The sequence below is a fragment of the Miscanthus floridulus genome, unplaced genomic scaffold (assembly GCF_019320115.1).
Source record: "Miscanthus floridulus cultivar M001 unplaced genomic scaffold, ASM1932011v1 fs_416_5, whole genome shotgun sequence".
NCBI classification, from domain to species: domain Eukaryota; kingdom Viridiplantae; phylum Streptophyta; class Magnoliopsida; order Poales; family Poaceae; genus Miscanthus; species Miscanthus floridulus.
In genome coordinates, this window is record NW_027096719.1 from 1 (window position 1) to 50626 (window position 50626).

The 50626-nt window shown below is 46.2% G+C and overlaps 5 protein-coding genes and 1 pseudogene across 5 annotated transcripts; 4 read left to right on the forward strand and 2 right to left on the reverse strand.

Moving 5' to 3' along the window:
• Positions 1-1285: 1285 nt before the first annotated feature.
• On the forward strand, positions 1286-3500 carry LOC136531694 (uncharacterized). Its single transcript, XM_066524350.1, has 4 exons — positions 1286-1846; positions 1932-2445; positions 2716-2828; positions 2976-3500. Exons 1-4 carry the CDS (start codon positions 1286-1288, stop codon positions 3498-3500), a joined length of 1713 nt encoding a protein of 570 aa, XP_066380447.1.
• A 306-nt stretch (positions 3501-3806) lies between these two features.
• LOC136531699 (uncharacterized) lies at positions 3807-5381 on the forward strand. The gene has a single exon (XM_066524355.1). It carries the CDS (start codon positions 4193-4195, stop codon positions 4766-4768), a length of 576 nt encoding a protein of 191 aa, XP_066380452.1. The 5' UTR covers positions 3807-4192; the 3' UTR covers positions 4769-5381.
• Positions 5382-6182: 801 nt separating this feature from the next.
• On the reverse strand, positions 6183-7701 carry LOC136531697 (uncharacterized). Its single transcript, XM_066524353.1, has 3 exons — positions 7592-7701; positions 7429-7497; positions 6183-7333 (listed from the first exon to the last, which is right to left on the reverse strand). The coding sequence occupies exons 1-3, from the start codon at positions 7692-7694 to the stop codon at positions 6183-6185; spliced, it is 1323 nt and encodes a 440-aa protein (XP_066380450.1). The 5' UTR covers positions 7695-7701.
• Positions 7702-10109: 2408 nt separating this feature from the next.
• Positions 10110-11505, reverse strand: LOC136531696 (uncharacterized). The gene has a single exon (XM_066524352.1). The coding sequence runs from the start codon at positions 11311-11313 to the stop codon at positions 10633-10635; it is 681 nt and encodes a 226-aa protein (XP_066380449.1). The 5' UTR covers positions 11314-11505; the 3' UTR covers positions 10110-10632.
• An 8696-nt stretch (positions 11506-20201) lies between these two features.
• On the forward strand, positions 20202-23308 carry LOC136531695 (uncharacterized). Its single transcript, XM_066524351.1, has 2 exons — positions 20202-20478; positions 20746-23308. Exon 2 carries the CDS (start codon positions 20836-20838, stop codon positions 23086-23088), a length of 2253 nt encoding a protein of 750 aa, XP_066380448.1. The 5' UTR covers positions 20202-20478; positions 20746-20835; the 3' UTR covers positions 23089-23308.
• A 14359-nt stretch (positions 23309-37667) lies between these two features.
• LOC136531698 (receptor-like protein EIX1) lies at positions 37668-46215 on the forward strand (annotated as a pseudogene).
• The last annotated feature ends 4411 nt before the right edge of the window (positions 46216-50626 follow it).

Genomic DNA, 50626 nt, shown 5'->3' on the forward strand with positions numbered 1-50626 from the left:
GGACCACGCCACCACTAAGATGCTACCTCTACTCCGACACTAGAGGCGCGTCGCGCCGTGCCATGGCGAGGTACATAATCAAGTTTCTCATCTAAGTTAAGTTTTACCCGTTAGATCTACGCATAGAGGTCCTAATAGTTCTATCATAATCATGTCATAAAGCATGATGATACTCTACAGAATATTAACAGCAGTGACGACAACCTAGAGTATGCAGCTAGCAGTGGCGAAGCCACGTTCAAGCATGGGGGTCTAGCGACACCGACGATTTTGTCCTAGCCTCTTATACCGAGCAATTTTTGGCCGGCTAAGACCCCAGTAAAAATCACGTAAGACCCCAGTGGCCTTAGCCCAGCAGTCCGCAGCCCAGCCCAGCAAAGCAACAGCACTATAGCAGTCCACAGTCATCTGCTCAGGCTCAGCCCATCCGATCAATCAATCTATACATACGCAGGCCACATAGGTGAATTGGAGAAGGCCAAACGTTGCCTTGCCTCCGAGCCAGCGTCTGCTAACAGCCTGCTAGAAGCCAGGGGCAGGTCACGCACCCTTTCAGCTTCGCAAATCCTCCTGCGGGCGTCGCCCCTTCCCAGCGGCCTGCGCTCAGCCGCCGCTCATCGGTAGCTCAGTTCGTTCTCGATCTCATGTTCTCCTGTGCTGTCCTATACTCCTATCTACTCTCAAGCATCTAGACAAGGTACCCCAAACAACAAATACCCATTTATGCAGTTTGCAATTAACGATCAAGTCTGAATTTTGAGGTCTTAGGGTTTTTATTTTTTCCAGGTATACAATCCGAAATTCCGAACTCAGATTCTCAGAAAGCATTGTGTAACTTGCGTCCCAGCAAAGAAGTCAAGACCATTCTCTTTCATTCCAGCAAGATGCCAGGTATCTATCTAGTATTTATAATGTACACATACCTGCTGTTTGCTTTAGTTTTTTATTATGTGACTAATTTAGTAACTTGATAGGCAATCAGAGGACTTTGGAAGGATTTCTTAAAAGGAAATTACCTCCAGCCGGTGATAATGAGAATAATCATGGAGACACTTCAAGAATAAGAAGAGATGGAGATGGCACTGCATCAAACATTAATTGTACTATTCAGCGCACTTCACGGATCTCACGAGAGGAGGTAAATTTTGATGAGCTTCCATATGATCCCGCAGATAGAAGGAGAATATCAGATTACATAGGCGACAAATTGCAAAATGACATAAGGCGAAAATATTTGACCAGAGGTCCCAGTAAGCCACCACCTAGTTTTATGTTTCCAACGACAATGATAGCGGGTTTTCCACGACGGTGTCAACATGAATGGTTCACTAAATATGGTTGGCTAGAGTACAGTGAAAAGATGGATAGGTGTTTTTGTTTATATTGTTACTTGTTCAGAGATTGCAACAAGGGCCAAGGTGGAAATGATGCATTTGTAATAGATGGTTGGGATGGCTGGAACAAATCTGATAGGCTTCGAGATCATGTAGGCAGCAAATGTAATAGTTTTCATAACACGGCTGTGAAGAGATGCGACAATTTGTTGAAGCCCGGCCAATCGATTGGTGATGCTTTAAACAAGCAGAGTGATATCACTAAAGAGCAGCATCTACTTCGATTGAAGACATCTATTAAAGCTGTCCGATATTTATTGCATCAAGGTTTAGCTTTTCGTGGCCATGATGAATCAGTGGATTCCACCAATAAGGGGAATTTTCGAGAGTTAGTACAACTTTTGGCCGATGAAAATGACAAAGTAAAGAAAGTTGTTGGAAGTAATGCTCCTAAAAATAATAAGATGATTGCTCCAGAAATTCAAAGGGATATTGCGAATTGTTTTGCTGAGGTAAGAAAAGGCTGTCATGTTATTTTTGTTTTACAAACTATGTCATCTCTCATAGTCTATAATGATTTTTACTTGTTTTTTGCAGATTATCGTGAAATCTATTATTGAAGAAATTGATGGTGATGTGTTTTGCCTTTTAGTGGATGAGTCAGCTGATGTGTCTGGGAAAGAACAGATGGCAGTTGTCTTACGGTACGTTGATAAGCTTGGGGTAATAAAGGAGAGACTTATTGCTGTTGTTCATGTGCAAGAAACGTCGGCTTCATGTCTGAAATCTAACATTGACAATTTGTTTGCTAAGTATGGCTTGAGCATAAAGCAAATCCGAGGACAAGGTTACGATGGAGCAAGCAACATGAGAGGTGAATTCAATAGACTACGGGCTTTAATCGAGAGAGAGAATAGCTCAGCATATTATATCCACTGCTTTGCTCATCAGCTACAATTAGTAATTGTCGCAGTGGCTAAAAAGAATGATGATGCTAGTGACTTTTTTGACATGATATCTCTATTGCTTAGTGTGGCAGGAGCTTCTTGTAAACGTAAAGATATCATTCGAGAAAGTCAACAGGAGAGAGTTAGAAAAGCCATAGGCACTGGACAACTAACTAGTGGAACTGGATTAAATCAAGAACAATCCCTTCAAAAAGCTGGAGACACACGTTGGGGTTCTCATTATAGAACCCTTAAGAGCCTAAGCAATCTATTCCCTGAAGTTATTGAAGTTCTCCAATATGTGGAAAAAGAAGGTCCAAATGATGCAAAGAGACGCCAAGCTCGTGGTCTCCTAGACTATCTCAAGGATTTTGACTTTGTGTTTCACTTGCACTTAATGTTGCTTATTTTAGGCCATGCAAATTCTCTGTCACTGTCCTTGCAGAGGAAAGATAAAGACATCCTAGAGGCCATGTTAGAGGTGAAGTTAACCAAGCAGAAATTTCAGCAAATTAGAGATGATGGTTGGGATTGTTTGCTGCAGATTGTATACTCCTTTTGTGAAGAGCATGGCATTCCTAAGTTGGATATGGATGAGGAATATATTGATCGCCATAGGCCAAGAAAAAAGACCAATCGCACTAACTATCAACATTATAGATATGATTGTTTGAACCCAATTATTGACTTGCAGCTTATAGAGTTTAGTGATCGTTTCAATGAGGTAAACTCTCAGTTACTTACTCATATCGCTGCTTTTAATCCCAAGAATTCTTTTGAGGCATTCAAATCTGAGAGTCTAATGGAGTTGGCTAAGTCATATCCTGATGATTTCAACTCAACACAACTTAAGGATCTTGATCGAGAGCTTAATATTTACATTGACAATATGCGAGCTGATGAAAGATTTGCCGACTTGAACACTATTTCTGAGCTTGCTAGGTTGATGGTGGGTACAAAAAAACATTTGGCTTTTCCTTTGGTTTATCGGCTTCTCAAGCTAGTACTAGTTCTTCCTATCGCCACTGCATCGGTGGAGAGGTGCTTTTCAGCAATGAAAATTGTGAAGACAATACTGAGAAATCGTATTGGAGATGGATTTATGAATGATTGTATCATATGCTTCGTGGAACCAGAATTTCTATATGCAATTCCAATCGAAGATGTGATAGTTCGCTTTCATAAGATGGAGGATCGTAGTCGTAGAGGGAAACTGTAAGAGGTAACTACTCTTGTGAAACCTTATTTTGTCACAATATGTATTGTTATTTTAATAATTTGATGTTATGCATGATATTATATTATCGGATCCTATAAATTAGCACTTAATACTTTGAGTACCGACCCCAGCGGCCATTTATCCTGGCTTCGCCCCTGGCAGCTAGTCTACATCGTTACATCAAAGGCTCTATTTGGATCCACTATCTTATGATAGTTATCTAGTTAATAGCACATAGCTAATATTAGTTGAATAAATTTTTTTTTTGGAACAAGCTGGATAACAATTCACTGTCTACCTATTAGCTGAATTAGTGTTTGGATACCCAGCTAATTAACAGCAGATGCGTGTGGCCGAGGTGCTGGTGCTGCGCGCCGGGATCTTGCCAGTCCAGAACACGGACGCCCGGCCGCGGCCACCACGGCCTGCATCCCCGACGAGTAGTGGAACAAGCCCTACTCGTGCCGCGTGCCCCAATCCTCCGCCGGCCGCCCCGTCTCGCTCACGAACCGGCGCAGCGATAGTACGTGTCGAGGCGCGCGGACAGCACGGTCAGCGAGTTGAGGATGGGCACGCGGTCGCCGTAGGCGCGGCAGTACCGGCAGCCGGCCGTGCGCGCCGCGCACCGGCTCACCAACGGCAGCACCGACTGGGTGAGCCACGGTCGAGAGCCAAGGTAGGAGACTAGCGGGATGGCGTCGCCATGGGTGGTGGCCGCGCTGGCGGCGTTCTGCGGCACGTTCCCGCCGAGATGCCGCCGCAAGCGGCACGCGGATGGACGGGAGCGGCTCCGCGGGGCAGAGGTGCAGGGGCCCGAGAATGTCGCCTTCGCCCCGCAGGGCCGCATGCCGTACACGGGCGTCGCCGACGGCCGGGTCGTCTTCTGGGACGGCAAGCGGTGGGTCCCCTTCGCGACGGCCTCCCCGCGCTGGACGCAGGAGCTCGTGCAGGCGAGGAGGCGCCCGTGCAGGTGGAGCGGAGGTGAGGAGGCCCCGTGCAGGCGGCGCAGGCAGAGGGGACGCCGGCGGAGGGGCGCGGCGAAGCAAGCGAGCACCCCAGCGGCGCTGGCGAGCACCTCACAAACGCCCACGCCGCGCTCGCCTCCAAGGTGCCTGGCCTCGGACGTCCTCGCCGGCCGTGACGACAGGGCTGCCGTGGTTCGCAGCGCTGTCGAGCGGCGTGGAGGCCGGCGACGCCTCGCCGGCCGTGGAGTTGGTGGCGGCGTCCGGGTCGGCGGGGGCCACGGCCGAGCGTGCGTGCGACAGTGACGCGGATGGCAGGGAAGGGATAAGATCGGGAAAGATTGGGCTGTGGGGCCCACTCATTAGCCGTTATTATCTGATTAGGTTCCACCAGTGACATATTGGGATAGTAGTTATCTAGAGGCCTAACTAGTACTCCCTCCATATCCGTATTAGCTGTCGTTCTGGGCACTAAGCCCATTTTCACAAAGCCTATCGTCGCTCGCCCGTGCAGTGCCTTATGGACGCGAATGCCCCTCCCATCGTCGCCCGTTGCGCTCGCCAACTACTCGCAATTAATCGCGCGTCGCCTCGGTTCGTTGCGTCGCCGCCCGTCGGCTCTCGCGTCAAGGCAGACCACACACGCTCGCCCACAGCACGCTCGCCTCCCTTTATCTCGTCAGCGCGCTCGCGTCCCTCGCCGCCCGGAGGAAGCTCGCGCCATGGAGGAAGCTCGCGCCAAGGAGATCGGTCGCGCCATGGAGGAGCCTCGCACCATGGTGGTCGCTCGCACCATGGAGGAGTCCGGCGCCATGAAGGTCACTCGCGCCATGGAGGAGACGCTGGACGCGGAGGTCGCGCCGGACTCGGAGATGACGATTGCCTCTGAGATGGCGCTGGACTCGGACTCCCTCAAGATCGACCCGGACGACGTCGAGATGGTGCCGGACTCCCTCGAGATCGCCCTATTCGACGTCGAGGTGGTGCCGGACTCCCTCGACATCGCCCCGTTCAACGTCGAGGTGGTGCCGGACTCCCTCGACATCGCGCCGGACGCCGTCGAGGTGCAGTGCGCTCGCTGCGGCATGTTCCACGGTGGCGGCGTCTTCAGAGAAGCCTGCTTCCAAGCTCGCCGCGAAGCTCGCAGGTGTGCACGTTGCCGTCTTGTTCATGATGACTACGATCTCACTACTTGGATACTACATGGCATAGACAAATTTGATTGCGAGCTGTTCATCCCTGATGTGGACAAACTTGAGATGGATGGAGACACAATACTAGTACCTGAACACGTTGAACAGAAGGTGGACGAGATCTACAACATGAAGAAGTTCAAAGATGCAAAGATGAAGGAAGATGCAAACATGAAGAGTAAGGTACATGTCTTGCTTCGGCTTGCAAAATCTAATTTGCTACTACTACATTCTTGCTTCAGATTGAAAAAACTAATTTGGTACTACATTCTTCTAATTTGCTGCAGGAAGACTAGCAAGTGCTTCGGCTAGCAAGGAAGCTTCAAAAGTTATTTGGAATGGGAGCCGATCTTCTCTCTCTAGTCTTTGTTTTTGAATGTGAGGAATTTTGAACTTGTTACATCCTTTTATCTTCATGGCTTCCTTCAAAATGGTTTGTAGTGTCACAAAGATCCTATTTGCTTTGTGTGGTGAGTACTCTACGAATGCCTACATGAAAAGTGAAAATGAATCAATGAGTACTCCATTTAGTTGTTAAAGAAGCAATGTAACAAGTGAAAAAGTGAACAATTTACCTGCTGCACGGCTGGAACAAGATCTTTAATTGTTTTTGCATCCTTCTTATATTGTATAGCTTGTATAGCACGAAAAAACCCCAAGTCTAGAATGTTGAAATCAGGAGAATTGGGTGGTTGACAAATAAGCCGAATATCAAACCCATCTTGCTTAGCAGCCTCACAAAAAACAGGATCATCCACTTTTAAATGAGAAGGTGCATTATCTTGTTGTATGAATATTGGCTTGTGCACATCTTCTCTTGGCCATTTGGCTCTAATGGCCGGCAACACTTGATTTAGCATGAAATCTCTAATGACATCCCTTGTGATTGAAGTTATTGGCTTGATAACTTGTTCACCACGAAGACGGTTATGACTTCCTCTAATAGCATTTTCATAAGTGACAAGTGGAAAGCAACCGATTTTCCCATAAAAAATGCACTCTCCATTTCTAAATCTTGGCCGAGCACAAACACATAAAAACATGATCCTAGGAATGTAATTCTTGTTCTTGCAAGTGCGATGTGGTTCATCTTCCTCGGGTAGCAAGTAGTATTTCTCGGATTTTTGAGAAAGGTAGAACCATTTCTCATCAATGAACACAAAGTCAAAAAAATCCTTAAACTTTGGATCACCAACCAAACCTTGCTCAATCATGTCAATGCACCACTTCAACCTAGTCTTTTTGTTAGCATCAGTGAGGTAAGGTTTGATGCTACTAGAGTGGCGCCTAAGCAAACCCTTTTTCAAATACCTTTGTATCCTAGATTTGGTAATACCAAGTCTACTAGACACATCTTCTATGGTCATTCTTTGCTTTAGAGGAATATTGCGCAATTGTTCCAAATCAAGAGGGATTGCCTTACGGCCACATCTACCCTTCTTTTGACTAGCAACCACGACTGGAATGTTTTGAGCAAGTTGGGTTTTACCTCGCTTCCATAAGCGCTGAACCGATCGAATGTGTACACCAAACTGATCGGCAACAATGCTTGTATCTCTCTTGCCTAGTTTCCCATTTTTGCTTCTAGCCAACAATGCTTGGTACACTTGTTTTCTAACTTCTTCAGGCATGTCATGCTTTGGACGGTTTACTTGAACGGGAGCCTCAACATCTTGTTCTAGCAAAAGGAAAAAAAACAAGCACATTCATAGTAATAATTAGCCACGGCATGTTCTAGCTATAGGAAAAAACAAACTCATTCATAAAACTTACCGGGCAGGTTTTGTACATAATTGAAATCAACCGCACCAAACTCGTCTAGTGGCAAGTTCAAATCAAACCCTGTCAAAAAAAAAAGAAGAAAGAAAATGAGAAACAAAACTACACGTTGTTGATTTGAATATCAAAAAAAGAACAAACAAACTAACTACATTACCATATGTGGTGTGATCCTCCATTATTGGCTCATTGAGATCGAATGGAAGATTGTCGTCATCATCTTCTTCTAAACGAACGTTCAAATCGAATGGATTAGCCATTGCAGTACAGAGAAAAGAGAAGAAGTGGGGAAGGAAACAGTGGAGCACGGCACAGATGAAAATAGAAGAGGTTGAGATGGATAGGATGTAGCACCGGTTAAATAGGAAGGGGTAGATGGACAGACGGCCAGAGAAAACGAGAGCGCGCACGGTGCTATGCAACGAAAAAAAAGCGCCAAAGAACGAGCTGTATGGAAGGCTAAATGCGCGCGTCGCTAAACATTCGAAACCGCGCAAAAAAACGAGAGCGCGCACGGGCCAAAACGCGCGCGCGCATGAGCAGCAACGCGCCCACACCCGACCCAGCGAGCGCCATGCAAAATTGCCACTCACAGCGAGGCCCAGCACAAACGCCACTTGCACAGAAACAGTGCCATACAAAATCGCCAGTGACAGCAAAAAAAGATGTGGCTGCCAGGGATCGAACCCGCGCCCTTGTCCTCAGGGCGTTAGCCTCACTGCACTAGCCAGTCTGAACCATAATTGTTTCTCATATAGGTTGCATCCACAACCGTATTTAATAGGGGCAGACAAGGAAAAATACACTCTAATTAATTACTCCTTGATAAGCACAATCATGTCCTAAACGACAACTAATTGAGGTATGGAGAGAGTATGTACCTAGTTCACTGTATAGTTATTAACAGATAAACCATCTCTCTGACTCTCTCGGTGCTACTCTATTGATGATCAATACAGTTACACAGCAGAGGTGAAAATGGCATGAATATTTTCTGATCGTATTTGAGACCGAATCTATTTAGAGGGATTCAGATGTGTCCGTATCCGAGTTTAGATATCTAACATATGATACCGTATTGATTTCTGAATAATCAAATTATATATTTAATTATATTCTATCGGATGACAATATCCGTATTTGTATTTAAATCCGAATCTAGATAAAAATATAAAATAAATATAATCCGTAAGCACAGCACATGATCGACTATACTAGTCGTATCTCGTACGTGCTGTACTGTCACCGTGCCGACGGGCCGGGCCCCGCGCGTGGGTGAGTCGGTGACGGAGAAGCAAGTCCCAAGCAAGCAAGCGAGCGAGATGCGAAACCATCAAGACGCGCTGACCCGCGAACCAACCAACACGGACGACACCACTTCACGTGACGTGAACCCGCGCCACCAGCACCAACGGGGCGGCCCCGTCACGAGCGGGCAAACGACCGAGAGACAAGCCGGGACGCCGGCGATGGACCCCTGTGCGGCTGTGCCCTGCGCCTCTGCTTCCCCCTGTTCCTTTGTTTTGGGACAAATGCCCAGCTTCGGCTAGCATCACAGAGAGCAAGCAAGCCGGAAGGCTAAATCCCATGGTGTCTGCTATCGAGTAAGGCTGTGTTGTGCTGAGATAGTTCGGCTAGCTGGCTTGTTTTTTTTTTTTTCAGTCGGAGTAGTATTTTTCTTTCACAAAATACCAGTATGAACAGTGTTTCATACCAGCCTAAACAGTATTTTTATATCAGTCGAACACAGCCAAGAGCATTGAGACTCATGCATACCGTGAGGTGACAATCAGGGTGTTCGGCTGTACTACTTTCAGCTTATTTCAGCTTATTCTCTCTTACAGAACACTATTGAATCATCCGAAATTTACTGTGCAGTGAACCATCCGAACACGCCGAATAGCGAGACACGTGGAGTCTAGCGACGGCGGATGTGGCGTGGACCCCGCATTTTGTGTCAATATCTTGATTATCAAACTTCGAATCCACTAGTTTTTCTTTCTAAATCTATAGAAAATCAAGTTCATTGCTTCCGGGGAAATTCTCTCTCCTAATACAGGATTGATAATCTTCGAGGAAATCAAGTTCTATCTATCCATACCAATTTCTTCATTTTAATATCTCAATTATCAAACTTCGGATCCAGCACATTTTTTTTCTTTCTAAATCCATAGGAAATCAAGTTCCTTGCTTGCGGGGAAATTCTCTCTCGTAGTAGGACTGATAATCTTCGAGAAAATTAAGTTTTATCTATCCATAGCAATTTCTTCATTTTAATATTGCAATTTGTGCTTGTCTTTATTATTCGTGTGCCACACGACCCCATTTTAATATTACAATTTGTGCTTGTCATCATTTTAGTATTGCAATTCGTGCTTTTGTCTTTATTCGTGTGCCATGCATGGCTTGATCGCAAAGGAGGTCGGAGGTGAGCAGCAGCAGTCACAAAAAAAAGAGAGTAAAAGCGCAACCAGCCGCAGCTACGGATCCATCAATCCATTCATTCATGTGTTTGTCTTTCTTCGTATGCCACAGATCCCACGGTGTTTGCTACCGACAACGCTTGATCGTAGAGGAGCTCGGAGGTGAGCAGTCACAAAAGGTGTATCACTAATTCACTATCAGTAGAGAGAAAAAGAAAAGCGTGTCACCATGATGAGATTACAAAGTATAAGTAAGAAAATCCGATTCTGTGGTTATGTACATGATCACCCAACCAACCATTATTCATCATATCGTACATACAGTATGATGATTATCTATACAATACAAAATACTAACAGCAGTGACGTACAACAAACTAGAGTATGTAGCTAGTCTACGTAGGCACAGCAAGCAAGCAGTCTATGTGAAATGAAATAAATAACTACTCTATACGTAACCAACGCAACGCAACAACACATGTAACCAGGGGCTGCATGTAACGTAACCAAGACGAGCGACGGCGACGGCGACGGCGACGGACGGTGGTGAAGGACGGAGAAGCAGGCAACCAAAGCAAGAGGAGATGCGAACGAAGCGATGCATCAGGACGCACCGAACCGCGAACCAACGTGACGTGACGTGACGTGAACCCGCACCGAGCACGCACGGGATTCGGTGCGCGTCACGGGCGCGGGGCAGACGAGAGAGAGACAACAAGCCTTGACGCCGGCGGCGACGGACCGGCCCGTCCGTCGCCATCACCATCATCAACAACTAGAGCTTGGTGCGGTCGCGGCACTGCTGGGAGCGCACCCGCATCTCAGGAACACCAAAGACGAAGGTACAATCCGAGTACGCCACGGCGCGGCGCTTGAACAGGCCCAGGATGTTGACCTTCCCGGGGATCCTGGTGGCGGCCTCGAGCTGCACGGCGCCGCCCTCGACGTCGCTGATCAGCTGTGGCAGGTCGGACGCGAAGCGGTCGGCCTGGAGCGTGAGCGCGAGGCTGACGTTGCCGTCGCCGCGGCTCGGGATCCGGCCCGGGTCGATCTCCGCGGACCCGACCTGGGCGCCCCGGTAGGTGATGTCCGTGTGGCCCCCGGCGGCGTACGCGAAGGAGGCCGGGTTCGGGTTGTGGACTGACACCACGAGGAGGAGGGTTATGTTGAGCTGGAGCGAGACGGCCGGGAAGGTCAGGCGGGGCGCGATCCCGGAGAGTTGGGTGGAGACGACGCGGGTTGTGGGGTCGCGGACGCGGAGGACCGTGAGGAAGAGGACCAGGAGGGTGATGGCGAGCGCGGCGAGGAAGGCGAGGGTTATGAGGAGGCAGATGCAGAGGCAGCGCCGGCGTGGGTTGGGGGAGGTGGTGGGGGGCTTGGTGGAGGAGGAAGCAGGGTAGGCGGGGGCGGACGGGGTTGTGTGCGTCGGGAGGACGCTGCCGGAGGTGGCCGCCATTGGATGGATTGGGATTTGGGAGGGATCGCGGACGGGGTGGGGCGGGCGGCGATGCGAAGGCAGGCAGAGGCAACTGAATAGGGTAGGAAGGGGAGGGAGGGACTGGAAGGAAGGAAGGAGAGGAGGCAGGGAAAAGGGTGTTGCCGCTTGCCGGACGGCGGGAGGGAGGCACTAGAGTTTAATGAGGAGGAGGACAGGGGAGCGGCGGACGGGGTGAGGTTGGGGGTTACGAGTATTAAATATAAACTAAAAAAATAATTAATGGTACAGATTATGACAACTTTAGTTGATGGATTTTTAAGTCTAATTAGTTCATGATTTGATAATAAAGTACTACGGTAACACATGTGCTAATGATGAATTAATTATGTTTAATAAATTTGTCTCATAGTTTATTTTTTTATTAGCGAACACCCCATACGATACTGTGACACCCTTATTAGTATTCGAACACCCCCATATGACACTGTAACACTCTAAAACTTTACACCCTAAAGCTAAACAAACAGTCTATTCGCTTATTGGTTTTCAGAACTTATCAACCAGCCAACAGTGTTTTTCTCTCACAACAAATCAACACCGACCAGACTTATCGGTCCAAAATCAACCGGCGAACATGCCGAAAGCCAAAACTGACTGATGAGTGATGACAAGGCGTGGGCATGGGGATTGAATTTCGTTCCCCTGTCTCTCCTGGTTGGATCGGTTGACGACGTGGTGGAGACGGAGAGGGGGTTGTGTGAGCCTGGCTGACAGCGACAGCTGTGCGTCCCTCCGTTTGTAGAGTAAAGCAAACCGACACGCCGTTGGTTCGTGGAGGGGTTTCGTTCTCCCAGCCCCGAAGTCATCCCGTCCAGTTGGAGTCGCTGCTGCACTACTGCATCAGCAGAGGACCTGCGTTGTGGTGCATGTGCATCCATGGTACTGGTAGTCGTATACAGGGAGTTCATTCGCTGCATCAGGAGCCGTCGCTGTTGGATTCGAGTACTCGAATTCGACGACCACCTGCCCGGTTGGCTGGCGGCAGCAAAAGTCGTCACGTTCCGTTGCGCGTCCACGTCCACCACCGCTTAACATTGAAGCTGCCGGATGGATCATTGTAGCAGCAGTTGGAAAACTAGTATGGATATTATACAGCACCTGGCTGCAGCACATCCCAAAGTATGTATTCTGTCCGGTACGCGTTTGATACGTCGTGCATGTGTATCTGAGAACGTATCGCCTCTTATATATACGCGTATCGGACGCGGCTGCCAGCATCGGATACAAATACAACACCTCAAGGCGTCTGGACTCTCCCGGCATGCGCTGGCCGCATTTGCCTGTCCAGGGCTATCAATAAGGTAGGTAATCTATTTTTTTTAAAAAAAAATTGTATTAAATCTTTCATCGTATACTATACTATAGTACTTAACGAACAAGTATTTGGTATGTTATTTACAAAACATGGCATTCATAGATAATAAATTAGGTTACAGGTTCAAGGACACCATGCAGTACAAGTGGCAATTCTAATTTCAGACTTCCACCAAATCATTTGTGAAGAATATATCTCCATTTTATCTCCAGCACGAGCGATGAATGTTGTGCATTAATAGGTTAGTATTAAGTAAACTTAGTTAGTTATTATATAGAATGGAATCGTATCAATCTGACATATATAAATGGAATCGTATCAATCTGCTCCTTGCCTCGTATACTCCTCATAAGTCATGACACGTTTTTCCTTTTTCTATAGTTAATAGTTAGTGCTACTCCTTTTTGCATTGATCGTTAAATATTTTCTCTCTCTCCGAAATCATTTTTTCTTTTCATTTACATCTTTTTTAACGATATAGTGCCGGTTACTGTTTGTGTAACACAAATTACAAGCAGGTTTATTTATTATTATGTGAGCCTGTGAGGCTACATGCAGGAAACAGAAAAGAAAAAATGACACCAACCACGGCACTTAGTTCCCAATGTAACACCATATATTTCAATTCACTGGGGTCGATCTGAGCGTCCACATACAATTTTTCTGACCTCTAGGGCACCGCTAAGACGTGTTGTATTAAACTTTTTTTCTATCTTAATAAAAAGACACGCAAACCTTTTGCGTGATTGAGAAAAAAAAAACAGCACTTGGTGCTGGTGGTGCGGGTTCACGTCACGTGACGTGGTGCCACCCGTGTTGGATGGTTCCCGGGTCAGTGCGTCTTCTGTGTGCCTGCATGCAACTGGAGCCCACGGCCCAGGGGTGCCTGGTGCTGCGGCTGGCTGGGCGCGGTTATCTTCTCATCTCCCTTACGTTCCACGCTCACTCGTCCACGTACGTACACATCGACGGCTCTGGTACCAATTACATTTCAAAAATGATTCTCTACCGGCATCCGTCCTGCGACTCAGACCGGACACCGCTTGACCTACTTAGGACCGGCTCCCATCTGTCTCAAAAAACTCACTCGGCCCATCCTCCAGGCTCCCGCCCTCTTCCGTCACTAAGGCTTCCGTTCCTCGGACGCGACGCGCCTCTGCCCAAGCAGCGCCCCCACCCACGCACACGCCGTGCCTCTGCCAGAGCCACACACGCCCCTCCCGCCCAAGCCGCGCCCTCCCGTGTCGCGCCCCGGCTGTGCCGCGCTCCATCCCTCGCCGCGCTTCCATTCACTGTCACGCCCCACTCCGAGATCTGTAGCGGCGAGATCCGAGCGCCTCCATCATTCTCTGGCGCCAGCTCGTGCAAGACCGGCGGTCTTCCATCCACTGTCGCGCCCCACTCCGAGATCCGGAGCGGCGAGATCCGAGCGCCTCCATCCTTTCTCCGGCGCCAGCTCGTGCAAGACCGACATCCTTCCATCCACTATCGTGCCGCACTCCGAGATCTGGAGCGGCGAGATCCGAGCACCTCCATCCTTCTCCGGTGCCAGCTCGTGCAAGACCGGCGGCCTCCCCCCTCTCTCCACGCCGACGAGCCTCCATTCGCCTAAGTAGGAAGAAGATGTTGCGCTGATTCGGCATATTGCAAGGGATATGTTTCAAGTGTTTCAGGTGTTTCATACGCATGTTGCAAAAGTGTTTCATCTAGGATGTTGTAAGTGTTTCATACGCATGTTGTAAGCATTTCAGGTGTTTCATACGCATGTTGCAAAGTGTTTTATCTGGGATGTTGCAAGTGTTTCATATGCATGTTGTAAGTGTTTCAGGTGTTTCATATGCATGTTGCAGGTGTTTCATACGGATGTTGCAAGTGTTTTATTCGAATGTTGCAAAAGTATATCGGGGGATGTTGCATGTGTTGCAATGGATATACATGTATGTTGCAAGCGTTTGTTTTAAGTGTTTCAGCTATTCCAGATGGATCTTGCAACTGTTTTATTTGGATGTTGCAAAGTAGATCTGGATGTTCCGTGTGTTACAATGGCTTCATATGTATGTTTTAAATTTATATTCCAAATATTTCATTTATTTTTAAACGCCTGTTGTAATTATTTTTCTCTAAAAGTTGCAAAACTGAGTTCTGAAGGTTGCTGGAGGTTGCAAAAATACATTTGCTTTCTCATATGCGCGTGCAAAACAGAGCGAGCGGAACCACGTGAAAGGAACGGGTGGGACAGTCCCATAGAGCCCGCGCGGACGTGCAACCGAGCGGGAAATCTGCCGTGAGTCCGCGCGGACAGGGCAGAGTAGGGCGGTTCGTTCGGAACGTCCCGTCCGAACGTCAGCCGATTACATTTGGCTTTGCATGGGCAACGACCACCCGCAGTACGCGCCGAGTCCGCAGGCTGCAGCAGCAAAAGTCGCCGAGTTTCCGTTACGCGTCCACGTCCAACACTTGATTCTGCTGCTTTCTGTTCTGCCGCCTCACTCTGACTCTGAGCGCGTGGCCCCTCCATCCGTAACCATCCTGGACTGCAGTTGTTGCTGCAACTGCACAAGCTCCCCCGATACTATTAATTACTATAATTATACAGCAGCTGCTTCAGCCCAGCCCAAAATAGCAAAAGCGATCGCAACCTTTAGGCTTTAGTAGGTGAATTCAACATAGTTAAGAATGATACCAACATACTTAACAATGGTACCGGACAATATCAATCGCCCAAACCCAATGCTTTCACTAGTAGGTGAATGCAATCGTTCAGAGCCCAAACTCAACCAGCAGATGACTATTAATAAGTTTTCTTATTACGGAAAGATGATGACGGCTATTATTATATTAGCACACGTATTGGGTTATCATCTGCTAACAGCTAGTGGAAAAAATTACTAGTTGAGATTTTTGGAATTCCTGTCACAAAGCATTTTTTTAACTAACCAAAAAAATGAGCGCGATTTATTCAGAGTCTTAACTACCAAGCTGAGTGATCCAGCTCGTGCTACTAATGGGGTTCATAAAACTTATCCACATCCTTTTACATATGGTAAATATACTTAGGTAAGCAACATGGATTCAATTGAATTTTAATTTATATCTTTGTGAAATGGTTGTCATCAATTACCAAAAAGAGGGTGATTGAAAGCTCTAGTTTGGTTTCGGTGAATTGATGAAACCTTAAGTGCTAACATATTGCTCTAGTGATTATGAGATAGGTGGCACATCCCAAGTGATGGAGTATATGAAGATCATAATGATGGTGATGGCATGGTGATGATCAAGGGCTCGAGCTTGGAAAAGAAGAAAGAGAAAAACAAAAAGCTTAAGGCAAATGTGAAATTTGATAGGAGCTCTTTTTATTTTGGTGATCGAGACACTTAGCGAGTGTGATCACATTTATGATAGATAGCCGTACTATTAAGAGGGGTGAAACTCGTATCAAAATGCGGTTATCAAAATACCACTAGATGTTCTAACTCGTTGCATATGCATTTAGATCTAGTGGAGTGCTAACACCCTTAAAAATATTTGTGAAAACATGCTAACACACGTGCACAAGGTGAAACACTTGGTGGTTAGCACATTAGAGCAAGGGTGGAGAAGTTGGTGAAGTCGAGGGGCTGTTTTCCCTCGATCGGACTCGGGCCGGGCGTCCAGTCAGTTGGTGCCGAGGCAGCGGTGCTTAGAGTGTTGCACCGGACGCTGAACAGTGTTTGTGACCTGACGCGACGGAGGTGTGTCCGGTCAATGCTGACGTATGCTGACGTTGGGCTAACTCGCGGGCCAGAGAGGAATGGACGTTGAGGCGCGTTCGGTGACACATGATCGGATGCGTCCGGTCAGCAAAATCCCTCTCTGGACCCTTACTGGAAGTGACCTGACGTTGAGAAGCTGCGGGGAGCAGCGCGTCTGGTCAGTGCTTTGTGGCTTGGGCACACGCGCGCGCTAACTGTGCACCGGCGCATCCGGTCTTGTTGATCGCCGCGTCCGGTCCTATCTTAACCGTTGGGCGCACTATGACTAGAAGCGGCTCTCGTTTGAAGGAGGTGACATGTGGCACAGATCTAGCGACCTGATGTTGGTGAGCGTGCGTCCGGTCACGATTTGTGTGCAGACAGGGGGGCAACGGCTCTTTTTGAAGGGGCTCCCTATTTAAGGTGTTTGGCCGGCTCTAGCTCACTTTCTTGGCCATTTGCATTGATATAACAACCTTGTGAGCTTAGCCAAAGTCCTCCCACTTATCTCCATCATAGATTCATCATCTTTGTGAGATTGTGAGTGAATCTAAGTGCATTGCTTGAGTGATTGCATCTAGAGGCACTTGGTGATTATGTTTTGCTGCGGGATTCGCTTGTTTCTCTTGGTAGTTGCCGCCACCTAGACGCCTTGGTGCAGTGAGTATCGTCGAGTGGAGGAATGTGATTGTCTCTAGCTTTGATCGTAGTGCTTGTGAGGGGTTCTTGACTTTTCCCCGATGGAGAGGCAAAATGTACTCTAGTGGATTACTCGTGGCTTGTGTGATCCCCATCTTGTGTTGGTTGTGCGGCACCCGATTGCGGGTTAGGCGTGCGATGCCTATTAGCGCGTGAACTTTCAAGTGGGTGTATCGCCACAACGGGGACTAGCTTGCCGGCAAGCAAGTGAACCTCGGTAAAAAAATCATTATGTCATCTTGTCACCGGGATTTCATTGGTATTCATTGTGATTATTTGATTGATCATCGCTTGTCACATCGGTATAACTTCGCTACCTCACTCTTGTATTTACATTCCTAATGTAGTTAAACTCTTTAGTGTAATGAGTTTTGAGAGCTAGCTTGTGTCTTATTTAGTGATTAGTGTGGCTCTTTAGTTAGTCTTTGAGAGCACACTAACTTAGTGATAGTGACATAGCCTCTTGTGTGTGAATTAGAGATCATAGCAACTAGAATTGTGGATAGGAGGTTTGCATTTTTAGTAGGCTAGCGCAACACTCACTTCGCCTCATATTTGTCTAACCACTTTGCTTGGTGTTGTTGTATAAATTTTTATAAGCTATTTACCCTCCCTCTAGCCATTATGACATTTCAACACTTCAAGACTAATCCCTCCGTCCCCAAAAACACGTCATTCTAGGATTTTTTAGACAGATAAATATGAAGGTAAAATGACGACGGTTACCCTGTCTATTAGCCATATTTAGTGCTAATTGACTGATGCAGGCCTGCATGCGCTTATGCACATACCAAGTGGGGGAAAATGACCTATTTTTTGAGGTGAATTTTGAACCCTAGAATTTTTTTTGGGACGGAGAGAGTATGTGGGGATGAATGTGGCCTATGGGGTCATTCATATTATGAGTTAGTTATGTGTTAAGAGTTAGATCATTACCGGAAGAGTTGCCTTTAGAGTACTTAGAGCTAGGTACTAACTCTTGGAGGAGGCCTTAGATATGTTAAGGTCGTGTTAGGATCCACCCGACTAAATTTTAGCCAGCTAATTTGACTAGCTAAAGTTTAGCCAGCTAAAGTTTAGCTAGGGTTGTTTAATTTGGATCCTCTAGCTAATGGGTGAATATTGACCCTATTGTCCCTTTCTTCCTCCCTCCATCCCCATTGCTCCCACTGCATGAAGCCATCCTCGCGCCCCATCCACACCACCAGTAGCTTCCTCCGCGTGCGTGACTAGAGGCCTGCGGACCACATCGGAGCAAGTCACGAGCATTAGTAGGCCCACGCGAGCCCCATCGTGCCATAGCTCCACCGTGTCATCGATGAGCCTAGGCATCGGTCCTCGCTTTCCCCATCTGGATCTCACAGAGGAGGCGGCAGGCTCCCCACTGGTGACGGCGACCCTCCCTTCCTCCCACTGGCACGACGACCCTACACTCCACTCTGACGGCGGCGCTTCCTCCTCCCCTATGGATTCTACCATGATTCCCTCCCTTTCTCCTTAGTGGTGGAGGTGGCAGCAAGCCACCCCCTCTCCCACCGATAGTCACCCCGGTGCCCTCCCTTCCTCCCACTGGTGGCACAAAAGATTGTGGTGGGGGAAAAGAGTCACGCTCGGACGCGGATGCGCAGAAGGGAAGAAGCGGGCGGTGGGGGCGACGATGCAGAAATAATTGATGAGAAATTTGGTCATTAGCTAGTTTTAGTTACCATTAGCTAGGTTGGAACAGCTAATGTGATTAGTTGGTTCCCATTAGCTAGGTTTAGCGTTGGCCTGTAGCCAGCTAAAATTTAGCTGGTGGATCCAAACAGAGCCAAAATCAAATGTATACAATGAGTGGTAAATACCCCTAGCCCCTAGGAAAAACAATATGAGTACAAAGGTGAAACGTAAGAATCTGTTAAAAAAGAAGCGATGTCAACCAAGACTTGGGAGGGTGTACCTCTCTCACCTTATGATCTTTTGTCCCCTTCTTCTTCCCTCATGTTCTCTTTCCTACATCTCTCACAAGCTAAACAAATATTACAAGATAAGACCAAATAAATATCGTCCGTTTAGCACACACAACATTTATCCAAATAAATATTACACCATCTTTAATGGACCTCTTTGTGTTTCATGTACCCTATAGATAACCATAGGTAATATTTGATACCATTATCCTATCCGTCTTAGTTTGAGTACCCAACCCGATCTTGCCCGCGGACAATATCTTGGCCCCGTTTGGCCCGTCTAAAGTGCTAGTGCTAAAGTTTAGCACTTATTAGCACCAATCCCTCAATCAATGTATTTAAGTCTTGGCTAAAGTTTAGTACCACTCATTGGCACTCCTATTTGGATGTATAGCTAAAGTTTAGCACTTGGATCCAAATATACTCTTTATACCGACACGTTTACTTATCCATAAGGGTCCGCGGGAACCCATCCCCACGTGTAGGATTGCCATCCCTTTACTGCTTAGGTCAATGCGCAGCACGAGGGGGGGGGAGAAAAAAAAGGAAGGAATCCAATTCTAAAGATGAGATTTGATGTTTCTAGAAGGGCTTGGATATAAATGTCGCAAAGAGTAAATCCGGCTAGCCCTTTTCCATCCCTCGGGAGATTCGACGACCGAGACCAGCCACAGTGTGGCAATGCTCCCAAATATCATGTCATAACCGATGCTTCACCCTCATTTAAGCTACAGAGTGTGCCAATGCCTCAAAATAGCAAGACAAACATCATTTTATTTGTCTCCCCTCGTAACTCTTGTCAGCTCGTCATGTCACTTATAGGTGGGACCATATATTCCCTTTCAAAGCTAGCATCGATGCATCTACTTTCCTCGATGCCAAAGTTTTCGATGCCTGAATTCTCTCCTGCGGTGGGCAAGCATGGAGGCTTAGATGAAAGAAAAAACAAGTTTCAAGCATAGGTATTTCACCACGTGTATTTAGATAGGGGAGTGAGGGGATAATAATAAATAAACCTATTAAAAAAGGAATTAGGCATAGCCCGAGGGCCCGAGGCCCACGAGCCGAGCGCATGGCTCGCTGTTGGGGTTTCACCGGTTCACCTCTCTGGCCCATTCCCCTTCCCGTTCACCTCACTCTCTTCTCCGTATCTCATGTTCGTTTTTCCCTTTTTTTCTAACCTTGCTCGACCCTTGCCCCGCCGCCTGGACTCCTCTCCCCCGCGGCCGATCTCCTCCATCCGCTCGCCGCGCGGCAACCCCGGAGAGGAGACTGCGCTCGGTCGAGCACCACCTGAGGCCCAGCGTCCTCGCGACCATCTCTGGCACGGCGTCCGCCCTCTGCAGCCCCGGTGTCCCTGCGACCGTCGCTGCTGTTCTACTTCGCCACTCGCCACTTTGGCCGGCGACGAGCACCACCAGGACACTAGGTATTCCCTCCCCTTGGTCCTCTCCCTTACTGCTGTGCGAAGCCGTGCGCCCAAACCTTAACGTAATTCATAGGTAAAACCGTGCGCCCAAACCCTAACATACCATTCGCAATCGGATCTGAATCTAATTACAGGTGTATATGCATGTATTATGCCTACTAACTTCAATTGCTTTGCAAAAATTATTGGGTCCTTTACTGGGTCCGCCCTGCTGGTTGTAACTTGTAAGCTTCGCAATTTAGGTAATATTTGTTTCCTTTTGGGCAGGGTTCTGAAACTTCTTGCACTCCGAGGACCGAAATTCTGTGAATCAATTGCAAAAGGTGTGGTTATTTGTGCTTTTCGAGGTGTGAAGAAATGGAATGCAACAGGGATGAGGCCCAACGGGCAAAGGATATTGCAAAGAAGAAGTTTGAAGCGAGGGACCTGCAGGGTGCCAAGAAATTCGCGCTCAAAGCTCAAACACTCTTTCCTGATCTTGAAGGCATTGCTCAGATGGTTGCCACCTTTGATATCTACCTTGCTTCGGAGGCGAAGGTTGCTGGGGACAAGGACTGGTACTCTATCCTTTGTGTTGCCACGACAGCAGATGACGAAACAATCAAGAAACGGTACAGGAAGCTGGTTCTTCAGCTCCACCCTGACAAGAACAAGCAAGTCGGTGCTGAGGGTGCTTTCCAGATGGTCCAAGAGGCGTATACGGTGCTAAGCGACAAAACTAAGAGAGCGGTATATGACCAAAAGAGGAATGTAAGGGTATTCCAACAGAGGACAGCTCAATCAAGTAAGGCAAGTGCGCCTCCTGGTGCGTCTGATGGCTTCTATAATTTCGCAGCTAACGCTGCTGCTGCCTCCAAACCGACAGTAAACAAGCGAACAGCAGGACCGGCAGCACCTGCCGTGCGCCCGCGCCCACCTCAACCTCCACCACCATCTGGACCCACTCCTGCAGCTTCCTCTGCTACCCCTGCACCTGGGGCAAAACCTCCTACATTTTGGACCGCATGTAACAAATGCAAGATGAACTATGAGTACCTTAGGGTGTATCTGGGTCAGCATCTTCGTTGCCCTAGCTGCCGTGAGCCGTTCCTAGCAAAAGAGGCACCAATACCACCAACTGGGACTGTGATACAGGATTCAAAGATCAGTGGTGTAAATCAAAATGCAAGCACTAACAGAAATATGCAGTGGGGTCCATTTTCAAGGGCTGCTGGTGCAGCTAGTGCCACTGCATCATCTGCTGCTGCTGCTCAAGCTGCTAATGTAGTTCATCAGACGTATGAAAAAGTTAGGAGGGAGAGGGAGGAGGCACAAGCAGCAGCAAGAAAGGAAGAGGCTCTTCGGCGGAAGTACAATCCTCTAAAAAGGCATGCAAGCATGTCAGATGTCTTTAATCCTGGAAGAGGTGATGTTGCATCTGGAAAGAAGTTGAAGACTATGGTTAAAGATGCTGGAGTTGGTTCTTCATCTTTCATACAAGGTCCTGGAGCAAATTGTTTTAGAGTGCCCGGTGTGAATATATCTTTTTCAACCAACATTGGGGCCTATGAGTTTCAAGGCGTCAATGGTGGACCCAATTGGAAACCCAGGCCTCCAATCCACATAAGCTTAGCCAAGGCCACCTCTCAGTTGGATGTTAGGGGTCTTCTGCTGGAAAAAGCGAAAAGTGGGCTGAGAAACAAGCTAACAGAAATTAAAAGTAAAACATCTCAAGTTGCTGCTAGTGGAAAAGCGACCAAGAAACATGTGGTTAATGAAAATGGAAGGGATAATGAAGCTCTCACACCAGATGATCCTACTACCAATAAAGATGTTCATGTTGATCCAAAAGAAATTGGTTCTAATACTAGCTCAGATGCTGAAAATGAAGATGATGACCCCTTGTCTTATAATGTTCCTGATCCCGATTTCCATGATTTTGACAAGGATCGCAGTGAGGAATGTTTTCAAATTGATCAAATTTGGGCTACATATGATGACGAAGATGGTATGCCTCGTTATTATGCGTTTATTCAGAAAATTTTCTCCTTGAAACCATTCAAGCTCAGAATAAGCTATCTCGAGTCAAGGACAAATAGTGAATTTGGGCCTTTGAATTGGGTTTCTTCTGGCTTCACAAAGTCATGTGGGCATTTCAGGACTGGTAAATATGAAACATGTGATATAGTCAACATGTTTTCACACCAAATGAAATGGGAGAAAGGGCCGCGTGGGGTAATCAAAATTTATCCACAGAAAGGTGACATCTGGGCTATTTATCGGAATTGGTCCCCTGACTGGGATGAAGATACTCCAGATAATGTGCTCCATGCCTATGATGTGGTTGAGGTACTAGATAATTATGATGAAGATCATGGCATCTCTGTTATTCCTTTAGCTAAAGTTGCCGGGTTTCGAACAATATTTGAACGCCATCAGGATCTGAATGGTACCATGAAGATTCCCAAAGAAGAGATGTTTCGGTTTTCACATCAAGTGCCTTTCTACAGGATGTCAGGTGAAGAAGCTCCAAATGTCCCCAAAGATAGCTATGAGCTTGACCCAGCTGCTATTAGTAAGGAACTTCTTCAAGGGACCACAGAAACAGTGGAGGCAAATGGAACTTCCTAATGTTGATTTAAGACAGTTGATGATGGTCTGCCTTGTTTGACCTGCCATTTTGAAGCAATCAAGCAAAAGTTGTTGACACTAAGTTTTATAGTTTTCCTTCTACAGCTTTTGACAATTACCTTTGCATAGAAGGGTTAGAATGGGGCCAGTTATTGCTTCTGGTGTAATTAGGGTGCTCTGACATGAATTTTGTCGTGATACTATACTTAGTAACTCTAAATGTGGGTGGAGTACTAACATGAAGCTCATGTAGCAGTTTTTAATGCTGGTGTTCTTGAATGGATCTAATGTTTACTTTCTGGGAAATCAAAAGGCCAATCAAACTATTATGTCATTCCATTTGTTGGTTCTACTATATTAAAAGCATCCACATATTGTACATGATAACTAGCACGGCTTCGTTCCATAGTTGGTAAGTCCCTGCCTGCCGTGTTGTTCTGTGCGGCCACCGGCCAACACATCAGTGTGTGGGTCTTTTGTGATAGCTTATGCTCTTTTTCGAAAGGAAAGGTCCAGTTGAGGTTCCAAAGTACACCTGTTATCCTTTTCTCTTCTTTTCCTTAATTCAGAACTGTTTCTTAAAATATCAGCTAAGTTAACCTATGTTATTTTGCAGCAGAAGGCCATCAACATGATCCTCACTGAATACTGCATATGACCTTCTCAAGGCCATCAAGGTACAAGAAATCAGTGCATTTCTGTCATGTTTTTGCTTCCGTTATGCATTTCATACCTACTCACCCTGCAAATTTCACGGATGTTTTTAGGCAATTGAACCAGCGATTGTCATTGTCATGTGGTCTGAAAACGAGCCCAGCGGGTTAGACTTTCTTTCTTTCTTTCCTTTTTTATTGTATTTTAGAGCTATTTTTTGTGCAAAAAGTGTGATAGATTGAGGGATTAAAAAGGGAAACCTGCCTTTGCTATGAATGCCTGCTGCATGTTTAGGCAGTAATAGATGGGTTAAAGCCCCTAAAAGTCTCACTGTGATTACTAGGGATGAAATCGGTCAGAAACGATTGAAAATTTTCATTATCATTTCCTACCATATTTTTTTCTCTCGCAAACAATTTTAACAACCAACACTCTACTACTCAATCGTACGAACATAGAAAGAATTTATGATTCCTGATTTACCACTGAAAAAGTTATAATGCCTCTTTGCCATCCCTAATGTAATTTTGTATTTCATTTTATGTCCTTCTCAGAAGCCTAAAGGGCCTCCATGTGCTTTCTATCTCTATTAGGGGCAATACCGTAAATAGCAATATATTTGCATCTTGTCTACTCTCACGTTGACTCAGTTGTTCCTCTCTCTATCCCGTGAGCATGCCTCTCTGATGCAGCATTCCAGCAGCACGCGTGCGCAGTTGATAGCAGGCTGGTAGCACGTGCGGCGGGGTAGCGGTGCAGGTCGCCCATAATATTCATCCCTAGTGATTACAGTGCTTCAGTTAATATTCATCCTCTGCCTTTAGTCCTGTACCTGCCTTTCGCCCATCACGGGCAATTAGTCCATATAAGCTTTTGATGCTGTGCTGGTGTCAGATTAAGATTCCATCTTCTTTTTGCGCATTCATGCATAATGTCAAACTTTGTTTGTGCAATAATTTTTACAAATCTTGAAGCTGATAGTAACATGTTTTTAATCTTTGTTAATGAGAACAGATGCCCAGCTTGGACGCTGGTGCTGAGAGCTGTACTGTGAGGCCCCACCAGAACAAGGACATGGAGCGCCTCATAAACTGCTCCTCACAGTGTGGTGCGGTCCAGGGTAGGAGACTGATGTTCTCTCTGTCCTCTATTTTTCAGCAGCTGTGGAAATCTAGCCTTTAGGTAGGTTGTCTGCTTTGAGATTGCAACAGGGTATTTCAGTTGTCCGTGGTTCTTTTTGACCTTTTTTTGGGTGAGACATAGCTACATAGGAATAACCCTTGTATCTTTGCATAGAATCAGATTCCAACTTAGTTTGGATCTTGTCTGATATGCAGAAGCTGTGTCAGGAGCATCCTGCCCTGCCTTTCATCAAAGGGTGATGGACCTGTTTTCTAGTTAACAGATGAGGTCTTATGAGAAAAGAGGGCAACACAGGTTGACTACACAAAGCATCGGATCCTTCTGATGAGACAAGTAGAAACAGGTACCTCCCAATTCACCTTTAAATCCTAAACCGAAGGTATTTCACGAAATTGTATTGCAATGTATTATACCATAGATGTCAACACATATATAACACATATTGTGAACGCAAGGAAAAAACAAGAAAAATAACTTAACCAACAGTCCGATTCAGTATAGGAATATAAGTAAGGAAGCATGGTCAGTATACGCATGCTAGTCACCTCTAAATCCTAAATCATAAGCATTTCATAAAGCTCTATTATCCATATATTTCTAAAAAGTATTTCTAGCCATGATATGTTTATATTCCGAGCAGATGGACGGTTGACAGACTGATTTCAGTGACGGTAGTGTTTATAATCTGTCTAAAAGAAATATGTCGAGTACTCCCACTTGTCTTCAGCTTCAATAATCCAATTTGCTGCACACAAAAATTTCTGTCATGATCCAGTCCTATATATATATATATATATTTATTTTTCATTTGGAGTTCAATCTAAATTTGATTCAAACCTTTGAACGGAATTTCCGATTTTCGTAAAACTCGCTCATTTCACTAACCTTCTATAAACTTCAAACTAAAATGTTTTCTGTGAATGAAGTAGCGCTATATGTGTTGTAGATTTTGTTCCTTTTATCATTCCAAGTTTTAAAAGGAATTTTTACTGAAATTTTAAATGCAATTTCCATACTTTGTGGATTTTGTTCATTAGGGTGACAACCAAATAAAACTGAAACCCAAAATATGATAGCTGAGTACAGTGACTACAGTTGTACAAGCATAATTAATGCTATGAGTTCTGTATCTGGAGTTTCCCTCTTTTTGCTCATGACTTATTGTATACAAGGTACTTGCGTTGAAAGCTGAGGTGTATTGTACAAAGTCCCTCACGTGTTTAATTTGTTTATACCACAGGCACGGTTTCCATGCGTTTTGATTGTTATATTAGACCTCTGTACCAAAGATGCCATATGCAATGGATACTGAGGTGACAAGGGGAAAAGAAGCACGGCTAAATTAAAGTACCAGTAATTCTCAATTTTCTAAATAAAGTACTAGTAACTCTCAGATCTCTAGGAAAAAAAAGGAAGCATTGGATTACAGCATGGGGATGCTGAGTTTTGACCTTTTCTCACTGAAAACTTGAGAGAGGAGAATGGTGAAGGGCATCTAGCCATCTGCATATATACATCTGTTCCTTCTCTCATCTTGTAGGGTGGTAACAGTATCACCCAATGGCTAGAGCTGCCCTGCTCCCTGTTGCTTTGTTGTTGTGCCTTGCATTGGCCTGTCGGGCTGATGTGGCGAGGAAGACGGTTGGGGTCTAACTCAAGAACAAGAAGGGAGATTTCTCCATCAGGTCACCAACTGGGGAGCCACCCTCATGTCTGTTATTGAGTCCCTGATTACAAAGGTACGGTTTCCTTGCTTCGAAATTCATGCTGCATATTGTTTCGTGATACAATGCATGATGCATGACAACCTTTGCATGTTTCTTGCTGTGTAGTGTAAGAAACCTGGGTGATGTCGTCCTTGCGTATGACAACCCTTGCAGAGTATGTGGTAATGTGAACAAATCTCTGTTTTTACAGTTGCAGAGTCTTATGGATCTAAAATATGCTTCTAGCTAATTGTAGCATCCAGATCTAACAAAATAATCGTGTGGCCGCCGCAATGGCAAACAAAGCGAGTTTAATGTTTTTTTCTTTTGATGGACCGGGTTTCTTGTTTTGAACTGTAATCACGAACTCTACATATTCAGGACGGCTCTTCAGCCTTAATTTGGAACTGTGGTTGGACGAGTGGCCAATAGAATCGCCAACCTCAGTTTTGTACTCTGATGGAAAAACCATCCATCTGGACAAAGATGGCACGACTGTACTTCACGGTAACCTTGGGAATTCATTTACGATAATGATTCTACGAGGACGTCCGTTTGCAACACGTGTCTGAGAGTGGCCACGCGGCTCCCGATACGTGACAAAAACCCCCCCCCACACACACACCCCACCCCGCTTGCCGGCTCCCTTATCCCATCGCGTGAGCCCCCACTCCCTTATCCCCTCATGCTGAGGCTGCGAGATTCCGCTGCCGTCCTGTGTGCTGAGGCTGAGCTGCCCGAGAGGAACCCCATCGGTTGCTGCGCCCTCGTCGGCCGCTGCTTCATGCTCCCGGCTAGGCTTCACACTCGTCACCGACACCGGGCTGCACGCGTGACCACCACGCGGGCTGCTGCCCCGCGCCTCTGCCTAGGTCTGGCGCTCGTCATGCGCGTGCGGCCACGTGGCCGCTCATCCGCCGCCCCCTTCCTCGCTGGCCCCCTTCTTCCTCATCGCCGGCTGACATTTTATGAAGGCAACGCTTTTCATGTTGCAGTAGCCTTGTTTTGCTGTTGCAGCAGCCTTGTTTTGCTGTTGCAACAAGTAATATTTCTTTGTTACATTAGTCTTTTTTTTGTTTATGATGTTACATCTCGCATTACATCAGCCTTGTTCTAATGTTGCAACAAATAATATTTCTTTGTTGCATTTGTCTCTTTTTTTTTCTAATGTTGCATCTCGCATTGTAGTAGCTTTGTTCTAATATTGCAGTAGATTTGTTCTGATGTTGCAACAAGAAAACTTTTAATGTTGCATCTTGTATTGCTCTGTGTTGCAACAGATCTTCCAATGAAAAATTTCTCATTCGACATTCGGGTGATGGAGCACGGTGGGGATGGGGCGCGGAGGGCAACAGGGCGCGCAGGGGATGGTGGCACGGCGGGGGATGGCGACGCGACGAGGGACGGGCCGCACGCGGAGGCGCGCTTGTTTTCTGATGCGGGGCGCGCTTCTTCTATTGTATCGGATAGGTGGGCTTATTTCCAGTTGTTTTATTGGATAAGATTGGACGTCTTCTGTTATCTCAATCGGATGGTCCCGAGGTGCATCCGGACGCGTGCTCGCGCCGGACGTCTGGACGCTATTTGCGTCGATTCATTTATACTTTCCTCCACCTCGTATGTGGATCTTGTCATCTCGACGTGCGCTGTATATGCGACTGATGGTTCCCTAATTTTGTTTTGCTACCATCTTTATGTATAAATCATCATAAGGTGGCCACAGGGGGTTCCACAGAGTCATCTGGACTGTGAAGGAGCACGTGCCTGGTGGTGACTCCCCCTATATATACATGATCCCCCACGGGGACAGGGGAGCAGATTGCTCCCGTGTCTGGCACCCCTTACGACCTGCGCCGCTGGGGTCGGTCCTGCATCAGGAAGGTGGTGGTGTGCCTCGGCGACACGGCCGGTCCGAATTTTTTTTATTTTTTAGCCTCCTTTTAGAATTTTTTTTATAAATATGCCTCTAGAGAAAAGATTTTAAAATTTAGACCCGACATTACACGTCTCGGCGTCATGTTGCTGGCGCAGAGCTCTTGGGCTCGACATTGACGTGACGGTGATTTGACAAGCAGCTCGATGCTATAGATCTTGGCGTCGAACTCGCGCCGTGGTCACTGGCGCGAAGCCTCTTACGTTGGTGCAACTGTACTAGGAGAATGCTGCACTCACTGTCGTCTCCGATGGGACTGTTCAGCAGAAAAAAACACGCACCGTCGCGTCCACAGTTCACAGCGGGCATCGGTCTACGGAGGTATCTCGTCGCGTCGGTCGGACAGCCCTGCGTTCCCGGCTTCCCCAGGAAAAGCAAAGCTCACATGCTACGGTCTATGGAGCTGTCCCGTCGCACGATTGCCAACTTGCATATACTGTACTAATAAAGCGGTTTTACAGCTCAATGCTCTTCGATTAATAAGCGCGTTAAGTAACACCGTCAGTCTGCCACAGATACTATTCGTTAAAGGGTTTTTTATAGTAAAACCTCCGTTTTTCAATGAGTCATTCCAGATTTGAATAGATTTATAAAAATGGTATTAATGTTTATATCTTTAAATAGTCGATCATAGAAAAATATATTCCATAACTAATTTGATGATGCTTATTATGTGTCATAAATATTTACTCTATATACTTTCAAAAAAGAATGTAACTCTAGATTTGAGACTAGTCAAACTTTCTTAGGTCGGACCTATTTCATAGAAAAAAAGTACTCATACTTATGTCTCTGTATACATTTACTACGAGAATATATTTCATGATCAATCAATGATGCTTATTTAATACAAAAAATATTAATATTTTTTATAAAGGAGAGTTAAAATTGTTTGACTTTTTATAAGGAGTATATAAGAGTTAAATTTTTAGGGTATTTATTTATTTTTTATATATTTGGTTAAAGTTAAAATTACATGACTCACCTTGAATCATAATAGTGCATATTTTTTTCTCGCCATGTATTTAGATTACACTATGCTTTAGCTTTGTGTGTGTAAATGCCATGTATGTGCACACGAGTCGTGGTATGCAAGCTACGGCCATGTTCTTTACGCCGAGAAGTACCGTTCGCTGATTTACTGTGAAAGAAAAACATTGTCCATGACCAATAAGTTCAAGCAAACAGGGCCGGCTACCAGCTCGACTGCCCACGAGCACTCCAAAGAGAGGTGAGGTCGTGAGTAGAGCGACGAACCGTCCAGCGACAAATTGGTGGTAATATATGCCGAGTTCTGCATGCTTTTTTTTTTTTTGAAAAAGTCTACTCCACCCCCCAACTATGGGGGTGGTCTATATAACCCCCTCAACTATGAAACGGTCTGATTTACCTCCTGAACTTTTCAAAACCGTCTATTTTACCCCCCCAGGCGGTTTCCAGCGGCGATTTTTGGTACAGTAACATGGTTTGCTACAGTACGGCGGGTTTGCTGCAGTAGCAGGGGTTTTGTCTTTTTTCCTTATTTCCGCTGAATCTTTGAAAAATCATAGTAAATCACAAAAAAATCATAAAATGGAAAATCTAATTTTGTTGGACTCCACATGAGTAGATCTACACAGTGAACATATAATATAGTACGCTTTAGTACAAAGTTTTTGCTGTAGCTTTAGATTAATTGGAAAATCCAATTTTATCTGTAATTAATTAGAATAATTCATAGCTGCAGCTTCTATGGTCTAATTGTGGTGAGATTTTTATGGTAGGTTCATTATTATATGCTTAAACTATAGTAAAAATTTCGTACTCATTGGACCATATATAACTTAGTTATAGATAAATTCGAATTAATTACAGACAAAATTAGATTTTCTAATTAATATAAATCTACAGTAAAAGTTTTGTGCTAAAGTATGCCATATTATATGTTCACTGTGTAGATCTACTCATGTGGAGTTCAACAAAATTAGATTTTCTATTTTATGATTTTTCTGTGATTTACTATGATTTTTCAAAGATTCAGCAGAAATAAGGGAAAAGACAAAACCCTGCTGCTGTAGCAAATCCGACGTCACCGTAGAAAAAAAACTGTTACTGTAGCAGCCCGCCCGGTGAAAACCGCATAGGGGGTAAAATAGACGGTTTTGGAAAGTTCAGGGGGGTAAATCAGACCGTTTCATAGTTGAGGGGGTTATGTAAACCACCCATAATCGGGGGGTGGAGTAGACTTTTTCCCTTTTTTTTCTTTTCGAACTATCAGCACGCTCTTGAGGGGCTTAACCAGCATTTCAATTGAGCATCATAGCAGAACAGCAGGAGCCTGAGCAGGCAGCAAAGATTTCATATAAGGCCTTGTTTAGATACACTCAAAATTCCAAGTTTTTTCACTCTCTCTCCATCACATCAATTTTTAGCCGTTTGCATGGAGCATTAAATGTAGGTAAAAAAAATAACTAATTGCACAGTTTAGTTGGAAATCACGAGATGAATCTTTTGAGCTTAGTTGGTCCACAATTGGACAATATTTACCAAATAAGACGAAAGTGCTACTATTCATCGGGTTGAAATTTTTTTCAATCTAAACAAGGCCTAAGAATACAGTAAAAGTGTAAAACAGCACCCCCAAGTGCAGCATACGTTCACGAACAACGAGAACATGATTCAAATTTTGAAGTCGAAATGCCATGCATCCAAACACGGGAGACGATGCCACAAAACAAAACATGACGAGTACTACTCGATCGACGAGCGATCACCAGATAAGTACAACTTTATTAGGCCTTGTTTAGATACCCAGGCCATGTTTAGATTGCAACTTTTTGCAACTCGATGAATAGTACCACTTTCGTCTTATTTGGCAAATATTGTCCAATCGTGGACCAACTAGGCTCAAAAGATTCATCTCGTGATTTCCAACTAAACTATGCAATTAGTTATTTTTTTTACCTACATTTAATGCTCCATGCAAACGGCTAAAAATTGATGTGATGGAGAGAGAGTGAAAAAACTTGGAATTTGAGGGTCATCTAAACAAGGCCCCACAAAATTCCAAGTTTTTTCACTCTCTCTCCATCACATCAATTTTTAGCCGTTTGCATGGAGCATTAAATGTAGGTAAAAAAAAAAACTAATTGCACAGTTTAGTTCAAAATCACGAGATGAATCTTTTGAGCTTAGTTGGTCCACGATTGGACAATATTTACCAAATAAGACGAAAGTGCTACTATTCATCGGGTTGAAATTTTTCTCAATCTAAACAAGGCCTTAGGCAGAGTACTGCAATGCAAATTAAAGAAAGAATAGAGAGACCAGAGAGTACTGCTTTGCTTTTCCTGGGGAAGCCGGGAACGCAGGGCTCGGTTTTCGTCATTGCAGGCTCGCAGGCTCGCAGCAATGCCACTGATGGCGCACCCACGACCCACGAGGGCAGGGCAGAGTGGCAGACGTTAGAAGCAGGCGGGCAGCTATGCGGCAGGATGCCTTTTTGCTTTTGCTTGGCCGCACGGCACGCAGAGGTATGGGCGCCCACGGCAGCGATGCCCACTGTGGACAGTGGACGCGACGCCACGCGACGCTGTGTGTTTTTCCTGCTGAACAGTCCCATTGGAGACGACAGTGAGTCCAGCGTTCTACTCGTACAGTTGCACCAACGTAAGAGGCTCGGCGCCATTAACCACGGCGCCGAGCTGCCTGGCAAATCACCGCCATGTCAGCGTCGATTCTAAGAGCTCGACGTCAGCAACGATGACGCCGAGCTAATGGTTCAGATTTTGAAATCTTTCCTCAGAAACATATTTGTGAATTTTTTTTAAAAAAAGACTAAAAATAAAAAAATTCGGCCGGCCGGCATCCGGGCGGGCGCTGGAGCAGTCGGCCGACGGAACTGAGGCATACATATGCGCAGACTGGGCACAGGGCGTCAAGCCTTCTTCACCTAATCTGCGTAGGAGGAATGCGCGTAGGCCAGTACGCAGATGCCTGACCTCTTCTACACGCACGGTGACCTAGCGACGACCTCAGTCCACGGTCAATTGACCCATCTGCAGTATCCTCTGCATCCACCTACTATAATAATAAGGAACCACTTGAGCGGAGTTGTTCCAAGCAAGATTGGGGAAATGCAATCACTTGAATCACTGGACCTCTCAAGGAACAAGCTATCAGGCGAAATACCCGTCAGTCGGTCAAATCTAACATTCTTAAATTACTTGGACTTATCATACAACTGTCTTACCGGAAGAATTCCATCGGGGCCGCAGCTTGATACCCTCTATGCAGAGTATCCGACTATGTACATTGGCAACACCGGTCTCTGCGGGCATCCTCTTCAAAATAATTGCTCAAGTGAGGGTCATGCGCCAAAGCAAGATGGCCTGGGAAGAACTAAAGAAGGTCATGGGATACAATTCTTTTATCTTGGGCTCGGGTGCGGCTTCGTGGTTGGTACATGGATGGCATTTGGTGTTCTGTTGTTCAAGAGAAGCTGGAGAATTACTTGCTTTCGACTCAGACAAGCTGTACGACAAAGTTTATGTCCTTGTTGCTTTATGATCAAGAGAAACAGGAACTGATCGCCATGCATGAAGCAAAGGCGATGGTCTGTGCTTCAACTGAATTTGGCCAATGCATCGCTCCCGCGACCGCCCTCACTCCCGCGACCGGCGGAGCCGCCGCTGGCAGAGCCCGCGCCTTCCCCTCTAGCAGCGGCCTTCGCTGGGCCTTCCCCTCCAGCGTTGAGCTCCGGCGGATCGAGGCGAAGTGGCTGAGCGGGCGGATCGAGGCTGAGCGGGACCGGAGCTGGTGCTGCTCGCCGCTGGGGCTCCATCGAGGCGGCCGTGCTCGCCCGAGGCGACGCTCCGGGGAGAAGGCAGAGCACGCCCGCGGCGGTGGCTCCTCGTGACACGAGAGATCCAGGAGAGGGAGGGGCGCTGGGGAAGAGAAGTGCGGGGTGCTCGGGAGGGGCGCTGGGCCGGTTTATTAAGTGGATTTTTGTCCTTTGGCGAGTGTCCCAGATCTGGGCACTCGGCAAAGTGGTTTTTTTATTTTTTTTATTTTTATTTCTCAAAAAAAAAGTTTTTACTTCTTTGCCGAGTGTTCTAGATCTGGACACTCGGCAAAGTTTTTTTTTATTTTTTTTCTTTCTTTCCTAGAAAAAAGATTTCATTTCTTTGCCGACTGTCCTAGATCTGGGCACTCGGCAAAGTTTTTTTTTCTCATTCTTTTTCAGAAAAAAGATTTTATTTCTTTGCCGAGTGTCCTAGATCTGGGCACTCGGCAAAGTTTTTTTTTTTATTTTTTTCTCTCCTTCTTTCCCAGAAAAAATATTTTATTTCTTTGCCGAGTGCAAAAAATAAAACACTCGGCAAACCACCATATTTGCCGAGTGTTTTTTTGACACTCGGCAAACCCTCTCTTTGTCGAGTGTTTTTTTTTGCCGAGTGTTTTTAGCGCAGCACACGGCAAAGGACTTGTTCGCCGAGTGCCCAAAAAATACCCTCGGCAAACATAAAAACACTCGGCAAATTTGACGTTTCCGGTAGTGCGGGGAGGCGGAGGAGGAAGAAAAACAGTGCCAAAAAATCGGTTGCTGGGGCGCTGGCAAACGCGCGAGTGCCATGTAGACTGGTCCTTGTCGAGTCGGGTGACCAGAGATCATGATCTGGTCAAGCATGAGGAGAGCCGGTTTGATGAACTTTATGTCAAAATTAACATAACCTTCCACTGTCCCACTTGCTCCGACACCTTTTCTACGCACCAAATGGAAGCTTTTGTGATGAGGTGACAGGCAATATAATCTTTTGACCACCGCACTCCAACATGACGACGACCTGGCACGGTCCATCATGCATCTACTATAAACAGTCTAACACGCTACAACTGATCCAACCATTGTAGCTATATACCATGCGTTCCAATAGCTAGAACCGTCGATCCTGTCGCTGCCACCATGCATCGCCTTGCTTCCCGGCTCGTGCTGCTCTGCTGCTTCTCGTTCCTCGCGTATTTTGCAACCTGCCAGATGGGCCCACTCTTTTCTAGTTGGCTTAAGTGGCATGTGAACATTATCAATCTTGATATCTTGAGTGTAGGTATAGCTGATAGGCTTCCACAGAGGTTCTCCGATGCTTTTTAAATGTCGAATTCATGAACATCTCATACAATCAACTCAACGGAACATTGCCGACTGATATGGGCTCCATGTCACTTCGAGTACTCTATCTCAATTCAAACCAATTAACTGGTCAGATACCCACACTACCACCAGACATAAGTAATTTGGACTTGTCCAACAACTTCTTATCAGGGCCTCTGCCCTCTGCTGTTGGATCCGCCAATCTAAATCAGTTATCTCTATTCTCCAACCAAATCGTTGGTCATATTCCTCAATCTTTTTGTAAATTTCAGGGATTTATTGGAGTTGGACTTGTCCAATAATTTTTTGGAGGGAGAACTTCCATCATGTCTCAGGGTAATGGAAGAAATAGAATTTATAGCCTTAAGTAACAATAGTTTGTCAGGAGAGTTTCCATCTTTTTTGCAAAACTTTACAAATTTGCTCGTCTTAGATTTGTCCAGGAACAGATTGTCTGGCGGATTGCCAATGTGGATTGGAAAATTAACGTCGTTAACAATTCTACGGTTAAGTCATAACAAGTTTTCTAGAAACATTCTGGTGAACTTCACAAATCTTGCCTGCCTTCAGTACTTGGATCTCAACAACAATAAGATATCAGGCCCTTTGCTGAGCTACTTTTCAAATCTGGAAAGAATGAGAAATAAATACGTGACAGGTGGGTGTTTTCATGAATATATAGAAATTCCATATCCTTATTTGGACAATGACAATAGTCATTTTTTCGACCTTAGTAGTATGTCTATGGACTTGAAGGGGCAGGAATTGAACTATGGTTCCATTAATAGAGTTGTGGGCACAAGTATGATGAGCATTGATTTATCTTCTAACAATTTAATCGGCAAAATTCCAGAAGAAATAGTTCTCCTTAATGGTCTAGTGAATTTGAATCTGTCATGGAACCACTTGAGTGGAGTTATTCCAAACAAGATCGGGGAAATGCGATCGTTGGAATCCCTAGATCTCTTGAGGAACAAGCTTTCAGGCGAAATACCAGCCACCCTACAAATCTAACATTCTTATGCTACTTGGACTTATCATACAACAATCTTACAGGAAGAATTCCATCAGGATCACAGCTTGATACCCTATATGCAGAGTATCCATCTATGTACAACATCGGTCTTTGTGGACATCCTCTTCAAAACAATTGTTCGAGTGAGGGTCATGCACCAAAGCAAGGTGGCCTGGGAAGAACTGAAGAAGGTCATGGGATACAATTCTTTTATCTTGGGCTCGGGTGTGGCTTCGTGGTTGGTACCTGGATGGCGTTTGGTGTTCTGTTGTTCAAGAGAAGCTGGAGAGTTGCTTGCTTCCGAATCTCGGACAAGCTGTGCGACAAAAGTTTATGTCCTTGTTGCTATATGGTCAAGAAAAACAGGAACTGATCACCATGCATGAGCATGAAGCAAAGGCGATGGTCGGTGCTTCAACTAAATTTAGCCAATGCGTGCATGCATGTATGAATCAAAGTGTGTGTAGAAGTTGTGACATAATATTGCTGGTTTTCTTTTTGGAGTGAAATGTAATTTTTTTTTGAGGAAACGGCAGGGAAGATCCCTACCTATTTTTTTTTGTATTTTCAATAAATGAAAGAAAAGCTGTACATGGCAAAGTTACAAGGCTGTCAAAGCCCAAAACAAAAAAGAGAGTAAATTACAAGTGGTTGTAATATCCACACCCTTTGGCGTAAGAGTTGTAATATCATTACCTTATGATAACATGGCCTACTTAAATAATAACAATTCGAGCTTGTGCTTATGTTGAGCACAGCGTCCCTGTTTTGGGGTCCGGATTATGCCTAATTGCTTATTCGTGTTGTGGTGCTATGTTTCCATATTCGTCATCCACATCAAGAAAGGCTCACGTCTCCTCCATGACTATTGTTTCAGTGCTCGTCGTCAACCGTTAATTGCTACTAAAGTGAGAAAGATGTGACTACACTTACGTTCAGTGCAGAATTAGCACAACTTACAGACACATATAATATCCACATCCACATTAAATTTCATGGTTGATTGATCTGATTTTACATTTGGCCGACATCTCTTCCGGATAGAGGATATGGTGTCGGCCCACTTTGACTTAGATCCAGCAGTTCAAAATCGGTTCTTCCCGTGTGGTGTTGCTTAGGCCATGTTTGGATCTGGTGACTAAAATTTAGGAGGTGTCATGTGAGGGTGTCGCATGGGGTTTTAAGATATTAATAAAAAAATAAATTACAGAATCCATCAGTACTGCACGAGACGAATTTATTAAGCCTAATTAATCCGTCATTAGCGCATGTATTGTAGCACTGCATTGTCAAATCATGGACCAATTAGGCTTAAAAGATTCATCTCGCAAATTAGTTGCAAACTGTACAATTAATTTTATAATTAGTTTATATTTAATACTACATGCATGTGTCCAAATATCCGATGGGACAGCGACTAAAGTTTAGGGGGTGAAACCAAACAACCCCTGGACAGATGGATTGCACTGGTTGTTCTTAAAAAAAGATGGATTGCACTAGAGGCAAACATACACGCAGACGGGGCACAGGGCGTCAAGCCTTCTTCACTTAATCTGCGTAGGAGGAGTGCGCGTGGGCCAGTACGCAGATGCCTGACCTCTTCTACACGGAAGGTGACCGAGCGACGACCTCACCTCAGTCCACGGTGAATTGACCCATCTGCAGTATCCTCTGCATCAACCTAGGCCTTGTTTAGATTGCTTCAAAGTTCCAAGTTTTTTCACTCTCTCTCCATCACATCGAATCTAGGGACACATGCATGCAGCAGTAAATGTAGATAAAAAAATAACTAATTACACAGTTTGATTATAAATTACGAGACGAATCTTTTGAGACTAGTTAGTCCATGATTGGACAATAATTGTCAAATACAAACGAAAGTACTATAGTGCCAAATTTTTCTAACTCTTGCAATCTAAACAAGGCCCTACTATAATAATAACACTCGGGCTCCAGAACTGATATATCCCTGCCATTCTCTTCTAGTATTTGTCGATGGTTGCCACCATGCATCGCCTAGCTGCCATGCTCGTGTCGTTGCTCTGCTGCTTCTTGTTCATCGCCACGCTGAAAGCACAGCAGCAGCCCCAGCCAGCCGCTAGTGATAACACAGCTAGTCCTCCGAGCTGCATACCCCACGAGAGGGACGCCCTGCTGGCATTCAAGCACGCCGTCACCAGCGACCCTGCAGGCCTCCTCACCTCGTGGCGGCGAGATGGTGGCCACGGCGAGCAGGACTGTTGCCGATGGAGAGGCGTCCGGTGCAGCAACCGGACTGGCCACGTCCATGAGCTTCGACTTCAGAACACCGGAGAAGTAGAAGCAGCTATGGAGGGCAAGATAAGTCCTTCTTTGCTTGCTCTGGATCATCTAGAGCACCTTGACCTCAGCTGGAATGATCTAACAGGGCCAAGTGGTCGTCTTCCCGAGTTCTTGGGCTCTCTAAAGAATCTCAAGTATCTTGACCTCTCTGGCATACCGTTCTATGGTGGCCTGCCTCCCCAGTTTGGCAACCTGTCAAGGCTGCAGTATCTAGATCTTTCCAATTCCATCTTAAGGGAAGGCACAAACTCGACGGATCTATCATGGTTAACACGTCTTCCTTCCATCCAATATCTTAATCTGAACCAAGTGAACCTCAGCACAGTAGTGGATTGGCCTCATATCATAAACATGCTTCCTTCTTTGAGGGTCCTTCGTCTTTCCTACTGCTCTCTTGCAAGCGCAAACCAGTCGCTGCCACACCTGAACCTTACAAACCTCGAGGAGCTAGATGCTTCCTGGAACTCCTTCGACCATCCAATGGTGACCAGCTGGTTCTGGAACATAACAAGTCTCAGATACCTTTACCTCCACTACACTAGTATGTACGGTCAATTTCCGGATGCTCTGGGCGACATGACATCCCTTCAAGTCCTTGATCTTTCATATAATTATTATAATAATGATGAGAAGTATCGCATCATGACCACGGATCTGAAGAATCTATGCAATTTGGAGGTCCTGAACCTTGATTGGGCTCTCTTATATGGCGACATAGCTGAGCTGTTTAGGAATAAACTACCTCGCTGTTCACCCAACAAATTGCAAGAATTGGACCTCAATTGGAACCAATTAACTGGGATGCTACCAAGATGGATAGGGCAATTAACGACCTTGGTCGTTCTGAATCTCGGTTCGAACAACATCACAGGATCCCTCCCACCATCTATAGGGCAACTTACCGGTTTGAAGACACTTGACCTCTCTTGCAACAACCTAAATGGACATGTTCCATATGAGATTGGTAAGCTTAGTAATCTGACCCATTTGGACCTAAATAGTAATAAATTGGATGGCGTGATAATGGGGGAACACTTTGCTAGTGCATGGAGCTTGCAATATATAGATTTGTCATATAATGCCCTGAAGATTGAGATCAGCTCGAATTGGCAACCACCATCTAAATTAGATCATGTAAACTTTGCATCCTGCCAGATGGGCCCACTGTTTCCTGGGTGGCTTCAGTGGAATGTGAACATCACCTATCTTGATATCTCGAGTGCAGGTATAGCTGATAAGCTTCCACAATGGTTCTTCGATGCCTTTTCAAATGTTCGATTCATGAACATCTCCAACAATCAACTCAACGGAACTTTGCCAACCGATTTGGGCTCCATGTTGTTAGATATATATGGTGTATAGCATATTTTCCTCTTTGTATAAGGGCTTAGATGCATATATGCCCAACTTATGTACATGTTTGGGCTGTTGCCCCCAGGAATAGAGTGAGCTTCATTCCTTCTAACATGGTACCAGAGCCTAGTGTCTAGGGTTTTACCTCGCTCCCTCGCGCGCTCTTTCCGTTGCGCTTGCCTGGAGCTCCGTCGCCCGTCGGCTCTCTCCCTCGCGTGCTCTTCCCGTTGCACGCTCCGTAGCTGGGCGTGGCCCCACCGTCGCGCACTCTCCGCGGCCGGGCGCGGTCCCGCCATCGCGCGCCTTCTGCGGCCGGCGCGGCCCCGTCGTCTGCCCCGTCGTCGAACTTCCTCCGCTCTTTCCGCGCGCGCGCTTGATTTCCCGCGCAGCTCGCGCCCCTCTCGCATCCTCTGCTGTTCTGCTCTGCTCTGCTCGACGCGTGCGAGGGCGCGGCTGCCACGGTGGTGTGCTGCGCCGACGAAGCTGCGCGGTGGGCGCGCTGCGACGTCGAGATCCACGCCGCCAACAAGCTCGCCAGCAAGCACCAGCGCCTCCCGCTCGAGGCGCTCTCCGCCAGGCTGCCAGGAGAAAGCGGCGTTCATCTTCTGCATGGAGGACCGGGTGCTCTTCTGCCGGGACTGCGACGAGCCCATCCACGTCCCAGGCACGCTCTCCGGGAACCACCAGCGCTACCTGGCCACCGGCATCCGCGTCGGCTTCGCCTCCGCCTCCTTCTGGAGGAATCACCGGCTGCTCTGCCGTCCATTCGGCTGCTGCTGTTTTTCTGCTTTTCTGGAGAAAGAAAGATGGCATCTCCTCCTGTTCCTCCCTCTGGAGGCGCGCAAATCCCGCGTTGTCCAGTGATTTTCGATGGCACCAATTATCATGACTGGGTTCCACATATGCGGTGGCATATGCGTGGTCTCCGACTCTGGGAGTTTCTTAGTGGTGAGCTACCTTGTCCAGCATTGCCTGATCGTCCAGTGCAGCCGGTGATTCCTCCAGAAAATTCTGAAGAGGAACAAAAGAAGTTGCGCGAAGCTTATGATGATGATATGGCCTCTTACATGTCTCATTTTCGGGCTTATCGGACTTGGTTGGATGAAGATGCTCGTGCTGGGGCTGTTCTTGTTGCTAGTATGGAAAAGCACCTGGCAGGAGAGGTTATTCGGCTTGATCATGCTGCTCAGATGTGGGCTGTTCTTCGTCAGCGCTATGAGCCCTCTGGTCAGTCCACTTATATTGCCGCCCTACGTCAAGAACAACTGTTGCAGCAGGGTGACAGTTCAGTTGAGGATTTCTTTCGACAGCTATCTGCAATATGGCGTGAGCTTGACACTCTTAGTCCCCAGTTGTCCCCGGACACTTGTGACTCCTGCAGGAAGCAACAGAGCCACCTCGAGCTTCGTCGCACCTATGATTTCCTGACTCGTCTGCGTGCTGAGTTTGAGCCCCTTCGTGCTCAATTACTTGCTCGTGAGCCGTGCGTGTCTTTGATGGAGGCTCTTGCTGCTGTTCGTAATGAGGAGACTCGCCTTCGTTCTGCTGGTCTACTTCAGTCGACGTCCTCCTCAGTCCTGGCTGCTCGGTCTGGAATTCTTGGTTCTCCTCCCAAAGTGCCTGCTTCAGCAGCCTCTGGTGCCTCGGGGACTCGCAACTCAGGTGGCCTTCATTGTAAGCACTGTGGCAGAGATGGACATGATGAGGATCATTGTTACAAGAAGAAGAGGCAGGCTCAGTCTCAGTCTCGCCGAGGTGGGCGTTCCTCACATGCTCAGTCTCAGCATCCTGATGCACAGCAGGAGATACTCATGTTACTTCGTCGTCTTGCTGTTCCTCCACCTATTCCTCCACCTACTGGAGCCTCTGGTTCTGTCACTACTGGAGCTGCTGGTTCTGTCACTCCTGCCCCAGTACTCTCTGCTGCTACTTCTCAGTCTTTTATTGAGAGACCACCATCCACTTCAGGTGTCTTGCCATGGATTCTTGATTCTGGTGCTTCTTTTCATATGACACCTGATAGTACCTCTCTTTCTTCTATTTGCTCTCCTTCCATTCCTCTCACTGTTCAAACTGCTGATGGCTCATCTCTTTCGGTTGTTGGTCGGGGTACTCTTTCTTCTTCTTCATTTCATGTTCCTAATGTTTCTTATGTTCCTGATTTGACCATGCAACTTATTTCTGCTGGTCAGCTCACTGATCATGGTTGCCGTGTTATTTTTGATTCTGACACTTGCTGTGTACAGGATCTCAGCACGGGTCTCCTAGTTGGTACTGGCCCTCGCCGCCGTGATTCTCCGCATCTCTGGGAACTCGATTGGCTTCGTCTTCCTTCCGCTGCCTCTGCCGGTCTTGTGAGCTCTGCTTCTCCTGCATCGGCTTCTTCCTCTTTTGCTCAGTGGCATCATCGCTTGGGACATCTATGTGGTTCCCGCTTATCCGCTCTTGTCCGTCGTGGTGTTCTAGGAAATGTCTCTGGTGATGTTTCTTTAGATCAGTGTCAGGGCTGTAAGCTTGGCCAACAGATCCAGCTTCCATATCCCTCTAGTGGGTCTATGTCACAACGTCCTTTTGATCTTGTTCATTCAGATGTATGGGGTCCTGCACCTTTTGTTTCAAAAGGGGGTCATCAATATTATGTCATATTTATCGATGATTTCTCTCGCTTCACATGGGTGTATTTCATGAAACATCGTAATGAGGTGTTATCCATATATAAAACTTTTGCTCGGATGATTCGCACTCATTTTGATGTTCCTATTCGTGTTTTTCGGGCTGACTCTGCCGGGGAATATCTTTCGGGTGCTCTTCGCCAATTTCTTTCTGAGCAAAGGACTCTCTCACAATTTTCTTGTCCTGGTGCGCACGCTCAGAATGGTGTTGCTGAGCGTAAACATCGTCACCTTCTTGAAACTGCTCGTGCTCTTATGATTGCTTCCTCGGTCCCACCTCATTTCTGGGCTGAAGCAATCTCCACTGCCAGCTATTTAACCAACATTCAACCCTCATCTGCTCTTAAAGGTGGCATCCCATATGAGCGCCTTTTTGGACATCCACCTGATTACTCTAGTCTTCGCCTTTTTGGATGTCTGTGCTATGTTCTTCTTGCTCCTCGTGAACGCACTAAACTCACACATCAATCTGTTGAGTGTGTTTTCTTAGGCTATAGTGCTGAGCACAAGGGCTATCGCTGTTGGGACCCGACTGCTCGTCGTATGCGGATCTCTCGGGACGTTACTTTTGATGAGTCTCGTTCCTTCTATCCTCGGGCCTCCTCTGATGTTTCTCCTCAGGCCGTTGTTGAGCCTCTGTCCTTCTTGACTTTTCCTGACACACCTATCTCCACTGTGCTTCTTCCTCCGTCACCATCTCCACCTCCTAAACCATCTTCACCTCCTCCACCTTCTCCTCCGCTGCCCTCTGAGTCGTCTTCACATGCTCCTCGGTCCATTTATGATTCCAAACCTCCCGTGATTCACACCTACAGTCGTTGGCTCCTGGATTCCTCGCCTCTTGTTGAGTTGCCTTCTGATGTCTCCTCTCCTGCTGAGCCATCTTCGGTTGACGATTCTTTATCTCAGCCCTCCTCTCATTATAATCTTCGCGATCGTAGCTCGCTGAAGCCTCTTGATAGGTATGGTTTTGCTGGCACTGTCTTTTCTGAGCCGGCCACATACCATGATGCCATTTGTCATCCTGAATGGCAACTAGCCATGGCTGAGGAGATTGCTGCTCTTGAGCGCACTGGCACTTGGGACCTTGTCCCTCTTCCTTCTCATGCTCGTCCCATCACGTGCAAGTGGGTTTATAAGATCAAGACTCGCTCTGATGGCTCTCTCGAGCGTTATAAGGCTCGTCTTGTTGCTCGTGGTTTTCAGCAAGAGTATGGTCGTGATTATGATGAGACATTTGCTCCTGTGGCTCACATGACCACTGTTCGCACTCTCCTTGCTGTGGCCTCTGTTCGTGCTTGGTCCATTTCTCAACTTGATGTCAAAAATGCCTTCCTTAATGGTGAACTCCGTGAGGAGGTCTACATGCGACCACCTCCTGGGTATCTTGTTCCTAAGGGCATGGTTTGTCGTCTTCGTCGCTCTCTTTATGGTCTGAAACAAGCTCCTCGTGCTTGGTTTCAGCGCTTTGCCTCTGTGATCATTGCTGCTGGTTTTTCTCCAAGCAATCATGACCCTGCCTTGTTTATTCACACATCCCCTCGTGGTCGCACTCTTCTTCTTCTTTATGTTGATGATATGATTATCACTGATGATGATTCTGAGTATATTGCCTTTGTCAAGGCACGCCTCAGCGAGCAGTTTCTTATGTCTGATCTTGGTCCTCTTCGTTATTTCCTTGGGATTGAGGTCTCTTCCACCTCTGATGGCATTTACTTATCCCAAGAAAAATACATTCAGGATCTTCTTGCTCGCTCTTGCCTCACTGATCATCGCACTATTGAGACTCCCATCGAGCTTAATCTTCAGCTCCGTGCTACTGATGGTAAACCTCTCACCGATCCCACTCGGTATCGTCATATTGTTGGGAGTCTTGTCTATCTAGCTGTGACCCGTCCTGATATCTCATATGCTGTGCACATTCTTAGTCAATTTGTTTCTTCTCCCACCCATGTCCATCATAGCCATCTCCTTCGTGTCTTGCGTTATCTTCGTGGGACCATTACTCGTCGTCTGTTCTTCCCGCGTTTTAGCTCTTTTCAACTCCAAGCCTACTCTGATGCTACTTGGGCTAGTGACTCTGATCGTCACTCTCTTTCTGCCTATTGTATTTTTCTTGGTGGCTCTCTCATTGCTTGGAAGACAAAGAAGCAGACCGCGGTCTCTCGTTCGAGTGCAGAGGCCGAGTTACGAGCTATAGCTCTTGCGACAGCAGAGGTTACTTGGCTTCGATGGTTACTTGAGGATTTCGGTGTTTCAGTTTCTATGCCCACTCCTCTTCTGTCTGACAGTACTAGTGCTATCAATATAGCTCGTGATCCTGTGAAGCATGAGCTCACCAAGCATATTGGAGTTGATGCATATTACACTCGGGCTCAGGTGCAGGATGATGTCATTGCTCTTCGCTATGTGCCCTCCGAGCTCCAGGTGGCTGATTTCTTCACCAAGTCGCAGACGCGAGTTCAACATCGTTTCTTTCTCTCCAAACTCAGTGTTTGTGATTCACCCTGAGTTTGAGGGGGGGTGTTAGATATATATGGTGTATAGCATATTTTCCTCTTTGTATAAGGGCTTAGATGCATATATGCCCAACTTATGTACATGTTTGGGCTGTTGCCCCCAGGAATAGAGTGAGCTTCATTCCTTCTAACACATGTCACTTGAAGAGCTCTATCTCAACTCAAACCAATTAACTTGTCAGATACCCACACTGCCACCAAACATAAGTCTCTTGGACTTGTCCAACAACTTCTTGTCGGGACCTCTGCCCTCCGCTGTTGGATCCACCAATCTAAACCAGCTATCTCTGTTCTCCAACCGACTCACTGGTCATATTCCTGAATCTTTTTGTAAATATCAGCAATTATGTGTTGGACTTATCCAACAATTTTTTGGAGGGAGAACCACCGTTGTGCCTCAAGGTAACAGAATCTATGGGATTTGTAGCCTTAAGGAACAATAGTTTGTCAGGAAAGTTCCCGTCTTTTCTGCAAAACTTGACAACTGTGTTCTTCCTAGATTTGTCTTGGAACAAATTCTCTGGAAGATTGCCAATGTGGATTGGAAGCTTAACATCATTAAGAGTTATACGATTAAGTCACAACAAGTTCTTTGGTAGCATTCCAATGAACATCACAAACCTTTCTTGCCTTCAGTACATGGATCTAAATAACAATAAGATATCAGGCTCTCTGCCGATCTACCTATCAAATCTTAAATTTATGACAAACACATCCATGATGGGTTGTTATTCTGGCTCTGAATTATGGAATTATTATCAACTTAATAGTGTGTCTACAGTCTTGAAGGGGCAGGAATTGAACTACGGTTCCATCTATAGAGTTTTGCAGACAAGGATGACGAGCATTGATTTATCTTCTAACAATTTAATCGGTGAAATTCCAGAAGAAATAGTTTTCCTTGGCGATCTAGTGAATTTGAATCTGTCAAGGAACCACTTGAGCGGAGTTGTTCCAAACAAGATTGGGGAAGTGCAGTCGCTTGAATCACTAGACCTCTCGAGGAACATGCTTTCTGGGGAAATACCAGCTAGTCTTTCAAATCTAACGTTCTTAAGCTACTTGGACTTGTCATACAACAATCTTACGGGAAGAATTCCATCAGGATCGCAGCTTGATACCCTGTATGCAGAGTATCCATCTATGTACATTGGCAACACCGGTCTCTGTGGGCATCCCCTTCAAAACAATTGCTCAAGTGAGGGTCATGTGCCAAAGCAAGGTGGCCTGGGAAGAACTGAAGAAGGTCATGGGATACAATTCTTTTATCTTGGGCTCGGGTGTGGCTTCGTGGTTGGTACCTGGATGGCATTTGGTGTTCTGATGTTCAAGAGAAGCTGGAGAATCGCTTGCTTTCGACTCTCAGACAAGCTGTGCGACAAAGTGTATGTCCTTGTTGCTGTATGGGCAAGACAAACAGGAACTGATCACCATGCATGAAGCAAAGGCAATGGCCGGTGCTTAAAATAAATTTGGCCAATGCATGCATGCATGAAACAAAGTGTATCTAGAAGTTGTGACATATTATTGCTGGTTTTCTTTTTGGAATGAAATGTAATATCCACACCCTTTGGCGTAAGAGTTGTAATATCATTACCTTATGATGACATGGCCAAATTAAATAATAATAATTCGAGCTTGTGCTTATGTTGAGCGCAGCTTGCCCTGTTTTGGGGTCGGATTCTGCCTCTAATTGCTTACTCGTGTTGTGGTGCCATGTTTCCATGTTGGTCATCCACATCAAGAAAGGCTCACGTCTCCTCCATGACCATTGTTTCCATGCTCGTCGTCAACTGTTAATTGCTAAAGTGAGAAAGAGGTGACTACACATATGTTCAGTGCAGAATTAGCACAATTTACAGACACACATAATATCCACATCCATATTAAATTTCATGGTTGATTGCTCTGATTTTACATTTGGCCGACATCTCTTCAAGATGGAGGAGATGAAGATGGGTCCCACTTCTCTTCCAGATGGACCGCTCCTGTCTAGGCCCACTCTGACTTTGATCCAGCACTTCAAAATTGGTTCCTATGTGGTGTTGCTTAGGTAGATGGATTGCACTGGTTGTTCTAAAAAAAAAGATAGATTGCACTGGAACTCAGAAGTTTCTTCGCTGGCAAAACATTGTTTTAGTTCGGAGATGGTATGACTGAGCATCTCTCCTCTCCTGTACTGCCGGTTGCATACTCAAACTACACTATAAGTAACATTCGCTTACAAATATTGAACAGGTAAGGGGAGCAATTTCTAAGAAATTGAAGAGCTCAATGTATGAGCAGTTTGCATGGTGGAGTACAATCTACTGCAGAACAGTCTATGGTGGTCTCACTGATGAGACCGACGAGACTGAGTTGTCGGAGGCACAGGACCCCACTCTTTTAATCGTCTTAAGTTGTGACCGATCCTGTGCTTCAAGTGCTTGATCATCTCCTTGGTCCACTCCTCCTCCACGATCTGATGATGTACCTGCTCCAACCAGTCGCCGATCTTTTCGAACTGTGAGAGAAGCGTCGGTGTGTCGCTGCTGTGCTTCCACTTGTTCTCCACATCCAGTGCCTCCTCCACAAAAGCCAGGAACCATCTTTGCATCTGCCCACACAAGTCCTTGGCAAGCTCAGCCGTCCTCTCCTTCGCCGTGCTCTTTGTCTTTGGTGCATTTGGCAAGCTCAGCTCGTGGACAACATGAGGACCACCACCGACCCAGTACTTAGTAGCTGATAGCTCCTCGGATGCCACAGACTCCGCGACGTCCTTCCACCGAAGCGTATCTTCATAGACACCGAGGAAAGGTTCAACTGATGGGAGTGGATCGGAGACCATTGCAGAATCGCAGATATCAGAGAATTCGCTGTGTAGGCAGCAGAAATGAACAAGACATTAATTATCACACCACTAATTTCTGCTGCACAAATACAATACAATACACTAGGCATTGCTTTAATTTGAATGATTGTTCAGTGGGTTCGACTCGGATCTGGGAAAAAATAGATGTCTCTAAATATATATACCTTTCGTTCCTGAGAAGTGAATCACAGATCGATGCCTTTTCCAGGTGGCTAGCTGCAAGGATTGCTTCTGTGTCTCTTATTTCAGTAGCTTCCTTCTAAATTTGGTAAGGAAATTGTATATTAGATAGAAACTCAAGTCAGGAACTCCGTATGAACGGAGATTGTGAGGCCAACAACAAATTAAACTACAGCTGCCTACCTTTCTGATTTCTGATCAAATCCTTAGTCGTCTCGACGTTGCTTCCTGATAATAGCGACGACGAAGAAGTGTTTAATGAAAAGGTGCAGAATAATGTATCCTGAACAAGGACACCAATACTTTCTGTTGTGATTCTTCAAAAAAAATAAAAACTTTCTATTTTGCACATGCAAAATGGTTATCCAGCAGCCATGCTACCGAGTAAAATGGAGAGAAAATAACCACAACTATGAACCAGAAAATGACTAATAATACTAGATTATGTCACGCTATATGTATGTTTGAAGTTTCAAACCAATTGTGTAATAATAAGTTAAAATCGTAGGCAGGATGTTTTATACTGGTATAAAGAAAAAATTTGGCACCTTTCAATTAATGCGGGATTTCGGAACAAATTCAAATTTAAATAAATTCAAGTTTAAACAATTTCAGCGCCACGCTTGGACCGGAGCTTTTCTCCATGTATGTAATTTGTATTTGTAGTCATAGATAGCACCAAAGTTTTAAATCTTGGGCTACAGTGGATGCTATAGCCGGATATAGTGCCGAGGCAGAGCAAATGCTAGGATAATCAACATTTAGCGCTATGAGATTTTTGGCGCTAATAGCGGGCGGTAAATCGGCTAAATGGAGACGGTTCGTCAAGGTTGACAGCCTTCAGGATCTTTCTAGGCCCTTCCACCGCCGTCACCTCTCCCTTCTCCTCGGCCTCAACGTCGTGCAGTGCACAGAACATCGCCATCAGGATAGTTGCCTCATCATCATCATCAGCCTGCGCCAGATGAGCCTGAGCCTTCTTATCCTGCTTGCGATTTAGGCACTCCTTTGCCCAATGGCCTGTCTTCCCGCAGCGCCGACAGGCATTGTGGTCGACCTGCTTCTTCTTCTCCAAAGAAGCCTTGCCGCGGCGCTTGCCATCGCCACTGCGGCTGGAGGAGGCTACCCCGGAGTTCCTCCAGGCAGCCCACTCCTCCTCTGTTAGCAGTAGCTTGCCGCTGTCCTTCGTCACTGTGGCCTGCTCCATGCGCTCGTCCACCGCCCGCAGATGGTCAGTCACATCCTCAATGGTGAGAGTGGATAGGTCCAGCATCGTCTCTATGGAGAGAGCGATCTGGATGTACTTCGCCGGCACGGAGTGGAGGTATTTGGAGACCGCCTTCTCTTCGTCGATGGTGACGCCGTGGCTCCTCAGCTTGCTGATGAGCGTCTGTAGGCGGAGAGAGAAGTCCTCCACCGATTCACCATCCTTGAACTTGAGGTTGGCATACTCCTGTTTCACAAGCTAGACCGTTGCCTTCTTTGCGCAGTCGAAACCTACTCGCATCGCCGCAATGGCCTCCCATGCCTCCTTAGCAGAGCTCTTTGCCCCTAACGGCTCCTTGTACACCGCTGGCACAGCAGCGAGGATAGCCTCCAACGCTGATATGTTATCTTCTTCATTGTCGGTGTCCTTGTCAATAGCATTCCAAAGCCGTCGGGCTCTGAGCTTGATCTTCATGGTCGTCGATCATTCGTCATAGTTGGTGCGAGTCAGCGTCGGCCAACTGGTGCAGCTGACCTCCCACACTGTGCGCACAACGACCTCCTGTTGTGGTTGGGAAGCCACAGCAGCTCCGCTACTGTCGCCCATCTCCAAACTGCCCGTCATCGCCGGTGGTTAGTCCGGTGACGACGCTTGTACAACTCTGATACCACTTGTTAGCCCACAGGATCACTGGCACGGGTGAGTCGACCACTCACCAGCGTTGTCGACCATGATTATCGTTGCCCGACCACACACTATGGCTAGAGGTAGAAGAAGGGAGGGAGAACATAGCACACACAATAGAAGCACCAGCGTTGGCCGGAACTCTGCAGAGGAGATGACAAAACTGAACTCGCTCTCTTTACTGAGTTGCAGTAGCAAACTATATGTACAACTCTACCTATCTAGTCATAGTACATCTGTCATGCTGCTACAGTGACTAGATGTGACAACAGGTCTAACTTTTACGTCTGCCCCTGCTGTGGCTACAGTGCGGCAGGAGAGCCGTTCGGCGCCTGCCCCTGCTGTGGCAGGGAGCCTTTTCGGCACCGCCTTCCCCTGCCGTGCGTTCACACAAGGATGCAGCAGATTATCTAACACAATACACTGGGCATTCGTCCTTCAATTCGAATGGAATTGTACATTGCATTGGACACGGATCTGGGGAAAAATAGATGTCTCTAAATATATATACCTTTCATTCCTGAGAAGTGAATCAAAGATTGATGCCTCTTGCAGTACGCTAGCTGCAATGGTTGCTGTTGCTTCTCTTCCTTCAGTAAGTTCGTTCTAAATTTTTGTAAGGAAATTATATTAGATAGAAAAAACTCAAGTCAGGAACTCCGTGCAGCACGGAGATTGTGAGGCCAACAACAAATTAAACTACAGCTGCCTACCTTTCTGATTTCCGATGAAATCCTGCCGTCCCTTAGTCGCCTCAACTTTGCTTCCTGATAATAGAGACGACGAAGAAGAAGTGTTTAATGAAAAGGTGCAGAATAATGTACCCTGAACAAGGACACCAATACTTTCTATTGTGATTCTTCAAAAAAAATTACTTTGTATTCTGCACATGAAAAATTGGTTATCCAGCAGCCATGCTACCGAGTAAAATGGAGAGAAAATAACCACAACTATGAACCAGAAAATGACTAATAATGCACCATTATGTACCGCTATATGTATGTTTGAAATTTCAAACCAGTTGTGTAACAAGTTAAAATCGTTGCCAGGGTGTTTTATACTGGTACAAAGCAAAATTCGGCCCTGCCGATTAATGCAGAATTTCAGAACAAATTCAAATAAATGCACCATGCTTGGACCGGAGCTTTTCTCCATGTATGTAATTTAGT

Coding starts and splice junctions, on each gene's coding strand:
- LOC136531694 (XM_066524350.1), top strand. CDS start 1,286: ATGATAGCGGGTTTTCCACGACGGTGTCAACATGAATGGTTCACTAAA. Junction 1,847..1,931: donor TTGCGAATTGTTTTGCTGAG/GTAAGAAAAGGC, acceptor TGTTTTTTGCAG/ATTATCGTGAAATCTATTAT. Junction 2,829..2,975: donor GGGATTGTTTGCTGCAGATT/GTATACTCCTTT, acceptor ATTGACTTGCAG/CTTATAGAGTTTAGTGATCG.
- LOC136531699 (XM_066524355.1), top strand. CDS start 4,193: ATGGCGTCGCCATGGGTGGTGGCCGCGCTGGCGGCGTTCTGCGGCACG.
- LOC136531697 (XM_066524353.1), bottom strand. CDS start 7,694: ATGGCTAATCCATTCGATTTGAACGTTCGTTTAGAAGAAGATGATGAC. Junction 7,498..7,591: donor GGAGGATCACACCACATATG/GTAATGTAGTTA, acceptor TTTTTTTGACAG/GGTTTGATTTGAACTTGCCA. Junction 7,334..7,428: donor TTATGTACAAAACCTGCCCG/GTAAGTTTTATG, acceptor TCCTTTTGCTAG/AACAAGATGTTGAGGCTCCC.
- LOC136531696 (XM_066524352.1), bottom strand. CDS start 11,313: ATGGCGGCCACCTCCGGCAGCGTCCTCCCGACGCACACAACCCCGTCC.
- LOC136531695 (XM_066524351.1), top strand. CDS start 20,836: ATGGAATGCAACAGGGATGAGGCCCAACGGGCAAAGGATATTGCAAAG.